At 35.8% G+C, this 72,089-nt stretch overlaps 2 protein-coding genes and 1 long non-coding RNA gene across 3 annotated transcripts; 1 reads left to right on the top strand and 2 right to left on the bottom strand.

Annotated features, from left to right (window-relative positions):
* The first annotated feature begins 6,783 nt into the window (after positions 1–6,783).
* LOC131078520 (serpin-ZXA-like) lies at positions 6,784–7,635 on the top strand. Its single transcript, XM_058016240.2, has one exon. It carries the CDS (start codon positions 6,784–6,786, stop codon positions 7,546–7,548), a length of 765 nt encoding a protein of 254 aa, XP_057872223.2. The 3' UTR covers positions 7,549–7,635.
* Positions 7,636–19,965: 12,330 nt separating this feature from the next.
* Positions 19,966–41,494, bottom strand: LOC131857443 (uncharacterized). Its single transcript, XR_009358742.1, has 3 exons — positions 41,426–41,494; positions 20,225–20,437; positions 19,966–20,134 (listed from the first exon to the last, which is right to left on the bottom strand). It is a non-coding gene; the product is annotated as an uncharacterized LOC131857443 (long non-coding RNA).
* LOC131078570 (tetraketide alpha-pyrone reductase 2-like) lies at positions 23,865–27,058 on the bottom strand. Its single transcript, XM_059210038.1, has 6 exons — positions 26,705–27,058; positions 26,304–26,476; positions 25,743–25,931; positions 25,342–25,504; positions 24,457–24,649; positions 23,865–24,262 (listed from the first exon to the last, which is right to left on the bottom strand). Exons 1-6 carry the CDS (start codon positions 26,820–26,822, stop codon positions 24,121–24,123), a joined length of 978 nt encoding a protein of 325 aa, XP_059066021.1. The 5' UTR covers positions 26,823–27,058; the 3' UTR covers positions 23,865–24,120.
* Positions 41,495–72,089: the final 30,595 nt, after the last annotated feature.

Here is a 72,089-nt window from a genome sequence, read left to right as displayed (position 1 = left end):
CACACAATAAAATGGTAAAGCTAGTGTTCTTCCATAGATACATTTATCCTCATAGCACTTTTTCATTCATTCACTCTATAAGTTGATCTTGTATACATTGATCCTTATACAATGTCTTCATTCACTCTCTAAGTTGCACTTTTTGCTTTGCTTTTCTGTAGGCAAATCAACAACATTGAACAACAAAACTTCGTCCCTGTCAAAATGCAGCCGCACAAAAGTGAACATAAAAAAAGGTATCCAAACCATCTATCTCATTTCTACTAACACTATTTTTCTTTCAGCTTATTTGCTCCTTCAATTTCACTTCCACTCTATTTCTTGTCTATCAATAGATTACATTTCTGCTTGGTCACTAGTCTAGTCACTATTCATTTCTCTTTTGTGAAATGAGACATTTTTGACACAACCAGCCATGTACAGAAAGCACACTAATATTTTGTCTTCACTTCCTATTTTATCTACAGTCCATAGATGGATTCTTTCAAGCAGCACAATCCCAATGCACATTCCACCAAACAGCAAAATCTCAATCCACAACCACATACAAGCAAGAGGTAACGTATGTCAATGCTGATAACAAAAGAAGTTCTACCTTCTGAAACTCACATTTACATTGGAGTTTGACTTGAATTATTTGACTTTGATTCGTTTATACCCTATCAAAACCCTCAAGTCACTAAAACACTTTTTGCACTTTTCCTGCAGATCCACTAGCCACATGGAATGTGATTAGCAAGAGAGTGGTGTTGAAGCCCTGCATATAAGCAAATGGTAAAAATACCCACCGTAGTAAGAAGACTTACACTTACACAATGTTTCTTGAAGTCCTTTATTGATGTTTTGCTCTCATGTCTTGTAACCAACTCCAACCTCTGAGACAACAAACAACACCATCTTCCAGACATGCTCCACAAACTAGCCATTCAAGCCACAGGTTTCCCTCTCAAATTTTGCTATCTATTTCAATTTTTCTTTTGAATTGGAGAGACATATTAAAAACTTGTGCAACTACAACATCTGACAACATACCTCTTACCTTTACGCTTTGATAAATGTCGATAAACCAATGGACCTTCTTTAATGTTCAATTACTTTGCAATCTTTGCAAACATTACAAGTTCCCTGTTCATGCTTTCGCATTCACATTCTTTTTTTGGTTCCACTGTTGTGGTCCACATCTTAGTTTATGCATTTCACAACTCTAGTTTGGATCATGGGTGCAATTGTCTTTGAAGTAAAATTGCATGTATCATTGTGTTCACATTATTAGAGTTTCATAAGCTTTAAGATGATTCCAATAAACATGGATTGCTGCCATAAACATGGATTGGTTTACTAATGCTCTTTTATTAATTCGCTATTGACCCTTCCTTGTGCAACCTTTCTTCAACACTGCCAAAAACCAGCACAATACTGGACCTATGTACACAACAAGTTGGTTATATGTTTGAAGGTGACATTCTTCTATATATGGACCTGCCAAGTACACCAACACACAAAACAAAACTGAGATATTGCATGTGGACCCGATAGATTATAAAGGCCAGATGATAGTCACAATGAATATTAGCAACACATTGGTGGACACCTTTTTGCCATGCTTGACCATTGGATCAGGCATCCAAATTTCCAACTTTACAATTAAAAATAAATCATAGTATGAAAGAGGTGATCCAGATTGTTACATTTCTCTCACTGCAAAAAGCACCTTTGAAACTATCCCATGCGTTTGTACCGAACACAAACTAGCACCCGATTTTGCAATCTCACAACTAAGCGAAGCTGACTGCCACTATTCCATTGGTTCATTCGGAGCAATTGGAACTAGTTACCATTTGACCAAAACACACCTTAAAGTACATATAAAGGATGGTGATCTGCAAGAAGATATGGCCATTGTACATCTTGAACACTTTGAATTGCACCTTTTTTTTTTGTTCCTCCTCTCATGTCCTCTTCTGCCCTTCCCACTAACATTTTTATTTTGCAGGTTCTCATCTCCACCACCTACACATAATTATAAGCAACTTTGCAACAATTCTTCTCAACAGTAGATATGCCTTTTATTCTGTTCAAAAATATTGTGCGTAATGGTCCCCAAAGAACCCGGTCATTCCGTCTATCGCAGTCTACTTTCATTGAAGAGCTTAATGACCAGTGCACAAAAGCACATTTGGAGATACTTGCCAAATGTAATATCCAGGTGATCACATGTACCTTTACAACTCTGCCCTAAGCTTTCTACTGCTTAGTATTTACAATTCTTTGCTTACTGTACATAGTGCAATTGCAGGTTGTCGGTGTCCTCAAAGCAAAGAATGCCTATTTTCCACACTTTGAAATATCTTGCTCAACGTGCCACCACTCCCTAACATTTGATGCTGCAATTGACATGGACTTTGTCCATTACACGTATTGCAACGCCGACATACAAACCTCTTGCCACCATAACATACTTTGTGCATTGAATACACAAGAAGGCAACATCGACTGCTCCTTGCAAGGAAACATACTTCAACAAACTTACCCAGCTATCACAGATATAACATACGAACAATACCAACAAGACATCTCGCCAATGGTCTTTATGTTGTGCAGGCTCCATGTCTATGGCACTTTCACATTAGCTGTGAACAACACCATTATTGATATTGTCAAGAAATAGGAATTTTGATGTAATTGGGTTTTAAGACTCTCCATGTTAATGAATATTGAAAACTTGAAAAATACTTTGGCTTTTAAATCTTGTGAATCTTATTACTTTTTTGGGTGGCAATGGCCCTAGAAACTATGATACTGTCTGACTATCACAAACTCTACTACTGTGTTAATATAATGTGAATATAATGTGGCTTATGCTGTGAAAATAATATGAATATAATGTTATCATCTTGTTACCATTTGTACTTTTGTGACTGGGCATGACATAAATAATACTTCTACTTGCTTCTCTTTGACAAAGTTGTATATTTTTTGCATATGGGTAAGGCATGAGATCATTTAATCTATTCCATTGTCATAAAATTTATTTCCTCTATATAGTTAGGTGAGTGTTAGTAACAAGGTTTAGTTTTGTTTGTTGTTTCAAAGGAATTCCGAATTTTGGTGTAAAATGTTGTTAGGAGCATGTGCTTTGATGTTTTTGCAGTATTAAATTAAATATTTATTTGAAGAAGTATGCAAAGTGTTTTTCATATTGGAACTTTTTCTTTGAAAGAAGTTTTGAGTGATACGTTTCTTTCATAATTTGGAATATACGCAATGTCATATCTCTGTTAAAGAGTTTTGCTTCGAAAATTCATGTAAATATTTAATTTTAATTCACAAGAATGTGCTATATGGTATAAATGTACAAGAAGGAATGTGATATTTATAAGCTTTAGGCAATTTACTCTGAGTAGGTTGACATTTTAGATTCTATCAGGAGTTGACATGAGCTTCCTGGTCTCTGCTAGTCAAATCTATTTTGAAATAGAATGTCTGGTTATAGGAATTCTAAAATCAAACTGGCGGTTGCCAATCTAATGTTCCCCTGTTGGCTGTTTTTGAATGAATGGGATGGATCATTTACATTTTGTTTCATCTCAACAATATATCCAAGTTAATTTGTTGTAATAGTTTTTTGTTTATTGTTGGTAGGCGGTCATCCATTTAAAATAATTTTAGTGTAATATATTGTTGCAAGGTGTGTTTTTATGTACTAGTTCAACTCTGAAAGTCAGGATTTGTTGTCCAAGAGATTGATGCAAATGCAGTGTAGTGTATTGTGTTATTTTAATGTACAAAATAGGCCCGTGTAACTAATTGATATGAATGCACTGTCATGTTTTTTACTATGTATAAATAATAATCGTACACCTTACATATGTTGTACTGTTTGCACATTTGTGCTTCTGATGTGGTGACCTTTCTGCTGCATTTGACATTGGCGATTGACTTGAGATAACCCTTAATTTTAGAGCAAGCTGAGCTTTGGGTATTCTTTATCTTGCCAATACTTATCTTTGCTCCTGCCAATCACATTGCTTGTATATAATTTTTAGTTCCTGGGATTCCTTATTTTGCAATGTTTTAATTGTTTGGTGTGAACAATTTTTAGTACAAATGTATTGATGAATGAATTTTATCCCATTTCATTGGATTATATTTCGAGAGAGATATAGGCACCTTCACACAGAACGAGGTGGGCTTTACCTAGTGCCTGCAGGGCTGGAGTGTTTGGCATGCTGTAGATGGTGGAGACGGAGACAGTGCAGAGCCCAATGCAAGAAAACCCTAAAGCAGGGCTGTCAAAATAGGAGCTCTCGGTTAGCGTCCCCTGCAAGCAGTTGGCATTTGGGGCTGAAGCCATACGGCATGGAGGTGCAGATGTGTAGCTTCAGTGGGTTTTATGGGCAGATTTATGCTGAAATTATTCACCAACATGTGTGTATTCTTTGTTCTATGCAATCTAGGAATACCATGACTCACTGCAAATATATATATTTTTGACATTTGTTGAATATTTCTCTGTCCCAAATCCTTTGCTTCTCAACCAAGGCATTCAAAGATATACCCATTTCCCCCCCCCCCCTGAATTTATTGGTCAAATAGATGAATAAAGAAAGCTTCAAGAGGAAGCGTAGCGTATTATTCTTGCCATATCTTCTAAAGATATCCTCTCGTTAAAATATCATGAGTTGAATAAGGATTGTAGTTCATATGCTTTGACAAATAAGCCCTCAATGTAATGAAAAAACAGTTAAAACGGTAATTATTCTGTCACAACATTAGAAAAAATATAAATTAAGGCATGCCATTCATTGATGTCGTTAATTGATTTGAGATGATAAAAGTCATACATTTGAGATTTCTTTGAATATCAATAGCACTGGTAGTTATAACTTTATTTCCAATATTAGTTCAAGGAGAAGTAAAAGTAAGTAAATTTAATAGATACTATCATTAAGCATAAATTGATACAAATTAACTTTAGTTAGGTAAATATTTGGGCCAATAAATGAAGAGTAATAGGCAGATTTTACTGTTTTTCTTGTGCAATAAACCAATCCAAACCCACCTCCGCAGGACTGGGCAGGAACTAAGCTGCCCTGCAGCCCTTGTTTTAATTGACAAGGCATCTTATTATCTTCACGGCGCTCATCTCCGTCCAACACATAGACTAATCAAACATATGCAAACGGTAAACCAAAATGGATTATCAGCTAATTTTATTTTTCAAATAATAACGTCTAATCTTAAATGAATAAAACGTATTCAATGTGCACGGTGTAAGAAGATACCTTAACTTAAAATACTATTAGTCACCATGGAATTTAGCTGTGTGCACGTTGGATTGCCCGTGGTTTCCAGCAAAAGATTTTAGGTCGGCACAAGAAATCCTATATATGTTAAAGCTAAGTCGGCAAAGCAAATGATCCTCAATATCTGTTGCTTTCTATCCATTGAGAAAAATGAATAAGAACAGAGGAATACAGAATTACGTTCTCTAGAATTACAGTACTCGGATGCATTGAATTGAGCAGTAATGGATATCCACTCTTTAGTTCATGGTCAAACAGATTTCTCACTTGAATTTTCAAGGGAAGCATTACAGGTAAGTGCAGCTAAAAACTCTGTTTTTTCTCCATTGAGCATATCTGTGGCATTGAGTTTGGGTGCAGGAGGAGCAAAGGGCGCAACATTGGATCAGTTTTGCACTTGTCTCAAGTCCAAAGATGTACATCAATTCCATGAACTTTTTTCTCATCTTATCAATGTAATTTTACTAGATGGAAGTGTCAATGAAGGTCCCTTGTTGTCATTTGTAAATGGAATATGGGTGGATCAGTCTATGACCTTGAAGCCCAATTACAACGATGTTGTGAAGAATCGATATAATGCTGAAATTAGCTCACTGGATTTTATCAATAAGATATGTGATTTTCCTTGATCCTCAATTGCGTGTATTCCTTTACCCTTGGTGTGTAAGACATCAAAGTGTGATAGTCTCAAAATTTATAAACATGGGAGGCAGATTCAAATGATTTTAATCTACTTCACAATTTAAATGTCTTTTAATCCCCAATTCACTGAAAATTTATATTTATATTGCGATGAAGTAGCTTGAGTATAATAGTCCTTGTTGAATGCCTGTTAGATAAAATGGGTATGAGGGCAATCTGAAAGTTTTTTAATTAATACTCAAATATCACTGTTTCCGGTATTAAATTTTAGTGGTTTGCTAAAGCTGGAACAAATTTTTCAAAGAATAACTAATCCTAGATTTTCTGCATGATGTTAGGGTGTTGACTATAACAAATCAATCATCATTGATAAACGAGAATCAAGTATACGATCTTTGTTTTATACTTTTTGAAAGGTTCTTCTTTTGAAAAAAAAATTTACGCTTAAAAGGTTTGATACAACGTTCCATTCAATCAATCTTCAAAGGTATGAGATACCTTGTCTTTTGAAAGACACAAGTACCTGGTTCAGAAAATATACATTACATATAGTTGAATTCTTATTTCTTATTCCAGCCAAAGCCTTAACCTAAAACAGCTAAAGGCATAAGTGGCCAAAAGACTTCTTATTCAACTCTCTTAGTTCTAAAACAGCTAGTTTGTCTGTCAGACTACAATAAAAACAGGGAAGTTCCAGACAACTTCTATTAATAGAAAAAATAATTCTCCCCTGAATTCCTCATCTGAAATAAAATTACAGTTCAGTTCCTGACTCTGTGGTGCATCACTAATTTCTTGCCTTTCTATTGACTTTTATCAGGCAAATGAAGCTAGAATGGAGGTGAATAAATGGGCAGCAAATGAGACCAAGGGGAAGATAGAAGAGTTCCTTCCACCTAATTCTGTAGGTGGAGATACTAGGCTAATTTTGGCAAATGCCTTATATTTGAAGGGCGCATGGCAGAAAAATTTTGATCTCTCTGCAACAAAAGAAGGTACTTTTAATTTGTTGAAAGGGGAAAGTGTGCAAGTACCCATGATGACTACTACAAAGAGTCGATCTATACAAGTTGTTGATGACTGCAAAATCCTACGCCTTCCCTATTTTCAGGGACAGGACAACCGATCCTTCTCCATGTATATTATATTGCCCAATGATATCAATGGTCTGCCTGAACTGGAGAGAAAGCTTGATCTTAATTTTCTTGAGCACCATCTTTCCCCAAGAAGTGAGGTGAAGGTACGTTCGTTTCAACTACCTCGCTTCAAGGTATCTTCCAATGTCAATGCAACTGAGATCTTGAAAAATATGGGACTTGTCCTCCCGTTCAGTGATGATGCAAATTTCAACGACATGGTTGATTGTGTGAGTGGGCGTCTCTGCATTTCAGATGTTTTCCACAATTCATTTGTGGAGGTTAATGAGGAGGGCACTGAAGCAGCAGCTGTCACTGCACTCGTGATGGAATGGCGATGCGCAATCATATACCTAATTGAGGAGGACTTCATAGCTGACCATCCATTCATGTTTGTGATCAAGGAAGATAAAAGTGGAGTTATCCTCTTTGTTGGACATGTACTCAATCCATTGGAAAGCTAATCTTAATAGAAATTGGCCAACAGATAAATGCTTAAAATCAGGTTACAGAAGATATAGCTAAGAACAATAATCGATAATTATAGAATAGCCAAGATAATAGCTATGTTACACTTGGACATTAAGTTCTCAGTGCATTTTGTGCTGCGCATTTCAGAGAAAATAGCATGTTTGGCACCGTTTCTTGAAGCCAAGAATATCAACTCTTTAGAGTTAATGGCATTTTCACAAACTTTGTGAACATTTCATGAATATGTACACATAGATTGTAAAAATTTGTGTACATTGCTTGACTATTTTGAAATCACATAAATTGCGAGCAGTACTAATATATTTTTCTTGCCAATGAAAATGATTGCAATATTAGAATAAGTAAACTAAAGGTTATCCTTAAGCAATATCAAATATATTTTTCTTAACCTTTAAGCAATATATCAAATATATTTTGTTTGTTGCATTAGGGAAAAGTTTTCATAACCTTGATTTGAATAAAGTTGGAAAATAATTAAAGTATATTTATAAAAAAATTACTTGGAAGAATTTATAGAAAAAAAATATAATCAAGAATGAAAAAAGATGTTAATTAATAAGATGTTTAGATCAAAATAAACAAGTTCAATGTGAAACTAATCAGCATAATTGTTGAGATAAGTGTTTCAATCTTTTATCTCAACATTTCATTATTTTCCTAACAAAACTTAAGGAGGTACGCTGATGTAATTAGGTAATCATATTAGTATTTTATTAATGGAACATTAATGACTTACATTCTCTTTTACTTTATTCGCTTAAGTTAAACTTAGAGCACTTTTCTATTATTAGATTGACCTATAATTAGATCATGTTGTCTCAAGTTATAAGATGAGGATAGTTGTCATGATATAACTTAAATTCACCTAGAGTTGCATATTATCTTATTTCATTTTATAAAAATTCACTATAATCATTGTATTAGGTGACTATGAACATAAACGTGTTTGATTAGCCTATAATGAGATGATCTACAAACTAATAGGTCTTAAAGTTTATGAGGATACGCTACATCACATATAGCACACTTATTGGGCCTTAGCATTGCCATGAGCATAACCAAGTAATTATATGCATAACTTGAACATCTAATAAGTTTTGATGTTCCCTTAGAGGAAATTGTGTATGTACATAAAATTGAAAAGTAGTTCATCCTCTTCATGCCTTGTTTACATTTATTCATGTATTTACATGAGTGATGTCATAGATTCATGAAATGTTTATATTAGTCTAAAGGACTAACATTCCAATGCCTCCAACAACTTTGCTACTTTTTCATTATCATGTATGTAATGTGGACATATTATAGAATGAGCAATGTAGTCACAAGACATGTATAATGATTCTATCACCCCCTTCTATTAACAATACAAATTTTTAACTTGATTCATGAATAAATTATAATAATTCTTCATTGTAGGACATCTTGTGGGATTTGTTCTGGTCAAATTACATGGATCAAGAATCCTCCTTAGTGTTATAGAGTTCCAATATGCTTCATTAAGGGCTTCTAGAGATTTTTTTGTAGTAGGACATTTAATGGGATGACCATTGTAGTTACATGACCTGCATTAAGATTCCTCAACAATACACTAATTCTTATGAACACTTTGTGCATCTTTTTGTCCACATGGTCTTAATCAATTGTCGTTTACTTAGGTTGAGGATTACTAATCTAATCATAAAAATATTATTGACATAGGGAATGTTGTATAGTTTTTTGAGACATACATTTTATGTTTTCTTCTTAAATATTCTTTTCTAAATGGAAATATCGTAGACATTCACCTTTGGATTTATTTCTCCCTAAGTGCATAAATATTATCGATGAACATTTAACATAGGTCCTCTTCAAGATTCAAAGCCAAGTATATGCCATTGAAACATAAGGCATCATATATTGATGGGCTACCTAATCTCTCTCTTCACATTTCTCTCTATTATTATAGTGTTTCCTCTCATTATTTGGGAGGTATCATTGTATATGGGTATCTAAAATGGCTTCATTATTAAAACAAATTTATGATTCCTTTCAAGCTACACCTAAGGGAGGTTGTTAATATAAAAATTTCAAGTGAGTAATATTAAACATAATTATTAAGTTTACTTAAGATAATGCAAATATTTAATTTTTGTCACATCCCACGTAGTTATTGACAAGGAAATTAAAAATAAATAAAATGAAACTGTGAAAGTACCCAAATAATTGAAGTATGGGCTACGCATGGGCTTCTGTGAGGGCATTAAATAAAAGAAAAATAGAAGGTATGGTGCTAGGAATGAAAGGGATAGCATGATATTGCACCCATTTCCATTTAGAAAATTGGAAGGATGAGGGAAAAAGAAGTGTAGATTGACTCGTGAGAAGAAAATGAGACAAAGATGAGATAATGAAAAGGCATGGAGGCCACGTGAGGGGATAGGCAAGCCTTTGGTATGCCATTCCTTGTGGGGGAGAACAAGGATTGTACTGTATGAAGGATAGAAGTAGCCAAGAGTCACTGTGAAGGAAGGAAAAAGATTGTGGAGTTGGGCATTACAATTACCATTTGCATTTGTTTGAAAGTTTCTAAAGCCTTTTCAGCAAATCCATAATTTTTGTAGTTTGGTTGGATAGCCGCCAACCACATTTGTGTGTTGGTTGGACACTTGGCAAATAACTTGGCTTTATGCCTACCATTTGCATTTCCTTGAGAGTTTCTAAATCCTTAAGCCTTCTTAATAAATCTATTTTTGCACGCATCCTGTAGTCATAGTAGTATAAGACTGCACATTTCTTTGAGGCATTTTGACAAACAGTTCGCATATCTTGTTTATGATTCCACATTTTGTGTACATGTCTAATTGCAATAGCCGATAAAAGCTCCCTATCTTATGCTTTGATGGATGCCCATACCCTGTTCCAAAGCTCTAGTATTTGCATAGGCAGAAATATGCAGGTTAAGGGTTGTAGAGAGGACTTTACTCCAGCTATCAACATTACAAACTCTGAAACACTGTAACCTTAGAGACAATGGTTTTTGAGATAATAGGAAATTAAAGACTACGGGTCTGGAGGGGATGTACATGCAAGGATTAAGAGGCCAGTCACAAAAGGATACCAGAAAAAATATAAGAGTAGCATATGGAGGAAGCTTTGGATGGAAACTGTGACATGATTCACAACAATTTGTGTCTTGATGTCAGCAAGGCCCATAGGAATAGCTATGGTTTTATTTATTGTTCTATTTATTTTATTCATTGAAATATATTATAGCCCCATTTTAGCACATTCAATTCTTTAAATAATAATAATAATATTAAAGAAAAACAATGGCTAGTACAAAGATAGTTGTACTATTGCAATCAAATTAATTGTGCAAGTTGAATGCTTAGCTAATTTAGTTGTCACTTAAAGAGCTCTCAGGTTTGGAAGCTTCAATAAATGAATAATTAAAAGTAACTGAAAAATTGGAAGCAAACCCAGTACATGTGGTACTTCACAAAATACTTAAAATAAAATAAAAATGATGTTTGTTGAATACTGGAGTAAGTAACATTTGTATGAAAAATTCCATAGTCGTGTAGAGAAAACAAGAATCTTCACTTGGTGCTCAAATTCTATCAGCCAACAATTTATTCCCTTTCAACATTAGATAATGTTGAAATTATATCGCAGATGACTTGAGTTGAATTTCTATCCTTCAACTTTAGAGCATATCGAACTTATAGGTCCTATTTGATAATAGAAGAACATTCACACATCATGAAAATGTCAAACTAGTGGTGTCTTTTATTTAAGACTAGATATTCTCACATATATATGTTATTTTAGAACTATTTTTAATTATGAATAATATTACTTAATGAAATATACTTTGTTATCAAGATCTTTATTAGTTAAGTAGAGATTAATTGTGAATGTTGTCCTAGAGTAGCATGTAGAAAGGGATTGAAAGATCTTGGATTAAAAGAAATAGTATTATTTTTTAGATAATTATTGTAATATCTTATTAATCATAGGAAGAAACAAGTACCACAATTTTAATTACTATAAGAAGATCATTTTGACCTTGGTAGACAATTAAACTAGTTATGGAGGTGGGAATTCATTTTCTTATATTAGGCCCTCATACTTGATGGAATGCTCAAGAGTTCTATTGAAACCCTCAATTCATTAGTAAGGACAAGCTATAAAAAGGGTGCAATATCATGACACTCTTTTTATTTATGGTTTATCATTTTATGCCTCATCTATGAGGGCTATTATGGCCTACTTAGTAAAAGAATAGTGTAAATTTAAACCATATTTTGAGGTTATACTATAATTATTAACCTAGTTCAATATAATGGTTAATTGATAAGAGGCAAAATAGTATATGTTATGTTTATGATACTTAGTCTTGTTAAGACATGTAGGGTAATATGACATTATTGTATCATTATATGGTTGAGTCACAAGACACATGTAATATGGTGCCTATGGCTTATGTGCAAATTAATATGTATGTTAAAATTAATTGTAAGAAAATGTCATCATGATATAGGTGGAAAATGATGAAAACATGCTTGATGTTATTATTGGGGTACTAGAAGATGCATGTTACCCTTGAAGTATGAGTATTAGGGAAACAAAATTGATACGTTCATGTTATTAATGTTATCAATATTATTGAGTGTATATCCTTACATGATTCTCCAATGGATATAGAGGTACAAACTATCTCGAGTATTACTCAAATACTACTCATGCCTTAAGAAAATTGGTAATTAAAATGTGTTAGGTCTTTCAATCATTTATATAATCTTGTAAACACTTTATAGTATTACAAAATATTGACTACTTGAGTATAACACTTGTTATAGTGAATCTATTATGTAAATCTTGAATGAAAGTGTTTTCCTATGTGTTGGGTAAACCAAGGTAATTTTATGCTGAGTAATAACCCTAGCCTTGTGTTTATAATACAAACCTCAGTCATTTGAGTTGGTTTATGAATAACACTAGGAAGAGTTTGATTTAAGATCTCAATATATTCAAGAGAAGTATTGTAATACTGGTTGCTAAATGGCATTAGAATTCTCTTTGTTGTTAAGAACTAATGACTAGTTGAAATCATTAAAGGGGACTTTGTTTGGGTAAGACATAGTTCCTAAGGGAAACATTAACAAAATCTTGGTTATTTTAACTTGAGTGTAGATGTCCTTAAGAGACCTTGTAAGGATAACTATGTGTGACTTTGATCCATTTGGAAGTGAGAACGTAGGCGGTCCTTGGTTAAAGGACACCCTTGTGACCTCAAGTTCGTAGAGATAGGGTATAGGATGAGCAACTCCAAGGTTTGGGTTTTTTCCTAACTTGTCGACCTTTCCTCTTAATTAGGCTTCAAATGAGGCTGAATAGGCATTATAATTTCTTTGGAAGAGTTAAGAAAGCATTATATCTCGTATTTAATATGTATTATGTTTTTGAATGATGATTTGATAAGTGAAAGGGTAGACCACCTCCTAGTTGATTTGTTTATCTATTGAGTAGACGTCATCTTGAGTTGGATCTAAGTAAAATTTAATCCTAGACCTATAAGACTTTATGTAAATACTCCTAGACCTATCTTGATTATGATCTACTTGTTCTCAATTAGGAATCTCTCTTCCAATTATAATTCTACGCCATGTACAAGCAATCACTTTTACAATAATGGATGGAGATAAGACCCTACAAGGGCATAGGTAGAGGATTGTGCAACAAGAATGCAACTCAATAATTACAGTTGTTATGAAAAATACAAAGAGAGAATCCTTATAAAAGGATACTCGAAACCCTGAAGGATAAAACCCTAAAGAATTTTAAGATTCCAAAATTTAGCTTAAGTATAGAGTATAATAGACTAATAATTAAATAAATAATTATTAGCTAATAAAAGATTACTCTAACACCCCCCTTAAGATGAACTTAGGGAGTAGCTAGAAAACAACTAAGGACTAAAAAAGCATGTAAAAATGTAGGAAAACAACAATGGGTCTCCGCAACTAGGTTTGATGACGTACCCAAGTACAATAAAATCTCTGTAAAGTGGAGAAAAAGGAGAAAATCCTGTGGGAGCATGTGCTCGAACAATACATAGAGCACAGGGACTCATCATGCATGGTCTTGCATTTAAACCTTTTGGTGTCTACCAACATGATTTGTCTTATACAACTCTGAGTCGCACATCAACTATTGAAACATTGTTCTTGCTGAGCCCTCTAACACCACGAAACATCAAGATAAAGCCAGCAGTCATAGATGAGATAGAATGACTAACCACAACTGCTAATTGAACTCTTCAAAATGACGTGCACTATTAAAAAAGTATAGCCCAAATAGTCATTTCTACATTAAACACTCGACATTTCCAAACGCATAGAGAAGACATCCTACATGACACAGACCTAATGTCATCAGACATTATTTGCCTCCAGGAAACATACTTGTATACACCAACAACAAACAATACACTTCCAGGCTACAATTATTTTGCAGTGTTCCATGTTCATGGCATAATGACTTGTATTAACAAAAACATACATGTGGTTAGCACAACACCTTTAACACTAGACAATGTTGAAGCACTATTCCTCTCATGCAGTGTTAATCAACACACACTCTCCATTTGTAATATTTATGCCAAACCAAGAACATTAGTTACCAACATCATTGCTATTATCAATGAAGTAATGGCAATTGCTCCTAGTGGCACCATTGTCTACATTGTAGGTGACTTCAACATTGACATATCAGTACAGTAAAAAATAGTACAACTGTTTAAAAGACACATGCAAATACAAAACTTGCACTTGTTACATGAATAGAAAGATACTTTGCCAAGAAGCAACATTGATCACATTTGGACAAACAATAATGCACACATAGCTAGGACCAAGAGGTTGGAAGCATATTGGACTGACCATGATATTGTTCTCACACACATAGACAATATTGTCTAGCCATGGCATATGCTATGCAATGAGAAAACATTAATAGAAGATACCCCTTAGCCAACATGTAACTATCTACTTGTAGCATTCCTTGTGCTAATACTATTGCAGAACATGCTTTATTCTTACATGCATAGCATAAGTTCCCCTCACAAAGTCTAATGTCGCCACACTTTTGCAGGTCACTTAACACATGGACCCCAGCCGAGCAATGTCGTTTGGATTAGTGTCTTCCAAGGAACATCATTTTCCCAAAAAATAGTACAGTATTTAGACAATTTCAACAAATTGCTTACCTACATAGAATTAGCACAAACATTTTCACTAAACAAGCATTTTTATTGTCTCTCTAGCACTCGCTGCTTTGCTTTTGCAGATCTTCCATACATGTCCATTGCAGTCAGCCAGATGCTCATAGCTTACAACATCACCTTGGAAAACAGTGGTAACTTTAAATAATATTGCAACAATTGCTTGATTAATAATTTTGCATTTTCTACACATGCCCTGACATTGGATGGTGATAACTTTAAAGAATATTGCAACAATTGCTTGATTAATAATTTTGTATTTTATACAAATACCTTGACATTGGATGGTTCTGAATATTGTATTTTGTAAATACGTGCACAACAAAGAGACTTTGAAACAGCCAACACCTACTGCACAAATACCAACAACGAAGTGGTAAAACATGCCTACTATACTAAATACATGTAAACTTGTGTGTCAATAAAATTAGCATCACAATTTACAACATTTGTTTGCTTTGCTATTTAACAATAAGATTAGCATCAAATCTTATGATGTTTGTTTGCTTTGCTGTGTTATAGCCATGTCGATCAGCTCAAAGGAAAAGACAACCCTTGCAGCACCCTCGCTACACAAGAAAGTCATACCAAACAAAGGTACCCCTCTCAATTCCTTCGTTCCCACCCAAATTATTTGCTTTCACAAAATGTATTACTTCTCTCTTTCTAATGCCCATTGTACCTTGAATTTATTATTTGTTATAGTCTAGGCCTATATGTTGATTATGTATACAACATAACACAATATGTCAATCAGTTATTGTCATGTAAAATTAAAAAAGAAATTCATACCTAATTGACTTTACACTCTGATTGCCATCCTATGCTATGCTTTCCTCCCTTTGCAAGAGCTCTACCAAGGTCGAATACAATAAGCAAAATAGCACTCCTTCACATAAGCACATACGGAAACGGTAACCTATGTGCACTCTGCTAATGAACTTCACACCTCTTCCATATTGCATTGATTTCCTAGTGTTGTCAAACACTAATGACATTGAAGCTAAATATGCCTCTTTACTCCCCACTTTGTCAATGAATCACCTTATTCTCAACAACATTCCATAAATCTGCTACCATTGCATTGATCTCAATCTGTTGACTTTGTAGATGCCTGACCAACATGGAAGCTAGTGCACCGGATGCCACCTCTCCACAACAGCACACAATAAAACGGTAAAGATGGTGTTCCTCCACAAATACATTTATCCTCATAGCACGTTTTCATTCATTCACTCTATAAGTTTCTCTTGTATACATTGATCCTTATACAATGTCTTCATTCACTCTCTAAGTTGCACTTTTTGCTTTGCTTTCCTGTAGGCAAATTAGCAACATTGAACAACAAAACTTCGCCCCTGTCAAAATGCAGCCGCACAAAAGTGAACATAAAAAGGGTATCCAAACCATCTATCTCATTTCTACTAACACTATTTATCTTTCAGCTTATTTGCTCCTTCAATTTCACTTCCACTCTATTTCTTGTCCATCAATAGATTACATTTCTTCTTGGTCGCTAGTCTACTCAGTATTCATTTCCCTTTTGTGAGATGAGATATTTTTGACACAACCAACCATGTACAGAAAGCACACTAATATTTTGTCTTCCCTTCCTGATTTATCTACAGTCCACAGATGGATTCTTTCAAGCATCACAATCCCTATGCACATTCCACCAAACAGCAAAATCCCAATCCACAGCCACATACAAGCAAGAGGTAACGTATGTCAATGCTGATAACAAAAGAAGTTCTACCTTCTGAAACTCACATTTACATTGGAGTTTGACTTGAATTATTTGTCTTTGATTCCTTCATACCCCGTCAAACCCCTCAAGTCACTAAAACACTTTTTGAACTTTTCCTGCAGATCCACTGGCCACATGGAATGTGATCAGCAAGAGAGTGGTGTTGAAGCCCTGCATATAAGCAAATGGTAAAAATGCCCAAAATAGTAAGAAGACTTACACATACACAATTTTTCCTGAAGTCCTTTACTGATGTTTTCCTCTCATGTCTTGTAGCCAACTCCAACCTCTGAGACAACAAACAACACCATCTTCCAGACATGCTCCACAAACTAGCCATTCAAGCCACAGGTATCCCTCTCAAATTATGCCATCTATTTCAATTTTTCTTTTCAATTGAAGAGACATATTAAAAACTTGTGCGCAAGTCTCATGATTGTTGCAATTTGTCTTGTTGTTTGTTTACCTGCCACACTTTCTTGAGGCAATTTTATTCTATTTTATTGAGATCTCTTCATGTCTAGCATCCCATTCTTTTTCATTTATTCCCTTGAGTTCACTTTGGTTACTAGAACACAAGTAGCATTTCTCAACCGCAGCACTCCAGTGACTGTAAAACAATCTCCAATCTCCTTGTTGCCTTCGACTTTTGAAGCATTTTCTGATGTATGCAATTCATTTCTTTAAATTGAAATCATAACCCGGTTGAATTTCAAATTGCATTATTGTCATTGTAGTTAGAGTATAATTATCTTTTTATTTATTTCCATGTCGAAAGGCTTATTATGGACCTCAGTTTGAAAATGTAACATGGGCTTAGGTTCATTGAATTTGGTTTAGAATGAATGGTTGTAGCCTCTAACTAAATTTGGTTTAGAATGAATGGTTGTAGCCTCTAACTATATTCTACTCTAGAATCATGGATTAGTATGATATGTAAGAAAATACTTGTATCTGTAGAAGTCAATGTGCAAAGCCTCTAACACTAAATTCAAGAGCTTTCATGAGTAGTGGCATTGGAAGGAGCAAAAACCAGTGTGCTGATTCATAAATGTGTATTTGTTTGTCATATATACATAATTATCTATGAAGCTTTAAATAAGTCCATTCCATCTTCCCCTACAGTAGGAGCCAATATGACTAAATATTATCCACCATTCGCATGCCCATGTCCATGTGAATAAGATTCCCCTGGACCCACAAAATTTGTCCAAGGTGATTATTCTGTCCAGGTTGTGTTTTGGAATATTTGTAACCCTCAATGCTTGTCCAGGGAAATTATACTGTCTAGGACTTGAGGGATGTGGTTCATGCAAGCCCTTACTTGGTGGTTCCAAGAGGAAAGCATATTGAAATTTCTATGTAACTAAAACTATGCCTTCCACAAAATTATTCAGTTCCTCCAATCTACCAACTTGCAGGATTGTGGGCCTATTGACATATAATTATATTTAAAATAACAATGATCCATAAGTAAATTGTAATCTGATATAAAAAAAAATGCACATTTATTCTGTCCAGGACATTTATGCACATTTAAAATAAAAATGATCCATAAGTAAATTGTAGTCCCATTGAGGAGGCATATCAAAACTGTTTGTGTAGCTTAACCATGGTTCCATAGAAATTACCGCAACATGTTTGCCAGGATTGTGGACATATTGATAAATAATTATTATTTTAGTAAATTGTGATTTGATACAGAAGGAATACACATTCCCTGCAACACCTGTTAAGCTATTGCTCCACCTACAGTATTTTGAAATTAAAAAAAAAACATGATTGAACCTCTCCCATCCACTGTCTTTGTCTTTCTTCCCCTAAGTTTAATAAAAGGGCATCCTTGTTAATGAAATGCAAGCTCAAGGAATATTTTATGCTTCCTCTGTCTTTCTTCCCCTAAGTTTAATAAAAGGTCATCCTTGTTAATGAAATACAAGCTCAAGGAATATTTTATGCTTTCTTTCATGTTTCAGGCTCCTCATTGTCATATATGTTTCCCTTTTTATTTGAACACCTTACCGTCTCGAACACAGATCTTGCATTCCAACTAAGTAGCACCTATACTGCGTTTTAGCCTTTAAATTTAAGTATGAATACAAGAAATTTCACATGTGTTGTTGATTCATTAGGCATGAAATAACATAACCAAAGTTATGCAATCACATTCTATTTAATAATTTAACTAAATGATTTAGCTCCTACATCTTTGCAAAAGGCAATTACATGACATCCTAAATACTAGTTCACTGTCTAATTCATATATAAAATTCAAGAGTAACAAGCAGTCAGGCATTTACTATATTTCACAATAGTACAAATAGGAAAAAGAACTAAATCTATTTATAGACTTTCTAAATTTTACGTACATAAGTTACAAATACTTTATTTTCACAATATTGAAAGATTTATGTATGACAAGCTAGAACATAACAAGTCATCAGATGGACAACCATACTGTTCTCATTCCAAATTACTGTCCCAATATGGAGAAAAATAGATTAACAGTTAGAACTAAGAACCAAGCATCAGAATTGGAAATGACAATTGATAGATTTTCAAAAAGAAATGTCATTTTCCAAAAGTAATCTTTAATTCTTTACAATTGAGTTTTAGAAGCAAAAGCAATACAGGCATCTAATTAGTGCTAAGTAGTGGTTGTCTCATCTCAGCCTCTTTTGTGCCCATTCAACATAATCATCCAAAAGCAAAGGCCATGCGTCAGATGAATCATAAATATCAAATCTTGGGTAATTGATCTATATCAAAACTTAAAAAGACATTAACAATCATCATAAATATAAATTATCTAAAAAGTAAAAACAATCCCATGTGCATATCAAGCATACCTTATAAAAAAAGCTTAGAAAACACTGCCATTGGTCAAGAATAATGGCTTTACAATCCTCCTAGTTCTAAAAACATGAACAAACTTCAGTAAAAAAATAGACTACAGACAAATCATGGGAAAAATGAAAGCAAACTTCAAGATACAAGATACAAGATGAAAAACGATGCATTGAAATAATGTTACTTGAGTCAAAAAGTAGACTGGAGACAAATCACATGAAATATGAAAGCAAACTTCAAGATACGAGATGAAAAGTAATGCATTTCAAATAATGTTATTGAGCTTTGATGTGCTCTCTGTATTTAAGAGAGAGCCCAACTTTAGCAACTCACACAGACACTTTCTATGTCCAGATATTTTTGTCCATCTTCTGTATGATAAAATATGTTGCAAAAAGGTTATGAAAACAAAGAAAACTAAACTGAATATTTGAATGAGATGAGACACTGAAAAATTAGGAAGTAAATACTTGTCAGACAGTACTGGAAAGAGCAAGTATAAAAGTCCCAGAAGTTTTAGGAACGCATAACCTTAGCAATGTTCAATACAGTAAAATAATCAGACTGGAAACAAAATATATTACTCCACTTAAGGAATGAGCTAGATTCAACATTTTCACATGCCTATATATATGACTTCCTATGTGATCTCATATACATATTTGACATTCTTTGCTTTGAGGACACCGACAACCTGCAATTGCAATGTGTACAGTAAGCAAAGAATTGTAAATACTATGTAGTAGAAAGCTTAGGGCAGAGTTGTAAAGGTACGTGTGATCACCTGGATATTACATTTGGCAAGTGTCTCTAAATGTGCTTTTGTGCATTGGTCATTAAGCTCTTCAATGAAAGTAGATTGTGATGGGCGGAATGACCGGGTTCCTTGGGAACCATTACGCACAATATTTTTGAACAGTATAAAAGGCATATCTACTGTTGAGAAGAGTTGTTGTAAAGTTGCGCACAATTCTGTGTACGTGGTGGAGATGAGAACCTGCAAAATAAAAATGTTAGTGGGAAGGGCAAAAGAGGGCATGACAGGAGGAACAAAAAAAGAAGGTGGAATTCAAAGTGTTCAAGATGTACAGTGGCCATATCTTCCTGCAAATCACCATCCTTTATATGTACTTCAAGGTGTGTTTTGGTAAAATGGTAACTAGTTCCAATTGCTCCGAATGAACCAACAGAATAGTGGCATTCAGCTTCGCTTAGTTGTGAGATTGTAAAATCAGGTGTTAGTTTGTGTTCGGTACAAACACATGGGATAGTTTCAAAGGTGCTTTTTGTAGTGAGAGCAATGCAACAATCTGCATCACCTCTTTCGTACTATGATTTATTTTTAATTGTAAATTTGGAAATGCAAATGCCTGATCCAATGGTCAAATGTGGAAAAAAGGTGTCCACCAATGTGTTGCTAATATTCATTGTGACTGTCATTTGGCCTTTACAATCTATCAGGTCCACATGCAATATCTCAATTTTGTTTTGTGTGTTGGTGTACTTGGCAGGTCCATATATAGCAAGAATGTCACCTTCAAACATATAACCAACTCGTTGTGTGCACAGGTCCAGTATTGTGCTAGGTTTTGGCGGTGTTGAAGAAAGGTTGCACAAGGAAGGGTCAATAGGGAATTAATGAAAGAGCATTAGTAAACCAATCCATGTTTATTGGCAGAAATCAATGTTTATTGGAATCAACTTAAAGCTTATGAAACTCTAATAATGTGAACACAATGATACATGCAATTTTACTTAAGAGACAATTGCACCCATGATCCAAACTAGAGTTGTGAAATGCATAAACTAAGATGTGGACCACAACAGTGGAACCAATAAAAGAATATGAATGCGAAAGCATGAATAGGGCGCTTGTAATGTTTGCAAAGATTGCAAAGTAATTCAACATTAAAGAAATGTGTTCCCATGAAGTGTCAAAGGGCATGCGTATGCATCTATTGGGAAGATTTGGAAACTTCAAGAAGATCCATTGGTTTATCGACATTTATCAAAGCGTAAAGGCGAGAGGTATGTTGTCGGATGTTGTAGTTGCAACAGGCATGGTGAACATGTTTGCAATGCATGGAAGCCTTGACAAGTGCATGGGCTGTAGAGGGAAAACCAAACAGAATAATTACTTTAACTAGGAGCGGCTAACAACTGAACAAGGATTGAAGAATATGCCCTAGAGGAAGTTTTGTTATGTATGATGAGATAAGTGTTAAATTATCATGAATTCCGGCAAATTCAAGCCCACCCAAGCTCGCTCTTAAATGCACAATAAAAAAATGAACATATGGAATGATAAAATTGGGTAATGCATTGCACTGAAATTCTAGATGTTGCATATTATATGGACAAAGTTGGGTGCCAATACAGACGAAAAAATCCAGCATGGAGAATTTTATAATAAAAATAAATAAAAAGATAATTATACTCTAACTACAATGACAATACTGCAATTTTAAATTCAACCGGGTTCTGATTTCAATATAAAGAAATGAATTGGATACATCAGAAAATGCTTCAAAAGCCGAAGGCAACAAGGAGATTGGAGATTGTTTTACAGTCACTGGAGTGTTGCGGTTGAGAAATGTTGCTTATGTTTTAGTAACCAAATTGAACTCGAGGGAATAAATGAAAAAGAATGGGATGCTGGACATGAAGAGATCTCAATAAAACAAAATAAAACTGCCTCAAGAAAGTGTGGCAGGTAAACAAACAACAAGACAAATTGCAACAATCACGAGACTTACACACAAGTTTTTAATATGTCTCTTCAATTGAAAAGAAAAATTGAAATAGATGGCAGAATTTGAGAGGGATACTTGTGGCTTGAATGGCTAGTTTGTGGAGCATGTCTGGAAGATGGTGTTGTCTGTTGTCTCAGAGGTTGGAGTTGGCTACAAGACATGAGAGGAAAACATCAATAAAGGACTTCAGGAAACATTGTGTAAGTGTAAGTCTTCTTACTACATTGGGCATTTTTACCATTTGCTTATATGCAGGGCTTCAACACCACTCTCTTGGTGATCACATTCCATGTGGCCAGTGGATTTGCAGGAAAAGTGCAAAAAGTGTTTTAGTGACTTGAGGGGTTTGACAGGTATGAAGGAATCAAAGTCAGATAATTCAAGTCAAACTCCAATATAAATGTGAGTTTTAGAAGGTAGAACTTCTTTTGTTATCAGCATTGACATACATTACCTCTTGCTTGTATGTGGTTGTGGATTGGGATTTCGCTGTTTGGTGGAATGTGCATTGGGATTGTGCTGCTTGAAAGAATCCATCTGTTGACTGTAGATAAAGCAGGAAGGGAAGACAAAATATTAGTGTGTTTTATGTACATGGCTGGTTGTGTCAAAAATGTCTCATCTCACAAAAGGGAAATGAATATGAGTAGACTAGTGACCAAGCAGAAATGTAATCTATTGATGGACAAGAAATAGAGTGGAAGTGAAATTGAAGGAGCAAATAAGTTGAAAGAAAAATAGTGTTATTAGAAATGAGATAGATGGTTTAGATCAGTTGTTTGTTGTTGTTCTCAATAGAATACGCACAGGCTCGCAAACTAAGGAAGACATAGCATATTTGAATAGCAAATGTTTACGCACCCCACCTATAGACCCAACATTTCCATTTCTTTTTTACAAAAGAAAAGATGTCGGCACACACAACCAAAAGATATTATCTACTCTTCTTGGAGAACTACTCATAATTAATGCAATTGATGAACACAACACTGTTCCTATAGAACAATTGTACAAACATAGTGCAAATCTCGCAAATCAAATAATGTTAAAAGAAGACATATTGTTAGTCATGTTCTCCTTACTCAATCCCCTAGGTACACCAATTCAAATTTAGAAATGATGATTGAAGACAAGAAACAAACTTGCATTTTGTTTAGGATGATGTTTGTTCTAATAAACACGTTCTTGTAATACTTTCAATGGAAATATTATTTTGATAATTTTTAAATGCCTGAGCATTCTAAGATTATTTCAGAATGAAATAGTCAATATCTTTAAATACAACAACATAGTACACAAATATGCACCATGTCACTCACGACAACTAGTTGGGGGGTCATAGTTGGGGGGTGTGGTGGTGAGCTGCAAAGTTTAATTTGACTTTAAATTTTGAAAGCTTGAAGTTCAAGTTAGCAATTGCAAGCATGTTCTAGATCAATTCTGCTTGTGGATATAATTGAGGGTGGTGAATGGAAATCTGAAAATTAAACCAATTTTTAAGATAATTAATAATGGGACCTGTAGGTTTGTTATTGTATAAATAACTTTCTAATCAAATGACCCAAAACTTGGATAAAAAAGAGATGGATAAGCAGTTTTCACCATTATATTCATATATTAAATATATATTTTTTAATTGATAGGTTTCTAAGAGTTTTTCCACTAGTCTCTAAATTGCTTGTGAAGTTTTTGCTGAGTCCGAGTCTATACACTATGCATTCAACTCTTGTACCTCCCAACACATCATCCAATTTGTGTATTTTATGTGTAATCTATAAGACATGGGAGAAAAATTCTCAAGAAGTGGAAACATCTTGCACATCTTATTCATCAGCGCTTCAATACACATTAATCTAAATTTTCAATAAAACTGAAGTACAGAGGACTTGCCGTTAATTACAGTTCATATTGGCATTCAATGCAGATGCTACAGCAGCCCCTTCTCCTGGAAGCTTCTAATGCAGTCTTCAAACATCTGGTCAAGGCTTTTAAAGTTGCCAAATCCAAGGTTTTTAATCTTACCAGTGTTCATTGTATGAGGTGTTGCATTGCCTTGATCTGGTCCACATCTGTAGTAACCATAATGAAGAAAATTACTCAAGTAGCACAAACTTAACTTAATTAATCACCATGAAAAATGTTTTCTTGTTTTCCATTTGGATAGCGCTTTTATGTTGGATAAGTACAAGCAATCATCACCTCCACTAAAACATTTGAAAGTAAACCTCTAGCTATACTAGACTATAAATATGAATGAACTTACTGGTCTGCAATTGGGTACATGGGATATTTTTCCTTGAGCATCTTCCCAATTTCTTCCCAGTGAGCAACATCACCAGAGCATATAATTCTCCCTGATGCTGATGGTACCTCCATAGCCAGTATATGTGCTGCTATTACATCATCAATGTCAACAAACCCAAACCTGAAATTTGGGTATGTTTTGTTGTTTCCTCCTGCAAGCAACCCATTATTAGAGGCATATTCTTCAATGGTAAAGGGAAAAAATACCCATACCTAATAAAGTAGGCATAAATATGAATATAAATAGTTTCCTGTTTCAAACGCACACTTATTTTAGAAGATTTTATATTATCCACAAGCTCATTTTGCTATCTGATATGGGGAAATGACCATCCAGCCCTCAGGATGTGCCATGGCTAGATGCTACATAATTAAAGTCTTGATTTCTCATCAATGAGTACTGCTGTTATTTGTTTGAGGCAATAGTTTAGTGAACAAGCTGTAAGCAATCCTCATCAATGAGAAGTCAAGACTTCATTTATTTAACTTTCAAACATGGATGCCGCGGTGCATCCTAATGGTTGAATATTTGTTTCTTCCAATATGAGGCAACAAGCTTATGCTCATATCATTTTGGCTTAGAGTTAAGGATTGAGAAGTATCTGTTCCACCAATATTGTCCAAAATTGTCCATGGCATGATCTTAGCCTCATCCCTTGTATCATAACTCTGACGGTTTGCACCTTATTGAAAGTGTAATCAAGGAACATACCATCACTCTCACTAATCATGCTCAACCAATTGAATAACAACCCTTTGATAAAATGTGCAATTTAAAAAAAATCTATTGATTAATACTTATTTAAATAGTCAGAATTCTCAAATTTTTAACCGTAGCCTTGACCTTTCATTATGCTCAGGATTAAGGCAAGAGAGCTGGTAGGTTCAGGAGCAAGAACTGGCCCAACAACAAATGATGGGTTCACCACAACCAGATCGAGCCCCTGCTCCTCTGCATACTTCCAGGTCTCTTTCTCAGCAATAGTTTTTGCGTATGCGTACCAAAGCTGCAGTAAAAACATACCGTAAATTTAGAATTATGCAGATGTGAATTGAACTTATGAAGTACTACCTTTCATGGATAGTTTTATGAAGATCTTTTGGGGCATTTTGCCATCTATAGCAAGATGATTAAGTTTACTCTTATACTCACTGCATGCACTGCCTATTAATTACTCTTGTACTAGCAACTCAATGCTTCTAACAGGTGAAATGCAACCTCCAAAGGTGGGTATTTATACTTACATTATACTGTTTGCAGTATTCTGGATTGCTCCAATGGGACTCATCAAAAGGAGAAAGCTCTTCAATATTGTAGTCATATCTGATAGATGAGCAAGAGGATGTAAGCACCACCCTCTTTACAGAGGGTGATCTTGAACAAGACTTGAGGACATTGAGAGCGCCTTTCACACACAGATCAAGGAAGGTCTCCTGCTTGGCAATACATTTCACAGACATTAAAACAAAACCAATTTATGTCATCAGAACACACACAAAAGGAATCCAAAACTATATTTTAAGAATATCTAGATTCAAGTCGCCTTTGTGTATCCAACAATGTTATCATTAGCATAAGAGCAAAAAACATAGCTTTTATTCAGTAGTGCTTCCCCAGTGCATGAAGTTATCTAGAACAAATCATACCACAATATACAAAGTTTTGATGCAAATCTAGACCCACCATTATCTGAACTTAGAGATGTGCATGAAACTAGACCCACCATAATCCATAGCAGTTTAACCTATAGTTGAGCAAGAATGCTGAATCCAAGCATTGAAAAACTCCAGTTGAGAACAACCTACCTTGACATTGTGATCATTTGGTATTACAACGGGGCAAGCAGTATGAAACACCCCATCTACACCACTTACTGCTTCATCAAAACTTCCTTCGTCTACCAGATCTGCTTTCAGTATTTTAAGCCTCTGCTTTGCACCAGGCAGATCCAATAGATACCCTATCTTCTCCAAATTATCTAATCACAGGCAAATACATCGTTCAAATTTAAAAGCAATTAAAAAATCTTTATAAACCCTACATCCATACTTCAAAAGCATCTGAAGAAATCTGTTGTTGGCAGGACCAACTTAGCAGTACTCCATTAAAATGATGAATTCTATCATAACATCTTCCCCAGACATCATAACATTACCTACTGTTAAGACAGCAAGATGAAGAGTGTTTCAGTATGTGAATGAAATACCTGGATTGCGAACAGTAGTACGAACAGAGTAACCCTCGTTGAGCAGAGCCCGAATGAGATAAGCAGCAATGAAGCCTGTTCCTCCTGTCACACACATCTCCTTACCATTCTCTGCCATTGCTTACTCAAAAGCTTGAACACGATCTGATATCAACTGTAACAACTCCAGAAGGTTATTTATAGCAGTTACACATGTTGAGGAGAACACAAGAATGGCATATGTTAGTGAAGTGTTAGGTACTGTGTGTTCAGCTTACAGTCAAATGGGCATGGTGTGTGCTGGATAGTCCACCATTTACAGTAAAATGATGAGAGCACTGCTTCATCTCATCATCCTGCTAAACCCATTATTATACAGACCTCAAGGGTTGGCCAACTGACCAGACAGATATATATAATTTCCTTTTTAAGTGATTATGAACTTTGGAATATGCTATTTTTAATTGAAAATAGGATAGCTGAAATGAAGTAATCTTTAATTGAAAACAGGATAGCTGAAATGAAGGAATATTTAATTTTAAGTTTTGAAATTGAGAAGCTTCTTTTATTGGAAAAAGAGATACAATTATTATTATTTATTTTAAAATAATTTTATAAATTATAAGAGAGATTGGAATTTGTACACCAGATAAAATTATTATATGTATTTTAAAACAAGTGGCCAGTATATTGGAATAGAATTAATAAATATTAGTATTATATTATTAATAACAATATTTTATTATCAAATTGTTATATTATTAAACTGTATGAGAATGAATAAAATAATATTGTTAATTTATATTTTTTAATATTATATATATGTTTATTTATTTATATAATATAAAACTTTTATAAATGGAGATATAGATTCTAAGTAATTTGTTAAATATTTGACTATTGAATATATAAAATAAATTTGAAAAGATAACAATAACTTTAATATTATTGACTTGGGCAAATAATATAAGTCATGTTATTAGGGTTAGGTGAATTAATAATATTGTCACAATTAAAATAAATAATTTTTTTTTATTAAAATGTGAGTGATAACATTGGTATCTCTAAGGTATATAAGGTTAAAGAGAGGATAGATTTTAATGTAGTCATATAAAGGAAAACAAAAAAAATATATAATTGTATACAACAAAAAAATTATACTAAGAATGAAAATATAGAAAGTATATATATTCAGTGTGTTGGTTGTGATTTTTTTTTATTTGCTACAAATTGTACATTTATCCTTCTTAAACATAAAAAACTTAAACGTACTAAAAATTATGTACCTAAAACATTGCCTAAAAAAAAATCATAGTGGATTTGTGAAATCCGCTATTAACATGTAAATTTTTTAGCCAATTAGATTGGAGAAAAATAATTTCTCTATTTTAGAAACTTAAAAATCACGCATTAACTTTTAAAAAATTGAAAAAAAATATCAAAAGAAAAAAATCATAGTTCTAATTGGTGGAAAAGCAAATTGAATAATAACGAGTTAATGAAAATCAGTGCAATGGATTGCAATAGTACTAGCCTAACGACAAGTACTAATAACCTATATAAACTATAAGAGAGATTGGATTTCTAAAAAGAGATAAAATTATTATATTTATATTAAAATAATCTATTTAAATTATAACAGAGATTGGATTTTCACAGTCCATTATGATTATTGCTTTGTGGATTCCACTGTGTATGATTTTTTATTGCATCAACATTTGCGGTATGGTACAAACAATGAAGTAGAGGTGCAAGCGACCTTGCTTGCGGTATCACTGGTAGAGAAGCTTCCAGTCACAAAGATGCACTTGGAAGGCGATTCAAAAATTGTAATGGAGGCCATTGCTAAAGGTGTCTCTCATTGTTGGAAAGTTAATAAAGAAAATGATATTATTAGGCAAAAATTAATTTTTTTCAGGATTTTAAAATATCACATATCTGTAGAAAAGGTAATGTAGAGGCTGACATTATGTCTAATAGAGGGTGCGAGTTAAGTAGTAATGAGGAAAGGTGGTGGTTTGGCTCAAGTGATGACGAGTCCCATATGGCTACCTAAGGGAAGGCTAAGTTAGCATGTGATGTACTGCTATTATCTCTAGGCTTTTCGAGCTTCATGCCTTGTCCTTCTCATGTTATGATAGCATTTTGGGTGGCTGCTGCCATTTCTTTCTTTGCTCTACGACATGGTGTACATTATTAATTGCAGAGGGAAAGGTGGCATGTGAGGTGAGTTTAAAACATGATAAATTGGTGGATTTAGGAATCAAGGAAGGAAATCACATTAATGGCATTTACTCTGATTTGAGGTGAGGTAAGGCGGAGAAGTTTAATTCGACTAAAAGGAAGCTCATTTATTTTCCAAGGTGGCTCATTTTCTTTCCAAGGTGGTGCGGTGTGTGGTCAAATTTAGACAATGATAGGGGGAAGATTCTGGTGTGAACATCAAGAAGGGATGGAAACAAATTTCTCGCTCCATTCCATTAAACAATAACTTGCATTCTTTAGTAAGGTGTCTGAGAAGAGAATGGGTGACATCTTTAAGTTCAACGACCTCTCCTTTTTGCAAATTATGGAGGTGTTGTTGGGGGAGGACTATCTTCAATCAAAATTCTATTATCAAACCAATGTAGACATTATTTCCATGGTGGTCGCTCGGGGGTTGACTTTTGGAAAAAGGAGGAGGTTCTCTGGGTGGCTAAAGCTTGCATGCTTGATCATTCCCTTTGTGATTTGAATCCCTTGTTGGCAAGAGCGGGGGCGGGCAAGGGTTTGAGACACCCCTTTGGTGAAGGGATTATGCCAAAAGGGGGCAATGTGGATGTGGAGGTGAGGTCATTTTTTTTATGTAATGATTGTGCAGATCCTGTTGCAAGGACAGAGGAAATGAGGCTTGGGTGGGAAAATTTGAAGGAATATAGATCAGAGAAAGAGAAGTGGAGATGTGGATGGTGAGGGCAAAAAAGAAAAACGATGAATCAAAGAAGACAAATTTTGAATTTGGAAAATGTAAATTTTCCATAGCTACAACTTTGAGTAGTTTTTGCCTGAATGGGTAAGCGGTAATTGAAATTACCGAGTTATTATATGTAAAAGTTAATTTGTCAGATATAAGACATGTTAAATATTGGAATTGAGTACTCACTGCACATGTTTTCTAATGTAATCCACACGACAGGGTTCAAGTATCATAGCTAAACATTGGGTAAGATTATTACGCAGTCTAAAAAATACTAAAATAAGTAGCCACGTTATTTGTTGTAAGCCATAGAATCATTGAAACTTCCTGTGGTGAGGAAAGAATTCTCCAACTCTTTGAATCCATTCAAATCTCAATTGAAAATAAATCGCCCTCTAAAGATTTCATCCAACTCTGGAATGGCTCTGAGAAATCATGTTTGGACTTCTCGTGGTCTCCTTCCTCTTCATCAGCCTCAAAGGTCGGGGAATAAAAATCTGTCGCGACCTCAGAACCCGGTTAATGGTGTGGCACTGGTGGGACAAGCAAAGACATAGCAAATATCTATGTTGAGATTGATCTGTCCAAAGGCTTCTACAGTGAGCTTGAGATCATTTCAGAGTTGGGCAGATGGAAGCAAAAGGTGATAAGACTGGGTAAAGCAGTACCTGGCAAATGCTTGTTGAGAAACCAAATAGTTAATAATAGCTCCTTGGCAGCGTCTCTGGGAGCCCTCAACCTCCCTCTTAAGCACTCAGAACAACTTGTGAGCTTAGATTCTCAAAAGAGGACCTTGGATCGGGAAACTTCCTCTGGAATCAGAAGTTGAGGTAACGATCCAAGCTCTATCAAAGCCCCTTCGCCAGCCCCTCTATAATGTCTCTCCTCCTCCCTTGGTTTCAACTGTGGTTCTAGATCCCCTGGCCCTCCATCCTCCTTTCTCTTGTCTGCATCTTAGAAATAAGCCTGCAGGCCTGGTTTCCCCGCCTCCTCGCCTCGCTCCCTAGGAATCCTAACCCTCCCCTAATTCTTGTCCACCTCTCATTTTATCCCTGATTGCCAAGCCTCAATCCCAAAAGGCTGTTAGAAGCTTGTTCGGGCCAAAAAAAACCCCAGCCTTGAGTAGAGGAGCTTTTAACATCTTTTCACAACCTCCATCTAAGTCCCCCAAAAGGGAAAGTTGCGTTAGGCACAAGAACTCCAGGGGTTCATCTCACATAGTAAAATCCACTAAATGCAAAAATATTCATCTTGCAAAAATACTGCAAGAGGAGGAGGTTATTGAAGAGGATCTTAGAGCAGACATGGAGGAGAATATTGAGACTTTTCTACCAGAGGGATAAATTTCTCCTTCTTCAGACTGTCCCCCTCCCAAGCATCTTTTTAACCTCTCATCAGAAATTCCTTTCCCTTTTCTGCTATCCCTGCTGTTTGAGTCAAACAGTCTAGATTTGCCTTTTGATCATGATGCTCAGAATCCCCTATAGAATGTCATGATAGGAGAGGAAGACCAGGATGCAATATTGGACACCCCCTTGGCAGTGCTCTACTCACAGATCAAGGAGAAAAGAAAGCTAGGGCTCCATTAGAATTAGGAGGGCCTGGAGAAGCCAGATTTTGGCTCATCCCCTCCCAAGAAGGGTCGAAAGTCTTTCATAGAAACCAGATCTTAGGATGGAATGGCAGAGAATCAATCTAAACTATTGGATCTTTTGAAAGTATGGAAGGGAAACCCCCTTCATGAACAACAATGAAAATCCTTTCTTGGAATGTTAGGGGACTCAATGCCCCTAACAAACAGAGGGTGATCAAAAGACAGATTCTTTTGGTCAGTGCAGACTTAATCCTATTGCAAGAAACTAAATTGGAGGAAAAACTAGCAATTGCCTTTGGAAATGAGATTAGTTCCTCATTCCAAGCTTCACTGCAAATGACAGTAGCATCAGAAGGTGCCTCTGGAGGACTAATGATAATTTGGAAGTCTTCTCAAATTAAAGCAGAAGGTATAACATCTAGTAGGGATTGGATGCTTGCCAAAATCACTCACTTGTAGTCGAACACTTCTTTCTTTATAATCAATGTATATGGCCCAGTGTCCTCTTTCAAAAAGAGACACACATGGTCTTCACTAGATGGAGTATTCTCCACCTTATCTGAGGAACATGTCGTTATTGTTGGTGATTTTAACGCTATCAGGAGTGCTTCATATAAGAGGGGAGGTATCATTCGCTTAGGGAGTGCCCAACAGGATTTTAACAACTGGATTGAAAGGAATGGCCTTTTGGAAATAGACTCAGGAGACACCTACACATGGACAAATAGAAGGAAAGGCTTTAGTAATATAGCAGAAAAAATAGACAGATTTTTCTGGCAAGGGGATTTGACTCTTTACAAGGCACTCAGGGAAAGAAAAATAGTGTTAGTAGAAATAAGATAGATGGTTTGGATACCCTTTTTTATGTTCACTTTTGTGTGGCTGCATTTTGACAGGGGCGAAGTTTTGTTGTTCAATGTTGCTAATTTGCCTACAGAAAAGCAAAGCAAAAAGTGCAACTTAGAGAGTGAATGAAGATATTGTATAAGGATCAATGTATACAAGAGAAACTTATAGAGTGAATGAATGAAAATGTGCTATGAGGATAAATGTATCTGTGGAGGAACACCAACTTTACCATTTTATTGTGTGTTGTTGTGGAGAGGTGGCATCCGGTGCACTGGCTTCCATGTTGGTGAGGCATCTACAAAGTCAACAGATTGAGATCAATGCAATGGTAGCAGATTTATGGAATGCTGTTGAGAATAAGGTGATTCATTGACAAAGTGGGGAGTAAAGAGGCATATTTAGCTTCAATGTCATTAGTGTTTGACGACACTAGGAAATCAATGCAATATGGAAGAGGTGTGAAGTTCATTAGCAGAGTGTACATAGGTTACCGTTTCCGTATGTGCTCATATGAAGGAGTGCTATTTTTCTTATTGTATTCGACCTTGGTAGAGCTCCTGCAAAATCACTAACCCCTTTGGCCTTTGAGCTGAATAAAGCTATTTGTAGGATCTACCTCTGGGTCTGGACTAAACTCTTTGCAAACATTCTCAGAGCCTTCAAAATATGACTGAGAAAATGATTGAGCACATTCTAGGAAATCTTTGATCTGTGCATCCACATCAAAATCCTGCCAATGATCTTCATTATCAGGAACACTGGGCCTATAGATCATTTCAATCCTATGTGAGTTATCTTTAAAATCCGGATGTGGTAATAAAAGTGAGGCTGACACGACCAATGAATTTGCCCTACTATTTTGCTCCCTCGGAATTGCTTCAATTGAGAAGGCATCAAAGAATTCTAACTCATCCCAAACTCTATTCCTGTAATGCCTCAACCTGTCATTCTTAATCGTATAGACATTCTTCACTTGCCTAACGATTAACTCTGCATCACCTTTGACTTTAAGCAACTTAATCCCAATAATAGTGCCTCATATTCAATAGTATTATTAGTGTTCTTAAAATCCAACTTGAAAGAAAAGGGGAAAATATTACCAGTTGGTGACAGCGAGACCACCCCTGCCCCTGAACCAGAGTTAGTGCAGCTTCCATCAAACTCCATCTGCAATAGCTCGTCAAGTTCATCAACTGCCTCGTCCATTTTTTTTTTTACCAGGTGAAAGAACAAGATAGTTTCCAAACTCACACTCTTGAAATAGAATCTGGGCTTTGGGGTTATCTGAGGGAAAAATAATGTACTTATTCTTGGGCTCAGGTTCAAGCTTAATTTTCTGATTCCCAAGGGGAATGATGGCTTCAGACCAGTCCATTTTGATTTTGCCTCCAAGATCTTTGCAAAACGTCCTACTCAGAAGCATTTTGTAACTCGCCGGAATATCAGCAACCAATATAGTTAATCTTACTCTTTTGTTTGGGCACGCTGCCAGCACTATTTGGACATCCTTTACCTGCCCAATAAGAGGAACCTATTTTCCATCCATTGAAAAACATCTCCCAAATGTTTTAGTGAGGGTCAAACCTAGAGATTTAGCCACAGGAGAAGGCATTATATTGTCTGAAGCCCCTGAATAAATTATGCAATTACTTAACTTCTGGCCATTAAGGAGAAGGGAAATATAGAAAGGTTCAGGTTTTGGAATCTCAACCTCAAGCCTAGACTTTGTATCATGAAAAGCATAGGGATCTGTCAGATTGGCTAATGAGTAGGGGATAGATGAAGACCCTTTTGCAGCAGCTAAATCATTATTTTCCATGCATCCATGTACTTGGGACTCCGAAAAGGAATCTCCTTTGATGTATTTGACCAGTTTATCCAACTCTTTTGGGTTAAGCTTTAAATACTCAGTGGTAGGAAGTTGAACGGTAGAGGCCTTACAGAACTCGATGATATCAAAGGAGGAAGAAGAGGAAGAGCTCTTATGATCTTCATGGTTCCTTTGCAAAATCTTAACCTCAGGAATCTTTGAAAAACTATTACCTGGGAGATCTTTGCCTTTGAAATTGCTTCCAGAAGGGTTCACAAAGGAAGAAGGCTGGGAGGTTCGTTGATTCCTTGTTAGAATTGCACATGAAGAACCTTCAAGAGTCACCAAAATGTTACTACCTTTTTCTGAATCTAACTCATATTCGAGGTAGAATGTTCCAGAGTCGCCAAGTACCTCTTGAATTCTTTCTGCTTCAGTGAACTCTCCTAATTCATCCTTTGTGTTTTGCATCTAAACGTGTCTTATCATATCAGGACATGAAACCCCATCATGATCAGTGGTAAGATGAAATGAACACATGACACCTTTGTCAGGAGGTGCCTCTATCTGTAATCTTTGTGGAATTGCAGGAAGTTGCAACGGTCATCCATAGTTATATTGATTTGAAGTTCTCCTGCTTATATTTTGATAAGGTTGTGGATAAGAGTTTCCAGGCTTAGATATCTGCCTCTTTAAATCAATCATATCATTGATAAGCCGTTGAACAACTGGATCGGTAGATGACGTAGAAGCCTGAGATTGTCCCTGAGGAGTTTGTACATCTTTCCTCCATTTGCCAGCTGTTATCAGATAATCTTCAAGTTGTATAGCCTCATTTTGTGTAGTCTCTAGGTCCACTGACCTACTTCTTCTAAGGTGAAATCCTAGGTCAGGTGGCATGGAATTTACGAAGAAACATCGCTGATTATCTACAGTTGGTCTCTTGGCTTGAGGAATTTTGTGAATAATCTTATTATATCTTGCTACATAATCCCTCATCGGCTCATGAATTTCCTTCTTCATCTATGTGAGTTGAGCCAGTAACATGTGTTCATCATCAATGCTTTGGAATATTTTTTCAAAAGAGGTTGTCATCATTTGCCAGTCAGTTATGGATCCTGCTTGCAGCTGGCTAAACCATTCTGCTGCCCCTTCGGTGAGAGTTTGGACAAAAATCCTAATAGCCACATCCTCATATTGGACTGCTAGGATTCTAGTTGCTACTTTAAAAGAGTTCAAATGCTCTTCAACTGAAACTTTCCCATCACCTTTATATTTGGGTAAAATGTCCTTTGCTCCTTTTGGTAGTGGATTATGGGCTGCAAGAGCAAGAGGTCCAACAGCCGCACCCCAGGGTTGAGCCATAATGAACACTAGATGAATGGTCACAAGAGGAGGGGCTTGAATTCCAGTAAGTGTTAGTGCTTTCCAAGGGGAAGAAGAAGATATAGGGGTAACTCAGATAGGAGATGAAGGTCTACTTTTGGACTTCCTTCTAGGAGTAAAACTTGGGGCAAATGACAGATTTTGCAATTCTTCAAAATAGTTATCAACCGGTCCTTCTCTTCTTTGTGCTCTAGTATATGGACGAGAATCTAGGGTGATTACTTGTAGGAAAACTAAACTACTTCGAACAAGACTCAATCTCAACAGTCTTCCTGAACTCAGAGCAATTTTGCCAATTTGAGTTCACTTTTGTTACATCTTCGACATACCGGTCTACTGAAAAGTTGGTTTTCTCTTTGTTTCGCTCCCCAGCAGAGTCGCCAAAAATCTGTTAGTGAACATATTTGCTCTTTGTTTTTAAATGATTAATATTAAACTCTGTTACCTTATTCTAAGAACAAATGATTCACTGAATAGTTGGGTAAGTGTTGTTCAAATCACTTCCCTCTGAATTTTTGCATAGGTACAACTCCCTATCTTGGTTTTTCATGAAATGTGTTTTATTTTTATTTATATCTGAATGAAAGCTTTTAGCCAGAAAGCATGTAAGGCTGCCTATTTCATTCTTGGATGAAAGGTTACAACTTTTCTCATGTCTCATAAACAATGAAAGCTATTTCCTTAATTTTCAAAGCATGTAACTACAGCAACTGAAACAAAGTTCAATATACTTCTTCCACCTAAACTAATAAAAGATGAATAGATTCAAGGAAAATAAATCCACCCTCAATCGTGAACCTTTTCTAGAGTAAACAACACATTCAAAGGAAAGAACATCAGAGGAATAATGAAATGATTAATTACTGTTACTTGATCGGATGAACATATGCAAAGACATGTTATCTATTCGGATTCAAAATACACAGATCTTTCTTCTCCCCAAAAACAATATGATCAGATTTCATATATATATCCTTATGCAACAAAGGCAAAAAAATACATCTGCCAATCTTTTTTCATAACATATCTCAATCATCTGATTCTTCCTTTGATTAAGAATAGAAAATACCAAAACAAAAAATTCAGTTGAAGTTCACAAAATTAGTTACTAAAATCTAACCCTTCTACCATCTGTTTTACTTAATTTATAGTCTAAATGGCGGAGGTCTCCCTGAAAACTCGACCACTCCCCGATAAAATAGTTACGAAACCAACGAAAAGTATTTTGGGACAGATGTCCCGAAGTTTTTGCATAACTATGAGAAATGTTTTTAAAAATAAAGGAAACTAATCCTAAATTGATGCATTATGTCATACTCCATCATTGTCATCTTCTCTGTCTTCACGGGCATCATGAGCAATTGTGAGTTCTTGAACCATGGATTGGCTTGGAACTTTCATTGCATCGAGTTTCATCTTTGCGACCTCTTTATTCCACTTATGTTGCACCATCTTCTCTAAGTGTTTCATCAGTTGATCATTCCCAATGAAAACCATAGATTCGATCCTAGCCACCTTGGTTATATCCTCCAGTGTGAAGCTACTCTTGACTATGATCTTCTCCATGTTCAACCGGAAAGATTTGATTGCTTCTTGTGTACTTGACCCGTAGATTCCTAACTCCTTGTCATGATCGAGATTAACCACTTTATTATTCTTGACTATACTACTTTGCAAATCCTGGAGTTCATAGACAGAGGTTCTTGCATCTGTAATCACCGACTGAAAGGTAAGCACTCGCCACATGATAGTTTCTTCAGCACAAAAAGTTGACATTCATCGGCCACCAGCTTAATTGAATGTTCTATCAGAAACCTGGTAGTCCCATATTCTTCGATTTTGGCAAACAGAGGTAGGACATTCTGCCATTTGTGCTCTTCTTTCTCCCACAACACAAGCTGCTTTTGGACTTCAGAAATCATGCTCTGTATTTCATCACACAATTTCCAGGAGTTAGTAATGTACTTTTCACCGTCTTTGATTATTTGTTCAATCCACTTCTCAACCACTTCAGCGATGCTCTTAGCCCGTTGAACTTGGTTCATCAACCTCTTGTTTTCTGGAGAAGTTGGGTTGAAATTCTCAGTGGCATGGGATATTGGAATTGCTCCAAGGCAACCGATACTATCGATAAATTGAGCCAAAACACTTATGTGTCTTTTAAGTTCTCTTTTCTCCCGTCCATCCTTCTTTGAGCGAGTAAGCATTTTCTTTGCTGACACTTGGAAAAAATGGTTATCTGTATCTCTTCTCATCTTTCCCAACTCTACTTTTGTGATCTTAAAGTCATCAAGACCAGCCTCTCTATTTTCATCTTTCGACTTGTATGAGGCAATTTCAGCCATCCATTTTCCAGTTTCTTCGTCATTGTTTAGGTGAGTGGTGGTCTTGAACCTTTTCGGCTTTGGATTCTTCTCGGAGTACTTAGCAACCATTTCCTGAATCAGAATGGTCATAGGAAGAAAGCTCCTTTTCTTGTTCACTGAGGTTGTTAACCATTTAGGGGTCGCAGAGGAATGAGTAGTTCCTTCAATCATTTTTGGTGGTGGCGTCATTGCCATAGTCACTATTTGGGAGTCTAGAGCACAAGCAACTTCACCATCCAAATCTTCAATTTCAAAAATCTGAGCCTCAAGCACGACATCCTTTACTCCCATATCCTTGACCTAGTCCATCTTCCTCTGGGCGACACTACGTGATCGAGTATGCCGAGGGGTACTGAAATCCAGAGTTGGGCTAGACATGCGTCTAGGCTGAGACGACTTGGTATCCTTACCTGCACGAACAAGAGCACTGTTAGAAGGAAGTTTTGGTGAAGATAGATGATCCTTATCATTTCTTGCAGAAAGGGAATTGGCGCCTAACTTTATTGCTTTCTTTTTAGCCACCCATGCCATGGTTCTTTCTAGAACTCATTCGGTCCTCAATTGTATGTCATCATTTTCCTCCTCATCCCAATTAATTGGGAGCATTTCAGTCTCTACATGGGCTAAATATCCTGGTTCAAACAATTCAAGATAATCCTCTTCAAGTCCTTTTATGTCTAACTTTATTTGCAAAGAGACAACCTGTTCTAGCACCAATCTCATGTTTTCCCTTTGGAAAACTTCAAGTTCATCTATACAGTCTTCCCAGAAATCTTCCAACTATGGCATGGGAAGATAAGGCATTAAGCCAAGGCTCCGAGAAAATCCCTTATTGTCAAACCCTTTCCTTTCAAAATATAGAGAGAAATTAAAATTCCTAAGGTCTGCTCCTATACTTAGTGCATCAGACATTGAATTACAAGATAACACCTGCAATTGTATTGGAAAATGATCTTCCCACTTGTCCTTAGGTTGTGCCTTCTTGATCACAGAGGTCAGTTGCCTGCATACTTCTGCTAGAACAAAAAAATCAGAATAGAAGTGGGGGAGCTTGAAGGGTTCCTCTTCAAAGCCTCGTACCCGTATATAGCAAAAGCGTGGGAACTGGATGTAAAAACTACCAAACTTCTTAATCAAGGTTTGTGCATGATCTGAAATCTGTTTAGCCTTTGTACCCTTCAGTTCATGACACATATCACCCAGGAATGCATTGTGTATCCTTCTGAAATCTTGTAGGGCATTGTCTTTTTGCAACATAGGATAGAACTCATACACCGGAACATCTTCCTTAGTGAGCTGCTTTGGTACACCCGTTGACTCCTTAACACAAGCTAGACAATACAAGAGATATGAGGACATGAAGAAGTTTTGTTGAAACTGCTTGGCTAGACTCAACTGCTCTCTCATTGAATCAGCAATTAACTCTGCCCAATCCAAATATTGTTTTCCTTCCAGAACTAATTGCAGATAGCAATAAATCTGATCATCAAAGCTATAAGCTTCGACAGAACCTCTGGCTCGATGCAACAGAAGCATCACATCATGGATATGTGGCAACATGTGGTTCTTGTTAGGATTTTTGGGTAACCTAGAACCACCTCTCTGAGGGACCTTCAACTAGAATTTCACCACATTATTTCGGTGTCTGGCTCTGTCTACATTGAACTCATTGATTGATTGGGCAGGAGAGAAATTAGAAAACTGGTAATCTGGTATCTTGAAAACTGAAGCAATCACCTCACGGTTAATGGCAAGAAGGGTTTCGCCATTATCTCTCTTAATAGTTTCAGATACTGGGTCATATCTAGCAATACACTCCTGAACCAACTCTGGACAAGGAATCGCTGGAGGAAAGGCTGCAGCTTCTAAAAGTCCACTACTCAAAATCTCTATACAAAAAGACCTATCAATACCCTTGAACACCCTTTCTTTCAAATCTTCAAGGTTCTCTCCTTTCAGGTCAGTATCACTAACTATGGCTTCTGTGGATGCCAAGCTAAAGATGTTTCTAAACAAATGCAGAGTGGACTTCATAACTTCAAAACAAGAAACGTAAATTTGATTGCAGTGAAACCTTCTGTATGAGAGAAAATGCAAGGGAAAACACTGAAGAAAATAAGGAAAGACTCACCTTCACAGTTGTATAATCGAACGACGGTTAGTAGCAAGAAAGACTGCTATCCAGGGATAACATAAACAAAAGTCCAGCAACAAGTAACAAATGCAGAACACAAATGATTTTCATATTTTTATTGAGAAAGGTAATGATACAGATACATTAAATGCAATGATTTCACAATTTCAGTCTAGACGCGGCAAGTTGGTAGATTAGACGCTCGCATGCATGCATTGAATGCATGGCGGCGTGAGTTAAGAAACTGCCAGTTCCCAAAACGTTCACTTACTTCAAAAAAGCCAAAGAATGACATCACTTTAAGATATGATTCTGCCTCTCTGTATTTAGCAATGAATGCACTTCCCAAAACATTAGAAACCACGGGACCCACCAACATTGAACCCAAATGAACATCTTGAACCTACTTCTTGAGTGTTCAAGTAGTTCAAGATGTACACCGTGTCAAACTGTTGACCACTTGCTGTGTTGAACACGTTGAACATATTTGAACCATTTGAACTCAGTTCAATAAGTTTAACACAAATGCTATGTCACCGAACAGGAAAAACTTTTGGAAGAGCCGCTGCAAAACACTTAGAGAAAATGTTAGTACGAAAAACTTTTTCCTGAACACCTTGGAACCTAATGAACCTGTGGAACCCAGTTCAGAATGGTTTGACATGTTCAAAGAGTTCAATCAATTGTCTGAACTTGACTTAAATGACTAGAAAAAGGATTTGAGGACGCATTAAAGACTTGAACCAAGGTAATATGGCATGAATTAGGACTCAAACATAAAAAAGAAAAGATGCCCCACTCTTGCCATGTGGAATAAATGACACGGTAACAGAAATCAATGCAACATGGAAGAGGTGTGAAGTTCATTAGCAGAGTACACATATGTTATCGTTTCTGTATGTGCTCATGTAAAGGAGTGCTATTTTGCTTATTGTATTCGACCTTGGTAGAGCTCCTGCAAAGGGAAGAAAGCATAGCATAGGATGGCAATCAGAGTGCAAAGTCAACTAGGTATGAATTTCTTTTTTAATTTACATGACAATAATTGATTGAGATATTGGGCTATGTTGTATACATAATTGACACTTAGGCCTGGACTATAACAAATAATAAATTCAAGGTGCAATGGGCACTAGAAAGAGAGAAGTGATGAAATTTGTGAAAGCAAATAATTTGGGTGGGAATGAAGGAATTGAGAGGGGTACCTTTGTTTGGTATGACTTGCTTGTGTAGTGAGGGTGCTGCAAGAGTTGTCTTTTCCTTTGAGCTGATCGACATGGCTATAATACATCAAAGCAAACAAACATCATAAGATTTGATGCTAATTTTATTGTTAAATAGCAAAGCAAACAATTGTTGTAAATTGTGATGCTAATTTTATTCACACACAAGCTTACATTTATTTAGTATAGTAGGCATGTTTTACCACTTCGTTGTTGGTTGTTTCAAAGTCTCTTTGTCGTGCACATATTTACAAAATACAATATTCAGAACCATCCAATGTCAGGGTATTTGTAGAAAATACAAAATTATTAATCAAGCAATTGTTGCAATATTCTTCAAAGTTATCACCATCCAATGTCAGGGCATGTGTAGAAAATGCAAAATTATTAATCAAGCAATTGTTGCAATATTATTTAAAGTTACCACTATTTTCCAAGGTGCTCTTGTAAGCTATGAGTGTTTGGTTGACTGCAATGGACATGTATGGAAGATTTGCAAAAGCAAAGCAGTGAGTGCTAGAGAAACAATAAAAATGCTTGTTCAGTGAAAATGTTTGTGCTAATTCTATGTAGGTAAGCAATTTGTTGAAATTGTCTAAATACTGTACTGTTTTTTGGGCAAATGATGTTCCTTGGAAGACACTGATCCAAATGGCATTGCTTGGATGGGTTCTATGTGTTAAGTGACCTACAAAAGAGTGGCGACATTAGACTTTGTGAGGGGAATTTATGCTATGCATGTAAGAATAAAACATGTTCTGCAATAGTATTAGCACAAGGAATGCTATAGGTAGATAGTTACATGTTGGCTAAGGGGTATCTTCTATTAATGTTTACTCATTGCATAGCATATGCCATGGCTAGACAATATTGTCTATGTGTGTGAGAACAATATCATGGTCAGTCCAATATGCTTCCAACCTCTTGGTCCTAGCTATGTGTGCATTATTGTTTGTCCAAATGTGATCAATGTTGCTTCTTGGCAAAGTATCTTTCTATTCATGTAACAAGTGCAAGTTTTGTATTTGCATGTGTCTTTTAAACAATTGTACTATTTTTGACTGTATTGATATTTCAATGTTGAAGTCACCTGCAATATAGACAATGGCGCCACTAGGAGCAATTGCCATTTCTTCATTGATAATCGCAATGATGTTGGTAACTAATTTTCTTGGTTTGGCATAAATATTACAAATGGAGAGTGTGTGTTGATTAACACTGCATGAGAGGAATAGTACTTCAACATTGTCTAGTGTTAAAGGTGTTGTGCTAACCACATGTATGTTTTTGTTAATACAAGTCATTATGCCATGAACATGGAACACTGCAAAACAATTGTAGCTTGGAAGTGTATTGTCCATTGTTGGTGTATACAAGTATGTTTCTTGGAGGCAAATAATGTCTAATGACATTAGGTCTGTGTCAAATAGGATGTCTTCTCTATGTGTTTGGAAATGTCGAGTGTTTAATATAGATATTACTATTTGGGCTACTTTTTTGATAGTGCACATCATTTTGAAGAGTCCAATTAGTAGTTGTGGTGAGTCGTTCCATCTCATCTATAACTATTGGCTTTATCTTGATGTTTCATGGTGTTAGAGGGCTCAGCAAGAACAATGTTTCAATAGTTGATGTGCGACTCAGAGCTGTATAAGACAAACCATGTTGGTGGACACTGAAAGGTTCAAATGCAAGACCATGCATGGTGAGTCCCTATGCTCTATGTATTGTTCGAGCACATGTCAACTGAAGTGGAAATTGTTTTCGAATAGTAGTCTTCTGTATAGAATTGTGTCTAGGGAGTGGTTTTGCAACTCAAAGAATTGGCACCCATCCATTATTAGCATATGTTTGGTTTGGCTGTGGTAGTTTTGCATTTTGAGATCTTCCAATGCGCTGATCGTTGAATTCAACCCAAATGACATCGACATTGATGGTTTGTGTATATGATTTGAATCGTCCATCTGAGCCGTTGACAAGACCATCTTGTATATCATAGTTACCACCATATATCTCGATCAATATGTCTTCTTTTAACATTATTTGATTTGCGAGATTTGCACGATGTTTGTATAATTGTTCTATAGGAACAATGTTGTTGTGTTCATCAATTGCATTAATTATGAGTAGTTCTCCTGGAAGAGTAGATAATATCTTTTGGTTGTGTGCTTCGACATCTTTTCTTTTGTAAAAAAGAAATGGAAACGTTGGGTCTACAGGTGGGGTGCGTAAACATTTGCTATTCAAATATGCTATGTCTTCCTTGGTTTGCGAGTCCACGCATATTCTATTGAGAACAACAACAAACAACTGATTTGTTTGCCTTATTGTAGTTTGCAGATTGAAACATCTGACATGTTGTTGCCAAAAATCATATGGTAGTAGGTCAAGGTCTATTGTTGGTGCTTGAAACACTAGACAATCATGTATAGGTTTTGCCTGGTATAAGTCACCACAAAATATAATGTCCAAGCCACCAAAGTGTTTAGTTGGGGTTTGCATTATTTCACGAAATCTTTTGTCAATGCAACACAACATTCTAGCTCCAACTAGAGAGATCTCATCAATGAGAAAAAGATGCAATTGTTGGTATTCCTTTGTCAATAGATCTAATCTTTCTGAACTTAGAGTATTAGAAGTGGATTTGTTAAATGGTATGAACAATGCAGAGTGCAATGTTGTGCCTCCTATATTATAGGTTGCTTTTCATGTGTATGCAAGTAACAATCCCTTCACTTTGTCTGGGTGACTATCTATTGCGTTATTGTATAGATGAAGAAGTCCTTGATACATTGCCTTTGCAATGAAGGTTTTCCCTGTGCCAACACCTCCTGTTAAGAACAAGTACAATGGCTCATTTGGGTTTTGTTGTTTCTTCATTAATATGTCTTTTACTATAGCTTGTTGTTCTTTGTTCAACATTCTATGAGTAGCATAATATTCTGTATTGTCATTCAGGTGGGGATGTCCAACTATTTCAAATGATCTTGACACTTTTTTGACATAGACATTGTGTCTTAGTGTGGCTATGTCTAGTTCCAATTTGTACTCTTCATTGTCATCCTTATTTGTCTTTCGAACATCGTGAACATTTCTATAGTAATCGTCTTTGAGCTTTGCATCATTCATAGCTTCGGCCATATCACCCCATAATTCGTTTACATTGTATGTGTACTTTGCTTCATTAATGTGTATCATTTTTTCATTGTTGGCAAAAGCATCTTGCCAAGTTCCGAAGCCTTGCTTCAATGTATTTTTGTTGGTGGAAAAAGGAACGTACAGTAGAAGTTTCTCTCTATAATAGTTGTCGGTGTCAACATGCTTATCATACTTGATAAATCTGATAATTTGAGGTCGACCACACTTTGCTAATTTTCCTCTTGTCATTGCATATTTTGCAACAAATTCTTCAAGACAAATACTAGCTAATGCTTCTTGGCATAAAATAGAATGATCAACACAGCTTTTGCAAGCAACATTTTGCGACTCATCTGGTTCATTGTCATGAAGCTCGCAAGTCTTTAGAATAAAAGTGCGGTTGTGAGGGGTGGAAGTATCAATGAATTTACAAGTATGAGAACTATAGTTAAGGGGCAAAGAGAGGATGTGTTCAGCTTGTTGAGTAGACATTTGTTGCAGGTTGAGAAAGGCATTTCCTAGTTTTGTTACCATGTTTATGGCGTCAATGTTATGTTGCTTGTGATCTCTTCATATTTTGTTGAATGTAGTTGTCATTGAATTATTGGGTTTTGCCATGTAAGAGCTACAGTACATTGCTGCAGTATATGCATTCAGGACAAATTGTACATCAGTGTTTGCTTGCCATAGATGTGGAATGCGAGGTGTAAATGAATTATTCCATATATGAGCTAGCTTTCTTTTGAGATTTAATGTTGGCCTAGTCACTGTAGACCATATGGCTATGATGTATTCATGGCCAGACATGTTTATGTTGGCTAAGAAATCTGCAAAGGAGACACATGGTTCGTAGCTTGATGTCTCTAAAATTGATCTAAGGTTAGGAGTAGTGTGCATATCGTCATGGTATTTGTCAATGAATGGTTCAAGTATTGTTGTTTCCTTTATTGGAGGCTGTGGGAAACCAAAGCGGCACTTTCTCATTCTTGACTTCCCACATTGCTTTGTGTGATGGTGCATATGCACTCTAGCTATGTGGTCATCTAAAGTGTCTGTGTTGCAAGTTATATATTTGTCGACAAAGCATCCAATAGTAGCATTGTTATCTTTTCCGTAGATCGGCGCATCTTTAACCCATAACATGAAATGGTCATGTTCATTTCCTTGACTTTGGAATTCTGTAACTGAGAAGTAGTCCAATACATTTCCAAAAAAAGTTTCATTTGAACAAAATAATTGTTTCATTGCATTGATTCTATGTTTGTAATAGCGAGTGCAAGTGACAGGATATTTTTTTTATCAAAGATGAAATGTCAATGTCAAACAATGAATCAAGTTGCATTTCTCTTGTGGTCGTGTGATGTGTCATGTAGAGTTCTCTTAATGTTTGTGTCAATGGTCCCCAATTTCGCTCTACACTAGTGAATGTCAAAAAAAAGTTGGTGGGCCTGATTGTCGTATCATTGCAAAAATGTTCTTCTTGAGATGTTGCAAATAATCTGGTGAATTTCTGATCTTCTTGAGATCTGTATATCCAATATTGGATTGGAGAATTTTCTCAAGGTTTGGTTTGTACTTGACATCTCTTGCTTTCAATGTTCTTCCTTTTAACTTTCCTTTGTGGATTCTTATCCAGATGCAAGAAAACACTTGAGCAATTAGTATTTTGATAGCTTTGAAAAATAAATTAGTGGTGTGATATGCAAATGCTCAATTTGAATTTTGCAATTCCCATTGAGCAATTCTTTGATATGATTTTTTTAAAAAATTTGTTCGTTGCGTGGTTCGCCAAAAAATAATGTTGCAAAGTTCAGCTCTTCTACATACTTGTCCTGGAGTATTCCCAAAGGTTGTTTCCCTTCTGCAGGTATGATTTCGATCATTTTGTCTTGAAGAGAATGTATAGTTCACGACTCGATGAACCCATGTATCACGGTGTCTGTTTTGACCTCTATCGCATTGTCAATTCCATTGTCGGTGTCACTTGATGAAGAGTCGCTACTAGGTGCCTCTTCTTGTGAAGGGTACAAATGGTCATGCCATTTTTTGTTTAGTTTCACATTTTGGCATTTTGTATAATGTTGTTTTACACAATTCATTCAGAGAGTTCATAACAGTGTTCGAACGCACTCTACCTTTTTGATATGCATTTTTGTATTGCAAACGTCTCTTCAATGCAACAACAATTGTCCATGTTTCATTAGATGATCATGACGATGTTGTTTGTTTAATATTAATATCTGTTGGAACATTAATAATTGTTCCAGTTAATCCAATTTGGGATCTTTTGTGTCCTAATTGCCAAATTTGTACAAATGCAATTCGGAGTGATACTTATCTTTCTTTAAGTTCTGAAAGTGTAGAGATGTGTACTAATGGCTTACATGTGTTGATATATTCTGGAGTTGCATATGATGGTTTAATGTTTTGGTTTAGTTGTTATTTACAAAATTTGCATATGTTTTGACCAGAAGTGTGTTTTTTGTTTGTTAGTAGGTGTTGGTATGCTTGTATCATTTTTGGTGTTAAATTTCTCATGTTCTTCTTAAAATGGTCAGACACATATTGTATAGACATGTTTTGGTGTGTCTTGTATCTTTTCAATGTAACGTTCTAGTTTTGTTTTTGAGCTTCTTGTTGAGTTTTGAATCCCTTGATATGCAATTGCTTTACATATTTGTTGTTTCACTTTGCAAAGCGAGTCATGTGTCATTTTTGTCAATAGCTTTGTAGATTGTTTTTCGGGTTCGATAGACATTGATATATGCATAGATGTGTTTAAGCATTTTTTGATTGTGTAGATGTATTGATTTGTGTATATCCATTGTTCCGAATAAATTTTTTGAGCATGTGCAAATTAGTTATTGGTCTTGCTTGAGCCAATGTCATTGTAGGTGGTTGTTCAACATTAATCTGAGTTGCTATTAGATTTTCCACTCTAGATGGGTTATAGTGTGTATGCATTTCATTGACTTTGTGACTCGTGATATTGTATACTTTGGTAGGTGTCAAGGATTTGCAATATTCTTGTATGCACATGTTGGTCATTCTTGACCGTACTTTAACTCTTACTTGCAAGATGTAGGATAGCCACTCAAAACAAAAAACTTCACCTTCAAGCTTGCTTTGCTTATATGGATCTCCAACTTTTGTGATATATGCTTTCCAACTTGACACACCACAACTAATCATGAGGTCACAACAGATACATGTTTCTATGCAACCTATTGCTACATTGTCTTCGGAGAGTAGTGAATTACAAAACGATTGAGCCATGTACTATCGAACAAACGGGCCATTGTATTCATTGTCTATTAGAGTGGCTATTGTATTGAGCAAGCTATCGCCACAATCTGACATTGACAATGCATCTTTGCACAAGTTGGGCACTGCATTTGCAAACTTGTCTTTTACAAAACTAGTAGTCATTTTCTTGTCAATTAGCGGTTAAAAATGTCCACGAGTAGGGTTTTGGTCATGGAATAGAATAGAATATGCAATGCTTTGTAAGTTCTTATTGAAGTGCAAGTACTTTGATTTTCTTGTTGAAGACCAAACACATATTTCAATTTTTAGCCATTTAGCTAGCCATCCAATACAAAATGCATCTCCCCAAAGGCCACTCTCATTACAACCTGGTAGTGGAATTGTTGGGAGATGCATGCGTCGTAGATAAGTGTCAATGCCACATACTTCATGCATTTCATACAATCCTTGGGGGTCGAGTTCATGGCCGTATGAATATAAAGCATCATGATCATTGATTTCTAGGCAATTTATAAAATGGTCAATAGTTCCAATGTGTAGCTCTGTAGAAGTGTATCGCATGTGTAACAAGAACTGGAAAGAATCAAAATGACAATTGCCTACATTGTATACAAATTATTTCACCCTAAACATGTTGTTTTTTTCCAATACCATGTCAATTGTTTGTTTTGAGAAGTCCACACTACAAGGTTTATAGTTCTCTGTATCGATAATATTATTTAATGATTTTGTTGACTGCAATTTATTGTCCATGTTGCACATTATCAAGCAATGACCAAATGGGTAACAATAAAAGTTGAACAATATTATCCTAATCATAAAATTCATGTCAATTATCCCACTATTTGAACTCCAAGGTCTCAACAAAGGCCATGCCCCTCGATCCTAGAGCATGCAAAACAATTTTCTAATCATTGTCATGGAAAATGAAAAGTGCATCTAGCTAAGATGAGGCATACATAAAGATGTAAAAGTGGAGTCTGCATTGGAGGAGGAGGAGAGTCATGATTTAAAAAGGCAATAATAAAGTTGTTTGATGATCAACAAAGCATATTGCATAAAGTTTATTAATATCTTTGCTATAAAACAAAGTAGTTTGGCATATATAGTTGTGGGTATGGAGACTTGAAGTTGTTTCTTTTAAAGTAGTCTAAGGACATGAACTAAATTAAAGAGAATTTTAAAACAACCAGAAAGATTCAAATAGCCTGGGCAACTAACTAGATTTGAGGGCATTATTTCAACTGTATAATGCACAACAGAAGTGCAAAAGTATCTTATCCTTTATGTGTTGCATAATTAGATGCTACCAATGCGCAATGTGCTTTGCAATCCAGAAATCTTGTAAATCAGATATGTTGAACACACAACATAAGAAAGAAAGCAGACACATTAAAGAGAGCAAGGGAAAAAAACATTCAATGAATGAGTAGGGTGTCATAAAAGAAGAGGAGCCCAAAAGAAGAAAACATATATATCAAGCATTCGATAGTAGATCAACTTTATCAATTCGCATATATTGTGGGGGCTACACAGTTCGAATGGCATCAGGAATCGATTTATTTTTTACATTTTTACTAATCTAGACATGACTATACAGAGGGGGCTGTGATGCACGATGTGCAATTTCTGTGAGGACAACATGCATAGGAAAGAAAATATGAAGAAAGGAAGAGATTTAGCTCCAACACCTTTTGATAAATCAAGTATATTAAATCTGATTTTAATTCCAAAAATAGATCCTACAGAATCTTCCACAATTAGCACAACATATTTTACACCATTTTTTGCTCATGTATCTATCTAAAATGGACTTGTAACTTCAATTCCATCACTAATTGTCAATCCTCCAATTTTATCAGGCTCGACAAAAAGGCCAAAAATTTCATTTTCAAATGACTTTGTCGAAGACTTGAATGATTTCCAAAGGGATGTATTAATATTGATACAAGCATCTACTCCATTACTAGCACTGCACAAAAAGGAATCTAGCGAATCCTTAACACTAAAAAATAAATTTTCAAAATTTTTCTGGGCCACTCCTATACAAAATTTAGGTAGATTCTTTGATTTTGAAAATGATTTTGAAATTGAGTCTAAAAATAAATTTGACAAAGACAACATGGCAGTGTTGCTGAAGAAGATAACCATAACTATTTAGAGTATGAAGGTATTGTAATAGCAGGAGGCATAGGAGGCCCGACCACTACTCTTGCTCTTTACAAGTACAAGACAATATAGTTTAAAAGATTAGACACAGTTATTGGATTTGCAAATCAAAAGTCTTATAATTTAGTGTTGAAGGAAGTAAAAATATTTTGGATTGCTTCTTCATGTTGTTTTGCCTAAAATTGAAATTCAACCTGTTAAAAGATATTTTACTGTTTTCTTTCCTTCTACAAAGTGATAGGCAAGTTCAAGATTCCAAGGAGTATACGTAATCAATTAAAAAGCTCCAAAAATATGTGGGCTCCGTATATAGTTGTCACGACATAATATTTTGCCTCTTGTCTTTGTCATGTTTTGTTAGGCATTGAAGTTTTGTTGAGTTAATCATCAAGAAAAGAGAATTAACTGAGTAATTGCAGAGAATTATTAAGGAATATTGCATGTTGGAGAAAATTATTAAGTCGCTGGGTCTACTTATCATGATTCCACACGATTTCTTTACCGCAGAGCTTTATGACAGATGGTCCCACAGATGATTCTTTCACCAACTCCACATATTCATGATCAAAAACTGAAAGCAGACAAATAGTTTTACAATTTGTTGCATTTGAGTTGAATGAATTTGGATAATCACATGGAAAGTCTGAGATAGCATTCAAAGAATCAACATCGGTATCCGGTTAGAAAACGTATGATCCTAATGAGTGCAGGATATCCAGATATGAAAGAGAAAGAAAAGAGAGAGCAAAACAAGAAAGAGAGCTTGATGAGCTTGAAGCACTAATTGCCCGGAGATTGCCTAAAGGTGTCGGTAAGTATGATGGAAAGTTGCCCTTGAAATATTTTTCTTGTAATAAGATAGGACATTTTTGTTCTAGATGCCTAGAGAGAATGGCTAAATATGACATACATGATAAGTTTGATAAGCATGATATAGATGATAGATATGAGAAGCATGGAAAGTATGATAAGCCTTATAAGTTTAATCGAAAGTTTAGGAACCAAAAGAACTAGTATTATGTTGTGGATGAAGGTGTTACAGATGATGAATCAGAAGGAGATGAAGTTGTGTTTATTGCCATTAAAGAGGATAGACTTGTTCCTATTGATTCGACAAGTTATTTTGTTGAGGAGAAAGCTTTGGTTGCAAAGGTAGAAGATAAGGGTGTATGGGTGATTGGCAATGGTTGTTCACATCATATGACTGGTCACAAAAGAAAATTTGTAAGCATGGAAAGATATGATGGTGGAATAGTTAGATTTGGAGATGACAAAGCTTGTGTAATCCGTGGGAGAGGTTCTATTTATTTGGATGGTAAGCATACCACTGATGATATCTTGTATGTTGAAGGTTTAAAGAATAATATTTTGAGTGTTGGATAGATGGTTGAAAAGGGTTATGATCTACAATTCAAAGATGGTAAATGCAAGATCTTGAATATCTCTGGTATAGAGATTGCATCTGGAACTAAGACTGGAGGTAACAATTTTTATTTGAATGCTTGTGAGAAAAGTTGTTTGATTTCTAAGATAGATGAGAGTTGGTGGTGGCATACAAGAATGTGTCATGTAAACTTTGATTCATTAATCAAGATTAGTTCTATGCAAGCTATTAGGGATTTGCCTAAGATTGTTAAACTTGTTAATCCAGTATGTAAGGAATGTCAGTTGGGTAAGAAAAAAAGGATTTATTTCAAGGGTAAATGATATACATCTGATAGATTATTGGATCTTGTGCATACTGACCTATGTGGACCTACAAATGTTAGAAGTGTGCAAGGTGATAGATACTTTATGGTGCTAATTGATGATTATTTCAGGATGATGTGGGTTGTTTTTTGAAAGAAAAATAAGAAGCATTTGAGAAACTCAAGATATTCAAAGCAAAAGTTGAAACTGAGTCCGGATTGAAGCTGAAGTGTTTGAGATCTGATAGAGGTGGAGAATTATATTTTGGTGAGTTCAACTCATTCTGTGAGATGCATGGAATCAGAAGACAACTATCTATTCCTAGGACTCCAAAGAAGAATGAGATTATTGAAAGGAAGAACCATACTATTTTTCATGTTACAAGAACCATGTTGATTGAAGGAAATCTTCCAAAGGTCTACTGGAGAGAAGCTATTAGCACTATAGTCTATACATTTAACAAAGTTCATATCAAAGGTGATACTGGTAAGATCCCTTATGAGCTTTAGTTTGGTCATGTTCATACTATGAAGTATTTCAAATTTTTTGGTAGCAAATGCTATATCAAGAGAGATGAGGATATTGGAAAGTTTGATGCTAGAAGTGATGAAGTATGTGAAGGAATTGTTGAAGAAGTTTGGATTAGATGACTACAAACCGGTTGGAGCTCCTATGGTGACTGGTTATAAACTGTCAAAAAATGATGAATCTATTAAAGCTAATCAGATTTTGTATAGATCCATGGTTGGTGGACTGCTATATCTTACTCAGACTAGGTCTGACATTATGCATGTTGTGTGTATGGCTGCTAGTTATAAAACTGATCTGAAGGAGAGTCATGTCATTGTTATATACTCTGATAATTCCAGTGCTATAAACATATCTAAGAATCTGGTGCAACATTCAAATGCTAAGCATATGTCAATCAAATATAACTACTTGAGAGAGCAAGTCAGTGAAGTTGGAATATGTATCTACAAAGGAACAAGTTATTGATATTTTTACTAAGCCTTTGCCTGTAGCTATATTTGTCTATTTGAGAGACAAGTTAGGGGTATCCACCCCTCCTGATGATAATTAAATTCATTGAGTTGCATCAATCTGGTGGAATTAAGAGCCTTATTCTTTTTGATGAGTTGGTGTTGCTACTCTGCTAGAGTAGTCTGTTGATTTGGTTGTGTATCCCAAGGGGAGAGATTCATGATTCTGTATTGAGACTTTGATTTTCTATTTTGGAGATCTTCGGCGTTGTTGTCAAAGGGAGAAAGAGATCATGTGAAAAATTGGTTTATCTATCTCAATCTTAGGGGGAGTTTGCTGATGATATCTTCTTTCTTTGCATTGACTATTTTTCACATTCATATGTTTCCATCAATGCCAAAGGGGGAGATTGTTGGATTTGGTTGTTTTCATTGTTGTTTGTAGGATATGTTGTTGTCATTGATATCAACATATTCTTGTGGTTTATTCTGGTGATTTTGGGAAGAATTTTTTATCTCGTTTTGAAGTTTGGTTTTGTTGATCATTGTTTTGTAGAATCTCGTATTTCCTCCGGTATATTCTGGTGTGATTAGATCTTGTGTTGAGACTTTGGATTATTGTTTGGGATGATCTTTTTTATCTTCATTTCAGATGGTTCATGATTTGGTGCTCTGCAAGTTATTGTTTTCATGATAGTTGTTGATTGGTTGTGTTCTTGAGCTTTGAGACATTGATCGATGAAGATTTGAAAAGAGGTGTTGGTGCACCTATTCTGGATGATTCTAACATTCTTTCTAGTGTTTCCTAGTTGTGTCCTATTTGTTTTGGCAATCTACATTGATTTTTGTGCAATTTTTTGGTGACTTCTATGATCTAGTGATGATTTTTTATGTTATGCGATATTTCTGGTGGTGAAGCATGTTGCGGTTGGTCTTAGCGGGATTTCCAGAGGATGTGATTGTTTTAAAATTTGAATTAGGTCAATGCTATGTAACGTAAATCATAATACTAGTTTGGTGGTGGATCTTTGTATTGTGTGATGTAAATATTTTAATTGTAAGTTAAGGGTTAAGGGTTTAATCGACCTTGTTATGAAGGTTGATAATTTGTATATACAGGTGAGATACTTATGTAATTTATGTGTCGGTATTATGTCTGCATTATTAGAGAGAGGTGATTGTGTGAATAAGAGAGTTATCATTCGGTGAAGTGTTGAGGTGAGATTGGTGTTGCAGAGCAGACAATTGTACTTAAGTGGAACTATCATCAAGAATTTGTAGATGCTATCATTGTAGTTCATTTTTTTCCGATTGTAGTCTCATATTGTAAGTCAGTGAGACTTACCTGAGGGTTGTAGCCTTCTGATCAAATATATTTTGAGTAGTGAGCTCTAGGCAGTGTGCGTGAATGCATGTGCATTCCCCATTGTAATATTTTTGCATACTACTGCAGAGTATCATCTTACTGTGGGTAGGTTACCACTGTGGTTTTTTCCTTAACCGGGTTTTCCACATGGAAAATCTTGGTGGTATGTTGTGCTATTAATTTTCTTATCTATTATTGTTGCAGTCTATCAAGTTATGTTTTGAAGTTTTATTTGTTGTGATCAAATGAAGACTGATTCACCCCCCCCCTCTCAGTCTTCCTTCTTGATTTCTGCTAATACAGGGCGCCTTGGTAGGACCAGGGTGCCTAGTTGGGACCATGACACCCTCCTAGGGGCATATGTGCAATTACACTTTCCCTCATACCAAAAAGTCAAAATCAACTCAACATAAAGTACAAAGGTAGTTTAGTACACTAACCTCATCAAGTGACTGATCGGTAAGGATAGACTACCATAGGATCTCCATCCGAGTAGGCATCTTGGGCCATCTTTGTGGCATCGTGAGAGCTATGTGGGCTCCTCGGCTACATATAAGACAAAAAGTGAGAAAAGGACAAATGAAAATGTCATTTTCACTATTTATGAGATATGCGCTTCTCTCTTTTTTGAAACCCTAATTTATGCTTTTCTATTCTCTCATATCTTGAGTTAGAGAACTCTGATTTCTTAATTGTCTCTTGTGTTGGAATCATGATTTAGTTCTCTTCCATAGAAAATGTGTCATGATGCGCTTCGATCTTGTATCAAGCTTCATTGTGAGCATTTGTAATCTCCTCTTTTCATAATTTACTGTGGTAAACATGATACCCTGTTTCAACTCACTAATAAGCAAGTCGAAACAGGGGGCATATAGCTAGCTGTGCATTTCATCACTTCCCTAGTAAGCATTAGGTTATTTCTTTATTTATCTAACATGTGGTTTTGTAGGGTACGACTCCTAACAGTGTACTGCAGATACCACTAGAGGCTTCATCCGACACCTTATGGATATATTCTTTTTCATGAAATGTTTACTTTTCTATTCTTTAGCTTGCATATGTAGGTAGTGTCATATGACCGCTAAAGTGGTGGATAAATGTAGTGTCATAAATTGTACACCCTTAATTGGGTGGTACAATTCCACCCTTAGGTTAGCACCCACCTTAGTGTGTTTACATCTTACATTCTAATTCCCTTTAAGAGTTTAATACATTAATTTAATTGAATATAAAGTCTTGTTTTATCACTCTACACATCATAAAATATTTCCCTTCATCCTAAGTGTGCCCCTTTTTATTTTATTCTTTCAATTAATTAATTTATCAAAAACCCTGATTATGTCCTATTTCGACCTTCAAGGCCCAAATTTGCATATCTAAACACCTTGAATCTTCACATACTCCTGGAATTGACTTGAGAATCACAATATCTTTCTTCCCAAAAAATGTAGAAAAAAGTTGGTCGGACCAAGAGACAACCATTTGGTCCCGACTTTTTCTCCTCGAACTTTGGGAGCATGTTTTGGTAGTGTTTTAATGTTTGAAACCAGAGAATTTTGAAGTTATATTGATTCTAGGTCGACCTATGATCAAAAACAAATTTAGGGTTTCATACATATAGCCTTTCCTTTCCTCATTTGAAGCATCAATCTAGCAATTATGAAGGAGTCTCTTATGAAGTGAAAGTGCAGGATTATGTGAAGTCTTTAATCATAAAATCAAGCATTCATCAAGTCTACATAAACCATTTTCATAATCAATTGAAGTTTTGAAGATATTCAAGAATAATAGGAGATTATTGATTGTTGATTGGCATGTACCTCTCCCTAAGGGCTTGGTATGATTTCATGTTATTTTCATATCTTTGTATAACTTTCATAACACTCATTTTAAGAATTACATTCATGCTTTAGATCCATCATTTCATTTATGATTTGGATAATTTATATTTATATTTACACTCATTTAGGATTTGCTCTCCAAGCGTAGGGTAGAACTATAGATTTACTTTCTTGTTCATTTTGGATCTTGCATACACACAAGGTTCTAGCACACATATTTTTAGTACATCATTGACTATTTGTGGAGATGGAAATAAAAAAAACAAAGGGATTGACTAAGTCAAAACCCAATATAGCCACCCAAACACCATTTTTCAAGTTGCAAGTGTAGGTACAATAATTTGATGGATGCACGACATTCAAAACCAATAGATCACACTGGTGCAGACTCAAGGACATAGAAAGATCTCTATTTTCTGAGACCTGGGCGTCGCGACTTAGTCCAATCCCAAGGAATGGTTTCCTAGGCATCTAGGTTTTATAGCTTCATTTGGCAGTTCCACAGTGTAGACTTTTAGGATCCAGATTCTAGAAGTACATCAGGGTCCGGTATTAGGGACCAAGGCATGGCACCCTGGTCCTGCATAATCAGCATCAAATTTTGGTGATCACATATTTTAATTCCCCTTCTGGCTCTGTTCAGTATCTTAGTTTTAGATCTGCAAATTTTAGTGTTTTGACTTTACATTTGCATCTTTGTTTATGTCGCAGCATAGTTGATCATTGCATGCATTCTGCACATCTCCTCTTCATAGAATCAAGGAATAGAAACCCTAAAGATATTCCTTGACTCTTTCTTGCAAGAAGTCATCAAAGTCAATCATCTCCTTAGGCTCTTTCATATTCTAATGTGTGCATGAGAGTAGGATTAGGTCTTAGTTTGCTTGGTTCTATTTTCATCCATCTCAAATCTTATCTTTTGGAATTTAATTGTCGACTCTAGTGTAAAATTCATAAAAAGTAGGCGCCTCGAGAAGGATATCTCTTAGTGTATTTTATATTAGATTAAATTAAAATTTAAGGTATATATGCTAGTGGCAGTGGCGTCGCGCAAGATGAAAAACACAAAATAAACCAATATATAATTATATAGTATCTTTTTATTAAAATTAATTATATTATAATATTATAATATTATTATATTATTATATTATTATGTAGAGAAATATGAAATTTTATATGTCTATTAGATTATTTTCAATAATATACGTGTTGCAAGATCAAAGCAAATATGAAAATCTAAGATATATAAACCTTTATTTAATGACAAGTATTATGGTTATGGTTAGTGTTAGGGTAAAGGTTAGTGTTATGGTTGGGGATAATGTTTACATCATTGTTAAGGTTAGGGTTATGGTTATGTTTTAGGACTATGGTTATGCTTTAATATTAGGGTTAAATTTATGGTGAGGGTTAAGGTTAATTATTAGGGTTAGGGTTATGGTTAGGATTGTGATTAGGGTTTAGGATTATGGCTAGGCTAGAATTAGCATTAGGGTTAAGGTTAGGATTGTGATTAGGGTTTAGGGTTATGGTTGGAGTTAGGGTTTGGATTAAGATTATGATTAGGCTTAGGCTTAGGGTTCTGGTTAGGATTACTGCTAAAGTCAGGGTTGATGCCATGGCTAGGGTTAGGGTTAGGGTCAATGTTAACATCATGATTAGGGTTAGGATTAGGGTTAGAATTTACATCACAATCAAGGTTATGGTTAGGATTAGGGATTAAGATTAAGGTTAAGATTAGGGTTTACATCATGGTTAAGGTTAGGGTTGGTATCATGGCTAGGCTTAGGGTTAGGGCTCAAGATTAAGGTCGAGGTTAACATTTAGATCATGGTTAGAGTTTGGGTTTGAGTTAGGGTTTAGGTTTAGGATTAAGATTAGGATTATTGTAAGGGTTTAGGGTTAGGATTACATTTTAGGTTTAGGGCTAAGGATTATCTTTAGGGTTAGTGTTTAGGGTTATGGTTGGGTTAGGGTTAGGATTTTGAGTTATGGTTAAGATTATGGTTTGAACATCATGGTTGAGGACATCTATTAGAATTGAAGGATCCATAGGAGATACCATTGATTATGACTGAGAAAATTAGTGTTTTAACATATGCTTCAGTAGCACAAAGGATATTTCCACTAAATCTAAATTTTCTCAAGATCAAAGAATGAAAGGGCCTGACCACCATATCATAAGCTTTAGATATATCCATTTTGATGAGCATGCCTTTTTTCCACAATTATCCATAGAGTCTAGCATCTCATGAACCTCAAGCATAGAATTAACAATTTAGTGCCCATGAACAAAACCTTTCTGGTTAGAATGGATCAGGGAGTTGAGGAAAGGTTTGATCATATTGACAACAAGTTTAGAAAATATTTTTTATAGAGTATTGTAAAGGTTAATAGGCCCATAATCAAACATTCTCTTAGCACCATATTTTCTTGGAATGAGGAAAATAAAAGTTTTAATGATTTCCTTTAGGATCCTAGAAAAAGAAATAAATTTTGTAGCCACAAGGATAATATCAGGGCCAACAATATCCTAATACTCATGAAAAAAGAAAGGAGGAAACCCATCTGGACCGGGGGATTTGAAGGGGACAAAGGAAAAAATTGCAACTTTAACCTCCTCCTCTGAGAAAGTCCTCTCCATGGACTTAAGGTCATCATGGCTGATGATGGAAGGAATACAGTTCACAAGTCTAGCCGGGGTATCAAGAGTAGCAAGATCCAGCATCACCCTAAGTTTAAGAAAGGAAGAGAAGTGAGAAACAACAACCCCACCAATTTCCTCTTTGTCAATCAGAGAGGTACCATTAGACCACAAGAGCTCCTTAATATAATTATGCTTTCTATGATGGAAAGAAGATTGATGGAAGAAATTCATATTTTTGTCCCCCTCCATAACCCATTGGACCCTTGATCTTTGCTTCCAATAAAGTTCCTCTTTGATAATTAGATTGTGGAGGTCAACCAATAGTGCACATTCCTATGCTCTCTCCTCCTTTGAAGCCCCGATGGATTACAATTATTTTTATAATGCATGAACCCGAGCTTTGAGATCCTTCTTCAAAGAAAAGATGTCCCCAAAAGAGGATTTACTTTAGGACTGGAGTTAAAAGGGTCCACAAGATTTCAAACCAAAAGGAAAACCTCTTCTAGAAGGAGGGAGCTAGGATACAAAAATGGGGCAGTCATTTGAACCACTACGAGTAAATGAGGAGAAGTGGCACATTGGGTTACACATGGTTATCAGAGAATGGTTAAAAAAAGTCTAGCTTGAGAGTGATTCTCTAAATATCATTAGGTGTGTGAGTAAACAAACCAAGCCCAACTGGACCATCAAGCACTTAATTCACAAATGCCACATCATGATTACAAAGTTGGATGATTTCAAAATCTCCCATGTTTATTAGCAAGGTAACATGTCAGGGGACCACTTGGCGAACATTGATGTGGATTATATAGACATACAATGGTGGATGGGAAAGGAAACTTTATCGATATAATTGTGTGAACTGACAAGAAAGGAAACTGAATGCATTGGCCATTCTTATCGCATTAATGATGACAGACTGCCAAATGAATAATGATCTTTCATTGGATTATGGATGGGTGCCAATTCTTCGAGTTGCAAAACCACTCCCTAGACACAGTTCTACACATACGACTACTATTCGAAAACAATTTCCACTTCAGCTGGCATGTGCTCGAACAATAAATAGAGCATAGGGACTCACCATGCATGTCTTGCATTTGAACCTTTCAGTGTCCACCAACATGGTTTGTCTTATACAGCTCTGAGTCGCACATCAACTATTGAAACATTGTTCTTGTTGATCCCTCTAACACCATGAAACATCAAGATAAAGCCAACAGTCATAGATGAGATGGAAGGACTCACCACAACTACTAATTGGACTCTTCAAAATGACGTGCACTATCAAAAAAGGATAGCCCAAATAGTCATTTCTAAATTAAACACTCGACATTTCCAAATGCATAGAGAAGACATCCTACGTGACATAGACCTAATGTCATCAGACATTATTTGCCTCCAGGAAACATACTTGTATACACCAACAACAGACAACACACTTCCAAGCTATAATTGTTTTGTAGCATTCCATGTTCATGGCATAATGACTTGTATTAACAAAACATACACGTGGTTAGCACAACACCTTTAACACTAGACAATGTTGAAGCACTATTCCTCTCATGCAGTGTTACTCAACACACACTCTTCATTTGTAATATTTATGCCAAACCAAGAACATTAGTTACCGACATCATTGCTATTATCAATGAACCAATGGCAATTGCTCCTAGTGGCGCCATTGTCTATATTGCAGGTGACTTCAACATTGACATATCAATATAGTCAAAAACAATACAACTGTTTAAAAGACACATGCAAATACAAAACTTGCACTTGTTACATGAACAGAAAGATACTTTGCCAAGAAGCAACATTGATCACATTTGGAAAAACACTAATGAACACATAGCTAGGACCAAGAGGTTGGAAGCATATTGGACTAACCATGATATTGTTCTCACACACATAGACAATATTATCTAGCCATGGCATATGCTATGCAATGAGCAAACATTAGTGGAAGATACCCCTTAGCCAACATGTAACTATCTACTTGTAGCATTCCTTGTGCTAATACTATTGCAGAACATGCTTTATTCTTACATGCATAGCATAAGTTCCCCTCACAAAGTCTAATGTCACCACTCTTTTGTAGGTCACTTAACACATGGACCCCAGCTGAGCAACGTCATTTGGATCAGTGTCTTCCAAGGAACATCATTTGCCCAAAAAATAGTACAGTATTTAGACAATTTCAACAAATTGCTTACCTACATAGAATTAGCAAAAACATTTTCACTGAACAAGAATTTTTATTGTCTCTCTAGCACTCACTGCTTTGCTTTTGCAGATCTTCCATACATGTCCATTGCATTCAGCTAGATACTCATAGATTACAAGAGCACCTTGGAAAACAGTGGTAACTTTAAATAATATTGCAACAATTGCTTGATTAATAATTTTGCATTTTCTATACATGACCTGACATTGGATGGTGATAACTTTAAAGAATATTGCAACAATTGCTTGATTAATAATTTTGTATTTTCTACAAATACCCTGACATTGGATGGTTCTGAATATTGTATTTTGTAAATAAGTGCACAACAAAGAGACTTTGAAACAGCCAGCACCTACTACACAAATACCAACAACAAAGTGGTAAAACATGCCTACTATACTAAATAAATGTAAACTTGTGTGTCAATAAAATTAGCATCACAATTTACAAAATTTGTTTGCTTTGCTATTTAGCAATAAGATTAGCATCAAATCTTATGATGTTTGTTTGCTTTTCTTTGTTAAAGCCATGTCAATCAGATCAAAGGAAAATACAACCCTTGCAACACCCTTGCTACACAAGCAAGTCATACCAAACAAAGGTACCCCTCTCAATTCCTTCATTCTCACCCAAATTATTTGCTGTCACAAATTGCATTACTTCTCTCTTTCTAGTGCCCATTGCACCTTGAATTTTTTATTTGTTATAGTCCAGGCCTATATGTCGATTATGTATACAACATAGCACAATATGTCAATCAGTTATTGTCATGTAAATTAAAAAAGAAATTCATACCTAATTGACTTTGCACTCTGATTGCCATCCTATGCTATGCTTTCTTCCCTTTGCAGGAGCCCTACCAATGTCGAATACAATAAGCAAAATAGCACTCCTTCACACGAGTACATACGGAAACTATAACCTATGTGCACTCTGCTAATGAACTTCACACCTCTTCCATATTGCATTGATTTCCTAGTGTCGTCAAACACTAATGACATTGAAGCTAAATATGCCTCTTTACTCCCCACTTTGTTAATGAATCACCTTATTCTCAACAACATTCCATAAATCTACTACCATTGCATTGATCTCAATCTATTGACTTTGTAGATGCCTCACCAACATGGAAGCCAGTGCACTGGATGCCACCTCTCCATAATAGCACACAATAAAATGGTAAAGATGGTGTTCCTCCACAGATACATTTATCCTCATAGTATGTTTTCATTCATTCACTCTATAAGTTTCTCTTGTATACATTGATCCTTATACAATGTCTTCATTCACTCTCTAAGTTGCACTTTTTGCTTTGCTTTCCTATAGGCAAATTAGCAACATTGAACAACAAAACCTCGCCCCTGTCAAAATGCAGCCGCACAAAAGTGAACATAAAAAAGGGTATCCAAACCATCTATCTCATTTCTACTAACACTATTTATCTTTCAGCTTATTTGCTCCTTCAATTTCACTCTCACTCTATTTCTTGTCCATCAATAGATTACATTTTTGCTTGGTCACTAGTCTACTTAGTATTCATTTCCCTTTTGTGAGATGAGACATTTTTGACACAACCAGCCATGTACACAAAGAACACTAATATTTTGTCTTCCCTTCCTTCTTTATCTACAGTCAATAGATGGATTCTTTCAAGCAACACAATCCCAATGCACATTCCACCAAACAACAAAATCCCAATCCACAGCCACATACAAGCAAGAGGTAACATATGTCAATGCTTATAACAAAATAAGTTCTACCTTCTGAAACTCATATTTACATTGGAGTTTGACTTGAATTATCTGACTTTGATTCCTTCATACCCTGTCAAACCCCTCAAGTCATTAAAACACTTTTTGCACTTTTCCTGCTAATCCGCTGGCTACATGGAATGTGATCAGTAAGAGAGTGGTGTTGAAGCCCTGCATATAAGTAAATGGTAAAAATGCCCAACGTAGTAAGAAGACTTACACTTACACAATGTTTCCTAAAGTCCTTTACTGATGTTTTCCTCTCATGTCTTGTAGCCAACTCCAACCTCTGAGACAACAAACAACACCATCTTCCAGACATGCTCCACAAACTAGCCATTCAAGCCACATGTATCCCTCTCAAATTCTGCCATCTATTTCAATTTGTCTTTTCAATTGAAGAGACATATTAAAAACTTGTGCGCAAGTCTCGTGATTGTTGCAATTTGTCTTGTTGTTTGTTTACCTGCCACACTTTTATGAGGCAGTTTTATTCTATTTTATTGAGATTTCTTCATGTCTAGCATCCCATTCTTTTTCATTTATTCCCTCAAGCTCAATTTGGTTACTAAAATACAAGCAACATTTCTCAACCGCAACACTCCAGTGTTTGTAAAACAATCTCCAATCTCCTTGTTTCCTTCGGCTTTTGAAGCATTTTCTGATGTATGCAATTCATTTCTTTAAATTGAAATCAGAACCTGGTTGAATTTCAAAATGTAGTATTGTCATTGTAGTTAGAGTATAATTATCTTTTTATTTGTTTTTATTATAAAATTCTCCATGCAAATTCTCCATGCTGAATTTTTTAGTCTATATTGGCACCCAACTTTCTCCATATAATATGCAACATCTAGAATTTTAGTGCAATGCATTACCCAATTTTATCATTCCATACGTTCATTTTTTAATTGTGGACTTAAGAGCGAGCTTGGGTGGGCTTGAATTCGCAGGACTTCATGGTAATTTAACACTTATCTCATCATACATAACAAAAGTTCCTCTAGGGCATATTCTTCAATCCTTGTTCAGTTGTTAGCCGCTCCTAGTTAATGTAATTATTCTGTTTGGTTTTCCCTCTACAGCCCATGTACTTGTCAAGGCTTCCATGCATTGTAAACATGTTCACCATTCCTATTGCAACTACAACATCTGACAACATACCTCTCACCTTTACGCTTTGATAAATGTTGATAAACCAATGGATCTTCTTGAAGTTTTCAAATCTTCCCAATAGATGCATATGCATGCCCTTTGACACTTCATGGGAACACATTTATTTAATGTTGAATTACTTTGCAATATTTGCAAACATTACAAGTACCCTGTTCATGCTTTCACATTCATATTCTTTTATTGATTCCACTGTTGTGGTCCACATCTTAGTTTATGCATTTCACAACTCTAGTTTGGATCATGGGTGCAATTGTTTCTCAAGTAAAATTGCATGTATCATTGTGTTCGCATTATTAGAATTTCATAAGCTTTAAGCTGATTCCAATAAACATGGATTGGTTTACTAATGCTCTTTCATTAATTCCCTATTGACCCTTCCTTGTGCAGCCTTTCTTCAACACTGTCAAAACCTAGCACAATACTGGACCTGTGTAAACAATGAGTTGGTTATATGTTTGAAGATGACAGTCAGGTAATAATCTGTGCAACATAGAGACTGATTTATCAATTAATCATTTATCTACAGTACTTTCCTTCAGTAATTTCTGAGTAGCCATCATCATTAATTCAGTTGGACTCAACTCAGAGACTGATTTCTTCTCAACCTGAGAATTGTCAATTGCCAAAACCTTTGTCGGGGAATCAATTTTACCTGCCGGTATGGACTCATGGCTTTTACCTTGTCTATGTCAACCTCTATTACACCGGTGGCTTTACCACTTGGTGTAGTGTCGGTTACTTCCGATGGAGTATTATCCACAGAATTTTCAATATTCTGTACATTGCCCTGCTAAAATATAGTCTATGTCGGTTCAGACTGTACACTCTCTTTATTTGTCGGTTGTGTTTTAGTATCTATAGTTACTGTCGGTTGTTTCAAAATGGGAGTTGAACTACCCAAAATATCTTTCCCTTTTGATTTGTCAGGAATGGTGGAATTTTTTGCCCTTGCAAATTCTTCTTGAGATGTGAGAAATTCTAGGTTTTTCTGAAAGAATTTTGTCCATCCCTTGTTTCATTTACCACCTCGTTTACGCTCCCCATCATAAGGCTTATCTATCGAGATTTACTACTAAAGGTTGTCCTATTTGCAATGTCTATACATCTTTTCATTTCCTCATTATTTATAGTACCACATAATTCCAAAAGTGCTACTTATTTGATCTCCCTATCTCTCTTGACAACGTAAAGTCTCCTAGCCTCAAGTTTATTATACAAGGATAAAGGTATCTCCTTCAAAATTTCAATTAAGGCATTCTTATAAATGTCTATATATAACAAAATAGCCTCTTCTAATTCACTTTGATCATTGTCTTCTAAATCTTCATAATACTTTGATATATTTTTCAGTATTCCATCTTTTGTAATTTCATCAATAAGTTCAGCATAGGTCATTGTGGTCTTACCGGTTCTAGTATCATCATCCTTCTTCTTTTTGCTTGTAGTTGCTAGTGTAACTGGTTTCCTCTTCTGCATAGGCTTCCTTTCTAGTGGTGGAGGTGCAGTAGGCTTAGTTGCCTTGCTAACAAGTCTCCTCCTAGGCTCTGCCTTCTTCTGCTCTACCGGTGGTTTTACCACATTCTTCCTTTGTACCCTTCTGAAAGCCAGAGGTTCATTATCTTTAGGATCAAAGTTTGAAGTGATAGGGGAAATGTGAACTTGTGGCTTCTTCACTTCTGCAGTACCAACCTTTATCAGTTTAGCAACCTGTTTTGATTTGGAACCCAGTTGAGTGTCTATCTTATACATCACATCTTGTACATATGCAGACATCTTTTCTATTTTCTTCTCTCTTCTCTTCCTATTAAAATTGGTTTTCACTTCAAGAGCCTTCTCTCCTGCTGTACCAAAATGTTTTGTCTTATCATGTAATGGGGCATCTAATAGAATCTTTGCATAGTGCTCAAAAATTCTATAATCCACCTCATATCCAAGCTCAGTAATCCAGATTTTCCTAGGTTCAACTGCTTCCATAAGAGTTTCATCAGTTTTTACCATGAAACAGATATCAGTGGAATACTTCTTCATAATGTTATTTGAAATTCTCTCCCTTTGCCTTATGTTTTCTTGAAAAGTCTTAAAATACCCCCAAATTTTCTCATCTCTGTCGGTACCAAGACCGGTGATAGCTTCCTTGATCTACATACCTACCGGTATGTCATCAACTCAATGCTTCTTCCCTAGACCAGGTAGCTCATTTAAGAAGTAAAGCATTAAACAAACAATCAAGTTTTGTTGGTGTAAATAAATATTCATCATGGATATTATTACACTTCACTTAAGTTTACTTAGGTACATGCATTTCATAGTAGTTATGGTATGAGACACTTGGGTGTTTGTGCCAACATTGGGATAGTGTGTGTAGGAGAATTTCCACCTTTTGTGGACTTATGTTGTTGTTACACTCCACATTTAGTGGGTGATCCACCTCATGTGGAATATTATATTGTTTCTCCTACCTACCCACACCTATTTCCTACCTACCCTTGTTTCTTATTGAGCCACATGTCATGTTTGTGTGCTCACATATCCATATATCCTTGCCTATATAAGTAGGCTCATATTCATTGTATGATCGATTGATGATCCAATTGATCAGTATTTTCATCTTGATAGAATATAGTTTATTTCTATCATCTATTTTGTTCTCTCTTATTTGTGCTTTCCATTTCCTCTTGATCTTGGAAAAATATCACATGGTATCAAAGCTGGTCCATATCTCACATGGTATCAGAGCCATTAGAGTGTCATTAGTTTTCTAATTGAGAGAAATTTGATGCTATTTGGGGTTGTGTATTTTGGAGTTTTCTATTGCAGGTTATTATTGAAGCTTGATGGTTCAAATATGAGGTTATGATTGGATTGAGGAGGTTCAAGAAAGTCAGTTTTGCCTTTTTTTTAATCCAAATTGGACTTCAGAGGCCAAATCTAGAGGCATTTAAAGTTTGACACTGCGGTGGAAATTTTCCAAAAATTATAATTTTGCAGGCAATTTTGAAATAGCGATATGTCACTCATCCAGACTCATTTTTTTGAGCAATTTTTTTTATTTTGGGGCAAAATTTCATGATCTGTACAGTGGGGCGGGATTTTTCTGATTTTTAGATACAGGTTTTCGAAAATCATGAAATCTTGATTTTTACAACTTTGGAGGCTTTGTTTGGGCTCATATGGACTCCTTTTTAGGTGCCATTTTTTTTGAAAGTGCATATTTTTTCATCTAATTTCATAATATGCCATTTGTTTGTAGTGATTTTAAGTAGAAATTGTACTTTTAGTATTTGGGCATTCTTGGCATATTTGGTACTTGCATTTTGCTTGGATCTTGGTTTAGATCACTAGCAGTATTTGTTGAAGCCTCTTAGATCTCATTTTGATAAGTTGTAAATTGAAATCAGAAGTCCACTTTGCCTTGTTTTGCAAGTGGCCCATTGTACACGCACTAAGTATAAAGTGCCAAAATCACCATTTTGGGGGGGTTTCTTGATTGAGTATTTTGGGGGGGTGTCTTGTGTGATTGTGCCTCTCTTTATCTTGTGTTTTTTCATTTTGGTGCTATGGGTTCTCCTAAATTTCCACTTTTAAATCCTCATAATTATGCATCATGGAAAATTAAGGCATGGAGTAAACTAATGGAAAAAGGACTCATTCATTATGTAAATGAAAATATTACAACACCACCTGATCCTAAGGTTGATCCTAATGCTCAAATTGAATGGCTTACTAAGAAAGCTATGGCACTTGGAACACTTAGAAAGTATGTATCAGATGACCTCATTTTTCACATTGATAAGTGTACAACAATTAAAGAGGCTTGGGATATTTTTAAGAAATTGTATGGTCAAGTTGATGAGATTAAGGGCTACAAGATTGATAGTGAACTCACAACTTTGGATCCCAAGGATTTTGATACAATCCAAGATTATGCCACAAAAGCAACTGAGCTAAGAGAAAAGCTAAAGGATTGTGGAATTGACAAAAAGGATGCTCAACTAGTTTAGAACTTGTTGGACAAGCTTCCTTCAGAGTATGTAGCCTTTGTATCTAGCTTTCACACCCATAGGTTAGCTCAAGGTTGCTCATACACTTCTCCCTCATTTGATTCATTCACGGAGATGTTGATACTTAAGCAATCTAAGTTGACCACAATGGGGATTCTCAAATCTTCAAAGCCACAAGCTTTGGTGGCTAACAAAGGGAATCAAAGTAATCAAGTAAAAGGCAAGAATCAAAAGCAACCTAAGTCAAAACCACAACAAGATGGAGCACAATCTTCCTCTCCACAACAAGGTGATACACCATTCTCACCTAAGAAGAAATCATATAAGGATAATATTTTTTGTGGCTATCGCAAGAAGTCAGGACATGATGAACATCATTGTTATAAGAAGGATATTGATGAGTTGAAGAATCTTCTTGAGAAAAATAGAATCAACCTACCTTCTAGAATGTCTACATCGGCTTCTTCTTCCAAGGATAAAGGAAAGGATCACTCTTTTGGGATAGATAAAGGAAAGGGACAAGATCTTTGTGCTACTACAAGTCATGATTCAGGGGCTTCTCATTATATGGCATCTTCGCAGTCTATATTTTCTACATTTGAACCTTGCCACATGCCGCAGATTTTGATGGGCAATCATACATACGTGGATGTGATTGGGAAAGGGTCTATTGCCATTAGGGATAACTCCTTCAATGATGTGTTGTGTGTACCCCACTTGACAAATAATCTTCTTTCCATCTATCAAATCACACATGGGACAACTAGGAAAACTGTGGAGTTCACACCTGATTCAATTATCATTAGAGACTTGGAGAGTGGAGCTATCATTGCGACTGGGGTGGTTGATCATGCATCTCGGTTGTACTCTTTTTCACATTTTGGTCCTAGTGACGAGGTTGATTCTACCTATGTTGATGATTCAGATTTTGAGGAGAACTTTGGGCATTTGAACTTGGGGATTCTCACATATGACCCCATTCTTGAGCCTTGCATATTATCTCCTTCTCTTGATATCACACCACCTATTGCACCTGATGATGCAACTAATGCGACAGTTTTGCCTTCTTATGATTCAATGCAGCAGGATATTTCATGTCTTCCAGCTTCAATTGATTGGGATGCCTACTTGATAGACATTGCTGGTTTGTTTGTGGAGTCCTACATTACAGATTTGGGAGACACCATTGATGGCATTCTTCTTCTCTTTGATGAAGATGATCCTTCTTTGATTGTTGCAAGGGATCACTCTGACCCTCTTGTGCATTCTCTACATGATCAATCTTTAGAGGTTGACATGATTGTGGATACTTTTGTACAACACTTGGAGGAGGTCTCTTTATCTTTTGAGGAGACATATGAGTCTTTGGACATTGTTCTACATTCATCTCCACTAGATCTTGGAGTGCTTTTTTCAATAGTGTGGAATAGTTTAACACCTTTGGAGGGGGTACCTTTCAGCATTGACATGGGGACACTTGAGCAGTTTTCCGAGATTCCTTTCATCATGAGTATTTTTTCTCCATCTTCCTTTCATGGTTGGGGAGACTTTTTGGATACACCTTTGGTTTTGTTTCTTCCTAAGGGGAGGAATGTTGTTTGACATTCATGGAGCAATTTCTTCATTCATCTTTGAGCTTCTATCATTGGTGCAGATTCCACATCGAGGGGGGGATTTTTAGTTTCTTTTATTCTTCTCTCATATGGGGGGGACTTTTTCCTCACATGGGGTTTTGTCATTCACATACTTCTATGAGAGTTCTTTGTATCTAGTTTTCATCTCTCTTTTGGGGGAGAGTTTTTTCCCATTGGGTTTTTCTCTCTTTCCCCACTTTGTGAGAGATTTCATTGCATTGGTTTGCATGCATTTGCATTTGTACATGGGTACCTAACATGGCCTAGTAGCCGGGACCCATCTTGCATTGCTTAGTTGCATTGTAGACTTAAGTGCATTCCCCTAAGTTACACTTAAGGGGGGGTCTTGGTGTAAATAAATATTCATCATGGATATTATTACACTTAAGTTTAATTAGGTACATGTATTTCATAGTAGTTTGGGTATGAGACACTTGGGTGTTTATGCCAACATTGAGATAGTGTGTGTAGGAGAATTTCCACCTTTTGTGGACTTATCTTGTTGTTACACTCCACATTCAGTGGGTGATCCACCTCATGTGGAATATTATATTGTTTCTCCTACCTACCCACACCTATTTCCTACCTACCCTTGTTTCTTATTGAGCCACATGTCATGTTTGTGTGCTCACATATCCATATAGCCTTGCCTATATAAGAAGACTCATATTCATTGTATGATCGATTGATGATCCAGTTGATCAGTATTTTCATCTTGATAGAATACAATTTATTTCTATCATCTATTTTGTTTTCTCTTATTTGTGCTTTCCATTGCCTCTTGATCTTGGCAAAATCTCACAAGTTTCTATATCTAAAGGTGCCTTTCTTGATTCCTTTGATCTTTTCAAGGTTTAACATCAACTCACTCCTTATCCACTCACATAAATCATACTTCACATTATTCCTCAACATCTGATATGCAGCATGAATGCATGAACTAGAAAAAAAATTCAATCGATTTGATTGAGTTACCTTGTAACTTGTGATCATGCTTGCAAACTTTATATCCATGTCGGCGATTGTGCTTATCCTCATTGATCTGCTATCAGGTGTAGCACCAGTAATTTTTTTGACCTTTGTGTTGGAAATTTTCTTGGCAGGTTCTTGTCCGACCTTGGGTAGGTCGGTGACAACTTGAATTGCCTCCTTCATGATCATGTAAGGCCTATCTAGCCAAATAATTTCATTGTGAACCCTACTTAGAACATATCTGATCACCTCATCTTTGAATTCTGGTATGTATAGAATACGGGTTAACCCTAGATCCTCAATTGTTTTGAATTCAGGTTTGATGGTTCTGGAGTCTCCCAGTATCATGGGTTCATACATGCTTTTGATGTCTTCAGTGCCCAAATCCTCAAGGGTGTAGTGAATGTATGCCCTCACATCTTCAACATACATTACACCGTTAGGAACCCTAGAAAATTCTCCCACAGAGTCTTCCTTTTTAGCAATTTTGGGAACCTCCTTAAATATTGACCTTAACCTATCCTTGATTTCGACAATAGTGGGATTTGCAATAAAAGTAGGAGCTGAAGATCCAAATGCCATGTCGAAAAATACCTGAAAGTAAATGATGGTGGAAGATTGATAACTGCTCGAAGGATTTTTGCAATGCTTTTGCTCGCTCTTGACTCACCTTTACTTCACTCTAAATGCTTGAATGCTTGGTGAGTGAAAATGAATTCACTCACCCTCTTTTATCAACGAATAAAACCCTAATTTTTTGTAATAAATGCTTCACCAACAACCCTATGGATGGCAGTTTCACAGTTATGTGTTGGGTGAACCTTCATCAAAGATTTACACAATTCTCCAGATCTCTTTGCAAATCTCCTTAGATCTCTTTCGGGGTAATATGCAAAATTTAGCAATGACTTTGCCAACCCCTAAGGCTTATGCCTTAGATACCAGTGGAATTTCCTGCCGGTGGAGGAATACTCTGTTCTACCAGTGGATTTACTGGTATAGATCCATCTCTACTTGGTTCTTCAGATTTTCTAACCCATTTCTTGGTCATTAAGCTCTTCAATGAAAGTAGACTATGATGGGCGGAATGACTGGGTTCCTTGGGGACCATTACGCACAATATTTTTGAACAGTATAAAAGGCATATCTACTATTGAGAAGAGTTGTTGCAAAGTTGCACACAATTCTGTGTACGTGGTGGAGATGAGAACCTGCAAAATAAAAATATTAGTGGGAAGGGTAGAAGAGGGCATGATAGGAGGAACAAAAAAAGAAGGTGCAATTCAAAATGCTCAAGATGTACAGTGGCCATATCTTCCTGTAGATCACCAATCTTTATATGTACTTCAAGGTGTGTTTTGGTCAAATGGTAACCGGTTCAAAATTGCTCCGAATGAACCAACAGAATAGTGGCAGTCAACTTCGCTTAGTTGTCAGATTATAAAATTGGGTGTTATTTTGTGTTCGGTAATAACGCATGGGATAGTTTCAAAGGTGCTTTTTGCAGTGAGAGAAATGCAACAATATCCATCACCTCTTTCGTACTGTGATTTATTTTTAATTGTAAAGTTGGAAATGCGGATGCCTGATCCAATGGTCAAGCGTGGCAAAAAGGTGTCCACCAATGTGTTGCTAATATTCATTGTGACTGTCATCTGGCCTTTACAATCTATCAGGTCCACATGCAACATCTCAGTTTTGTTTTGTGTGTTGGTGTACTTGGCAGGTCCATATACATCAAGAATGTCACGTTCAAACATATAACCAACTCATTGTGTACATAGGTCTAGTATTGTGCTAGGTTTTGGCGGTGTTGAAGAAAGGCTGCACAAGGAAGGGTCAATAAAGAATTAATGAAAGAGCATTAGTAAACCAATCCATGTTTATTGGAATCATCTTAAAGCTTATGAAACTCTAATAATGTGAACACAATGATACATGCAATTTTACTTAAGAGACAATTGCACCCATGATCCAAACTAGAGTTGTGAAATGCATAAACTAAGATGTGGACCACAACAGTGGAACCAATAAAAGAATATGAATGTGAAAGCATGAACAGGGCACTTGTAATGTTTGCAAAGATTGTAAAGTAATTCAACATTAAAGAAATGTGTTCCCATGAAGTGTCAAAGGGCATGCGTATGCATCTATTGGGAAGATTTGGAAACTTCAAGAAGATCCATTGGTTTATCGGCATTTATCAAAGCGTAAAGGCGAGAGGTAT

This window comes from Cryptomeria japonica, chromosome 8, assembly GCF_030272615.1.
Source record: "Cryptomeria japonica chromosome 8, Sugi_1.0, whole genome shotgun sequence".
Classification (NCBI taxonomy): domain Eukaryota; kingdom Viridiplantae; phylum Streptophyta; class Pinopsida; order Cupressales; family Cupressaceae; genus Cryptomeria; species Cryptomeria japonica.
This window is presented reverse-complemented; position numbering and strand designations above follow the sequence as displayed.

Coding starts and splice junctions, on each gene's coding strand:
- LOC131078520 (XM_058016240.2), top strand. CDS start 6,784: ATGGAGGTGAATAAATGGGCAGCAAATGAGACCAAGGGGAAGATAGAA.
- LOC131078570 (XM_059210038.1), bottom strand. CDS start 26,822: ATGGCAGAGAATGGTAAGGAGATGTGTGTGACAGGAGGAACAGGCTTC. Junction 25,932..26,303: donor CAAATGATCACAATGTCAAG/GTAGGTTGTTCT, acceptor ATTGCCAAGCAG/GAGACCTTCCTTGATCTGTG. Junction 24,650..25,341: donor AATCCTGAGCATAATGAAAG/GTCAAGGCTACG, acceptor GGTTGCTTGCAG/GAGGAAACAACAAAACATAC.